The 62,964-nt window shown below is 42.1% G+C and overlaps 1 protein-coding gene across 2 annotated transcripts; it reads right to left on the bottom strand.

Annotated features, from left to right (window-relative positions):
• Positions 1 to 36,640: 36,640 nt before the first annotated feature.
• shtn2 (shootin 2) lies at positions 36,641 to 56,310 on the bottom strand. Of its 2 annotated transcripts, XM_080444928.1 has the most exons (17): positions 56,215 to 56,310; positions 53,220 to 53,272; positions 52,722 to 52,782; positions 51,715 to 51,809; positions 49,729 to 49,945; positions 48,523 to 48,599; positions 47,918 to 47,999; positions 47,145 to 47,239; positions 43,940 to 44,062; positions 42,834 to 42,978; positions 42,225 to 42,357; positions 40,169 to 40,227; positions 39,536 to 39,630; positions 39,141 to 39,173; positions 38,081 to 38,134; positions 37,735 to 37,882; positions 36,641 to 36,949 (listed from the first exon to the last, which is right to left on the bottom strand). In XM_080444928.1, exons 1-17 carry the CDS (start codon positions 56,246 to 56,248, stop codon positions 36,792 to 36,794), a joined length of 1,662 nt encoding a protein of 553 aa, XP_080301054.1. In that variant the 5' UTR covers positions 56,249 to 56,310; the 3' UTR covers positions 36,641 to 36,791. The 2 variants fall into 2 exon arrangements, with proteins under 2 accessions (XP_080301054.1, XP_080301055.1); XM_080444929.1 differs by lacking the exons at positions 52,722 to 52,782; positions 56,215 to 56,310 and having other exon boundaries at positions 53,220 to 53,262.
• Positions 56,311 to 62,964: the final 6,654 nt, after the last annotated feature.

Genomic DNA, 62,964 nt, shown 5'->3' with positions numbered 1-62,964 from the left:
CACCATGATGGATTCTGGATCACTGTCTCTGCTGACCAGTCTGGGGAGCAGACTGCCATAACGATCAGGAAAGATGCTGTCATGATGCATGTGAGTGGAGTGGACTGAAGCCTTCCCCAAAATGTGCAGAAACAGAGGGAGAGTTGAAGCACTGGTGTGTCTTGGTCATAAAATATTGGGGTGTAGGATTCCTCACACACAGAAAGATCATCTCTTCAATCCCATCCTTGGCTAATTTGCCCCCATGCTGTTGTGAATAGTAATGTCCTTTACCCACATGAGATGTCATCATGAAGAGTAAGAACATTAAGCAGAAGCCGTTGAGCATGTTGTACACCTTCAGTGCTGACGATAGATACTGCATTTAGTCATGATGAGGCAGACATCACCATGAGTTCCTATATCCCTGATGCAGCCATCTCTGGAAAGGGTGTGATACACATGCTCAGTGATTACACTGATGTTCTTGTCCTGTTGTATGCTGTGTATTGGGGTGTATCAGGTGGACCTACAGTGTAAAGTATAGATGGAGCATTGGGATGGGAGAGTCTTATATGTATGACAAAGGCAAGATCAGAGCACACTACACTTTGCTGGCAGGGAACATCCCAGGCTACCCTGATGTGCTGGGTGAGGTGGGTGCCACAAGTCAATGGCCCTTCCTCCAACACCGACCAACCTGTTGCACCACATGTGGGCTCATTTATTTACAAGTGATGTTGTGGAAAGTGGCAGACCACCAAGCCCCACCTGACAAGTCGTTTGATGTCACAAAATGTGGATAGGAGATCTAGGATATTCTTGTTCCTGTCATTGCTAAGGGTGACCCCACCGTCAGAGCTATGTGACATGGTGCAATATCAATTTAGGGCACAGAGAGTGAGAAGTACATCACTGATGTACTGTAACTGCTCTGGTGAAGATGGTTACTGATGATATGTTCAAGCTACAGATGAGGAGTGATGTTAATAAGGAGGATACTTGTAAGGATGAGGTAGAACAGGATGTGGGTTGGAGAATACAGATGTAGTTGCAAAAGATACATATTTGACATTAGATTATATCATTTTACATTCATGTTATTATGAATACCAGTTCTTGTGACATGTTAATGACACTTTTCACAAAACAAAATCATGAATAGTGAACCTTGAATGTTCATCAAGTTGTTTCCATTTGTTGTTCTCCCAGAGGTCAATTTTAACCTTGACCTGACCTTTGACATGATTGACCTGATATTAAAAAAATAACATCAGGAATGGATTCTACATATGAAAACCCTAAAAAAGAGGTATTAAACAGACGTATTCTAAGACAAGCGGATTAAAAGTAAAAAATTGCCAGGCGTGTGTTTAGTGGCCATTTTGGATATTTTCTTACCCATTGCACTATATTCTGTTTATTGAATTTCATAATACATTTCCTTAGAATCTAACATGGTTTTAAATCTATAGGTAATTTACAAAGGAACCCTTTGTGTTCCATCTTTCATTAAAACCAAAGTACATCTTATGTCACATATAGTCACTATGTTGTCACTGCCTGTAATATAAAAATATTCTAGATATGCACATTTTAACAACCTTTCTGGACAATATATAGTCTGAGCTTTATCCCAACCATCTTTCAGAGAGAGAGGGTCAATAATAAGAGAGAACCATCAGTTTGAAGTAGAATGCTTCATTCGGATTTTGAAAACTGTGTTTTGGCTTGTGGTTATAAAAGGAGTGATAACACACAGATAGCTACCACCGATGCAAGGCTATCACATTTTTCCTAGCTCTAGGGGTGTATACCTACCCAAAAATCACTATGAGAATTAATCCCCCCAGATGGTAATGATGACCCCATTTTTGGGGTCCTGGCTCACGGACTATATAACGGTCCAGGAAACCGCCGGTAAAAACATTGCTGCTGAGGTCGGATGGCTGGTGCAGGATCTGAAAGATAAAGGCACAGATGCAGAAAAGTCCATCATCTACTTCAGGTTGTGAAACAAAGTTTATCTCAGTGAATAGACAAATACTAATACAATACTAAACGAATAAACAGAAGTGTATTAGTTTAGGCTCAGGTTTCATATTGTGAATTGAGATTTAGTGTCTAGATTGGTAAAACCGCACCAAAGAAATGATTGGTTCTGCAGAAGCTTTATGACCACAAAGTATCTTTCTTTTTTGTCTTACGGATCCATTTCAAAATTGACAGCAGCCTTTGGCATGATCAAGGAGATCCTTGGCAGTGCCATGTGTCATGTTGACCAAGAAAAAACAACACATCTCCTTGTGGACATGTTTCACAGCCACACATCCCCTAGAAAAAAGGATGCAATCCTTGGCACATTTGCCAAACATAACAGCCCATTGAGATGTGTGCTGGCCACTGTGGCATTTGGGTTAGGGGTTGATATAGGGGATGTGAGGCATGTTGTCCACTGGGGACCATCAAATGACCTCCTGTCATACTGGCAGGAGGTAGGAAGGTGTGCACGGGATGGTTTGCCTGGAAAGGCACAAATGTACATATACCCAGGGTCAGAGATTACGCTCTACATAAAGCCTTGTATGCTGTCCCTGTTCAGGATCAGTTCAGCCAAAAACGCTGTCTCCGTAAGAGGGTCCTTGAGCATCTTTTTGTCGAGGGCACAAACAAGTCAGTTACACATGATGTGTGCATGATGCCAGGCTGCTGCAGTGTGTGTGACAATATGGAAACAGAGTGACAGAGAAAATGTTTAATTAAACCCCAATTCCAAAAGCTCTACAGGGTATGTTATGTTTTTTGTTTAAGAATATTAAGAATATTTTCCATTAAGAAATTCAAAGGTTGACATAGTCTATTTTGTGTTTTTTTTTTTGGTTTTTCACATTACTTATGGAGTGTAAGTAAGTATCATACTCACGTTACATGTAATTCTTCTGTTCCCACAGATCCATCTCAAATGCCAGACGTTTTATTGTTTTCCCTATCTTTCCTGGCTTTGAGATGGACTGTGGATAGATGAATTTTTCAAACTCCTTGTGGTGTCGTCCTGGTTTGTAGGAGAACAGGGCATCATTGTGATACTCTTCTACAAAGGCAGCAATGTCTGCTTTTTGATTGGACGTCTGGCTTGTGTGGGATGATGAGAACTGCCCTATGCCCGAGGACAGGAACAATTGGTCAAACCGTTTCCCAAATGGCCCAGATATTTCCGCACACCTAGCCACCTGCTCGGGTGTGTAGCGGCCCCGGGACCACTTGAGAGTTTCTGAGAGAAAAAATCGTAAAGTTGGCTGTGTACTTTATAATCCAAATTGTTAACTGGCAAAAAAAAAGTCAGTTCTCTGTTAATAGATTGAAGGCATACCTTTGAATTCATTGTTCATAAATTCATTCGCCAGATCTAAAGGAATATTTTTCCCACGCCCACCAGTCATGTTGGCCACTCGACCCCACACCATCTCCATGCAGAGCCGTTCGGGCAAATAACCCTCAGACACAAACCACTATAGATGTTATTGCATCATACTGTAATCGAATTGTTACCAATAGGATAATTATACCAGTTAGCATTCTGTGGCCAAGTATGAAGTATTTGTGGTGGTTCCTTTTCCAAAAGGACAGGAGGTCATGCTTCCAGAATTGCACTAATGCTGGTCCATCCCCCTCTCTGATGCAATCCTGCCTGGCCATATGGCAAAGGCCCCTCCACATCAGTGCCTTAGTGTAAGTCAGGACCTTGTCGTGACTTTGGTCCTGATGGCACTCTGGTGAGCAGTACCATTCACCTTTTAGGGGAAATGCAAAAGATTACTCTTAAGTAAGACACATAATAAGTTTTTGATAAGATCATAATGTCAGTAAATGGTTTCATTGATGATTAACTTCTATAGGGGTCAAGCAATAGACACAGTTAAATACACTATAATACCTCCAGTTTTTTTACGCTCCTCAGGCCTCAAACAACGTATGTGGTACCACTCATTGTGGAGGCAACGCTCCTCAAGCTGGCACTGCACCATTTTGCCTCCTTTTTTTTGGTGGCATGTGCAGTAAATGTAGCTGCCACTGTCCTCACAGACTGGACTGCATTACCAATCCTCTTTTGCTGCCGACTCAAGATTTGTACAGGTCAAGTGGGTCCAAATGTGTGGACAGCTGTAGCTACAGCACAGCAGCATCTCTCCACCTTTCTTTGTTGAGGAAACGTAACAGGCTTGGTGAATCACACACACCTTGTCCCCCATCTGAAGTTGCTGTCTTTAGTATAATATTCTGCACAATAAAGTGCAGCTACAACAACAACAACGTAAAAGAGCCTCCAAATGGGACACTCTCCAGTTTATCAAGCCATGATTTGACCAAAATTTCACTTTTGGTGTACCATTTTCTTTACCTTCCTGGCAATGACAGAAAGGATATATCTGTTGGCTACCATTATCCTTTTTGGCAATTGCGGCCACCAAGTCTATCTCCTCCTGTTTAGGTGCTAACCAACATAACTGCACAACCTTTGCCGCAAGGTCATGCAGCCACTGCAGTTTGTCAGCAGCCCAGTGGAATTCTGGGACATCCTCATCTGCCCTCACAATGCCCAGGAAGTTGGCTGCACATGCAGTGATGTATGCCGAGCAACTGAACTGAAAATTAAAGAGTGATGAATAATGAAAAACCTAACAGATGATAATACAGTACAAATATTATAAAGCTTATTCTTTTGATAGAATCTCCTACCACCATCATGTCTGCAGCACGTTGGTAGTTCTTCTTCACCTCCTTCTTCAGTGACCTGTGGTCAAATGCTATTTTCAGCTGACCAAGAGTGCCACGTGCTGCCATGCTCTTGTCACTGTAGAGCAAATCATAGTCATCCTGTAGAAGACAGAAGCATAGTATATATGTGATACAAGCCAGATGTGATAACATGGATTGTATACTTGTAAATTTCATTTGGTCTACCTGCAGAAGGATCATTTCTTTATGAAAGTCTTGAGGAGCTTCAACAAGCCCCTCAAGTCTCTCTTCTGGGTTGTCATGGGTGACCCTCGTGTGATGAGCTTCTGTCATCCGCTCAATGCTTAGACCATCCCCACAGCAGAGTACAGGGAATGGCTTGCCATCTACAATGGGGACATGCTTATGCAATGCCTCCATTATTTCTATGACACCCGAAAGTGAGCTGGAATTTGTCTCAATGACACCCAAGTTCACCTAGAGGTGGAATGAATGGAACAACATTTCATCATATATTATTAAAAGAATGGTCTTTTATCTTCCAAAATTATAGTGAACTAGAAAAAGTGCTCCTCGGAGCACAGGTCTCCGCCAGGTCAGGTACGTTATTCTGGCCTCCTGGTGGCGCTATAATAGGCCAATGTGAAAAGGGTACCATTTATTCTTAGGTCTTTCACGGCAATCAGACACTGCATTCATGATTTGAGGCATTTTGTTCCAAAATTTTGTTTTGCTAAATTAGACCTGCTGGTGGCGCTATAACAGGCAAATGTGAAAAGGGTGGCATTTCTTCCTCGGCCTACTGGGAATGTGTGTGTGAAAATTCACGGAAATCGCAAGCTGTGTGCATAGTTTGAGGCTTTTTGTTCAAAACGGACCAATCCTGCAAACTTTGGAAGCCAAACATAGGCAATGAGGATGGATAATGGGAAATCGGACAGATTTGTGTTGATCACATGACTATAGAGATACTTGTGTACCGATTTGCATGACGTTTGGATAAAATCTGTAGGAGTAATGTAAAAAAAAATGGTTTTGCACAAATCTGCCTCCTGGTGGCGCTATAACGGGCCCATGTGAAAAAATTGGGGCAGAGGTTCTGAATTGGCATCCAGGGAGTGTGTGTGCACAGTTTCGGAGCGACCGGGCCAACGGTGCTAACACACAGACAGGACACACACACACACGGACACACACACGGACGGAAGGACAGGGGGCATTTTTTGGGACATCTCCTATTGATACAGATGGTCAATGTGTCGTATGACTCTGTTTTTGACAGGCTGCAAGGCTTTCAGGTTGTCTGCCAAGATGGTCATTTGATTTTCGATGGCACTGTAATCCTACAAGCAACAGAATATCAGCAGACCCGAATATTAACAATGGAATGATTAAGATTTGTATTTAACATGTGTTAAAATATATTACTTATTCTGTCATTAACTGTAACAGGCTATCTACCTCTTTTGATGGTAATATGTGGTAAGGGGACACTTCCATTGCCTTTATTCCAGATCCACTTAAATGGTTGGCAAAAGAAAGTGCCCATAGAAGGACTTTATTGTCTGTTCCTTGAGTGGTGTTTTTCCTGTGCATATATCTGCAAAGAATTATCATATTATTAATTTCTTGGTGGATATTGATATTGTCTTATGATGCAGCACTTAGTTAAGCTACCTGTCTTGTGTCTAAGAAGAATATGAGAACAGGATTAGTAGACAGTAAACAGTTGGTAGTCATAATTGTGTAACTGAACTGCAATGAAGTATTGCACCAACCATCAAACTCATAATTATAATTGTATTTAATTTACAATCAAATTACGCTGACAAAGGAAATGTTAAAACTGAACAATGATTTGGAGGCATAACTGTATAATTCACCTGAACATTGTCCCAAGTCAGAGAAAATGTAATTTCCTTTTCAGGCGATGGTGATGGTCTCTGAAAGTGGAAATATAGTTCCAATCCTGAACATACAGTAGTACAATATTCTCTCTCTCGCACCAGTTCAGAAACTAATTTACATTGTGCTGCTATTGTGATCTTCATAATATAGAAGCACTATGTAATAACTTACTAAATAACCACTATTAATGCTACCCTATTATCAGTGGCTTTGCATGCCGACATGCCACATAGAACTTTAGAGTAGGCCTCTCACCTCTATTGTGTTCTTCCAGAGTTTTAATGTTGCGTCAAGACCTTTTCGCATCTAATCTATGAGGCGCCTGGATGAGACCTTGGACTGGCAGACACCCAGGGAGTTAAGGGTTTCACATATGTTTCGTGTTTCCACATAGATATGCCTATGCAGCCCTGAATAAACTTTACTTTGGACATGCATGCAGTGTTTTGCATGATCGCAATTGTCTTGCCTTTCCTCTTGTTGATAAAATCACAAGCTTCCTCCTCTGTTTGAATACTGAAAGAATAAAAATGTCTGGAATTCAAGGGATGCTTCAGATTTTAGTTCACCCTAGGCACATTTCCTACTCATCAACATCATCACTGGAAAAGTAGGAAGTAGGATTGCACAGGGGTTCCACATTTTGGAAACATTCATTTTATGGTAGTAATTATATTCTGAATTAAATGTTGTATCATACCGTCTACATCTCAGACGTCCAACAGATCTGTGGGACCTGATGCTTTCTGGGGTAGGAAACATAGATGTAAGCCAAGCATCGCTTACTGGAACCTTTGAGGCAAGCCATGACATGGTCTCTCCCCAGGAGAACGAGTTTTTTTTTGCAGGGGACTATTCTTGTCTTGGAAGATAGAAAATAAGATTACGGTATATCACTGATATAAATGCTTTAGATTTTTTTGCAGAGCTCTTTATGAATATGAATGAGATACAGTATATAATCATGTGACCCACAACAGATCAATTGGTCAAAGTAGTTAGTTACCTCTTGGATGAGTGTTTGGCAAACCACCTCCAACATGGACTCCCAAAGAATCTTGGCAGAGAGAGATAAGTACACACCTCCTGTCACTTTTTAATCGCCCATCAAACTATTTTGATTGATTTGACATATCAAACGATATCAAATTGATATTAGATCGTTATCAGTAATTTTAATCGAAGTTTGATATCAAATTGATATTAGATCGTTATCAGTATGAATAAATCTAAATTAAAACAATATAATAAACAGGTCAACGGTTTTTCCCGCTTTTTAAATTATTTTTATTTAAGCGGTAACTATGGGGCCAATTAAAATAAAGCTCCGCCTCTTTCAAGCCCCTCCCCTCACGGTGGCTTTCTTTAAATAGGGGAGTCAACCCTAAATATACTGACTGAAAAGGTGTGAAAGGTGTTGAAAGAGTTAAATAATAATAAATACCTATTGGTCTGAGCGTTGAGTTTTGTGTGTGTGGTGTGTCTATTTATAGCTGAAAACTATGTGTGGCTTTACTGTGGAGTTAATAATTAACTGCTTACAGTATGTTTGAACATGTTTGGTGTAATCAGCTGTGTGAATCCCATAGTTCATGAGAACGATGATACACTTTGCGATCACATGTACGTCACGTCACTATAAATTTAATCCTTAAAAATATTCAGTAAAAATTATGTCATACCGCTATTTATAGCTGAAAAGTAGTGTGGCTTTACTGCGGAGTTAATAATGAACTGTTTATGTTTTAACATATTTGGTATAATAACCTGTGTGATTCCCGTAGCTCATGAGAATGATGATACACTTTGTCACTTTGCGATCACATGACCGTTACTTTAAATCTAATCCTTAAAATTACGTCATACCGTAAGACCCGCCCTCCAATTATAAACGGTGAAATAAATCAGGTTATGAAAAAAGTTATGTGGTGAAATACAGTAAATCTCACTGCTTTAAAATGGCAGATCTATAAGGTCATAGTAGCAGTAGTTCTATTGTATCAAATAATGGATGAACAACATTATGACAATCGTGTGTTGGATCGTTATCAGTATGATACGTTATCAGTATAATGTATAATGAAATCAAGTACATGTTTTATCTACTATGTATGTAGGATAGAGTTCTAGTTTAACACTGGTTCACAGGATATTCAACATCACCATGGTACATGGGTACGAATGTATGGATGGATGTATGGTTGAGCCCCATTTAAGCCTTTTATTGTTCTGTTGCACACATGAGCATTTGAGTATTGGGCAAGGAGTTGATGAGGCTTCACGGTTATGATTTAATCTATAAGTAAACAGAAACACTTAATTATCATACAGAACAATAATGACATCACATTTAACAAATGACAATAAATAATTGGGTACCTAAGACTTATGATTACTCATATATGATCCACCCTTAGATTACACTCTAAGGGATGGATAACAACCACTGAATAGATTAAGAGTACTAAGCAAACATATAACAAACATCAACATTCAATGTTGTCCATAGGTTAAAGTGATTACTGCATTTCCTTGCCTACCACAATACATTATGTGCACAGCGCATTACACAAATCCATCTGCAGTTTCAAGGCAAGCAGGTGAGCTGAGCATTACATTAATCACAAATACCAGCAAAAAGCAACATATGAATACAATCATGAACAGTAAACTCACTTCATCCACGTACAACCGGCCAGGTCTGAGACTGGGGGACAGAGGACTCTCAGGTGTTGAGAAGGGTAGCATACTGTATGTAGCAGGCCAGTGAGGGAGGGAGGGTGTGATCAGGGATTGAGAGTGAGTGACAGCCGGTGAGAGGGGGGTGGATCCAATCCATGGGAATAGGGGGAGCGTTGCTGACTAGTAAAACAGTTTTTTTCGTAAATTGATTAGTCTGATTAAACATTTAACCCTGTGTTATACTTAATTTTACAATGGGGTGTACACAAATTACGGAAATAGCCAAACGCATTGTGAGGTTGTAGATCTGCTATTTTCACTTGTTTTTAAGTAATCGTTCAGTAATCATGATAGAGGCAAACATTTGAAACAAATGTGATATTGAATGTGTGTGTGTGTGTGTGTGTGTGTGTGTGTGTGTGTGTGTGTGTGTGTGTGTGTGTGTGTGTGTGTGTGTGTGTGTCCATTATGGCTGCTGGGCGTAGCCTATTGAGCATTGGTAGAAATGCGGTGTATCAAGCAGGTGTACCCTGTCAATCACAACGTAAGAATGGACGGTGTGTTGATAAATGTGACGGCTGCAACCGACTGTCATTTAAATAACATTTAAATAACACGCCCGTAGCGCAGCCTTCTTTCAGAAGTGTGTCCCCGCAAGTTCTTCTGGGAAGACAATAGAAAGAGCAAATTCTCTGGTGGGAAGTTACCTCTCCAATCATCAGTTGGGAAAAAGTACTCAATGCTTTACTTAAGTAAAAGTACCAATATTGCAATATAGAAATACTCTGTTAGGGCGCGCTCCCACCGCACTTTTATTTTACCTCAGGGGCAGAATCTGCCAATGCTTTGTCAATGTAAATGCGTGGATTCACGCAAGAGCGGATCTTTCCGCCTGTCGCGCAGACCGTGCGTTTATCTGCTCTACACAACTTCCATTTGAAGCATCTAACTGCTGGAGGCAGGAGCTGATTTTCCCCCTCTGTCCAATCGGGTGAGTCGAAGGCGGACCCTCCCAAGACTCAGGAAGCAACATGGTGCTCAAGGCAGAAGGCGGTGCGGGCTACGGGGAGGGTCCTGAAAGTGAGTGACAGGCGCGTCACTCCCGTTTTTTAGAATCGGCTGGCTGCAAAAAACTGTGGCTGCGCACAACCTGCGTTTAACGCTAGCCGACCATGTTTTGGTGGGAGCGTGCCCTTAGGGCGCGCTCCGGAATCTGCCAATGCTTTGTCAATGCAAATGCATGGATTATTGGAAAAATCTGCAAGACCATGAATCCACGCATTTGCATTGACAAAGCATTGGCAGATTCCGCCCCAGAGGTAAAATAAAAGTGCAGTGGGAGCACGTCATTACAGGTAAAAGTCCAGAATGAAACATTTACTTGAGTAAAAGTACAAAAGTATTGGCATCAAAATGTACTTAAAGTACCAAAAGTAAAAGTACTAAAATAATTGAAAATAGACGATCTACAAGCTCACAATGCGTTGTGAGCTTGTAGATCTGCTATTTTCAAATAGCCTAGGTATAAAATGGGGCTGAAGTGGTTAATGTATATTTCATAATTTATATCTGAAAAGTAACTAGTAACTAAAGTTTTCAAATAATTGTAGTGGAGTAAAAGTACAATATTTGCCTCTGAGATGTAGTGGAGTAAAAGTAAAAGTATTGGAAATTGGAAATACTCAAGTAAAGTAGGTACCTCAAAATTGTACTTAGGTACAGTACTTAAATAACTGGACTTAGTTACTTTCCACCACTGCCAATCATCATGTGGTTATACAGTAGTAATGTACTACTAGTAATCACAAACTTCTAGCTATCATTCACCCTTTAAACATATGTATCATGTAGATTATAGAATTAAAATGAAAATCTGACAGAAGCATTACCATAAACCATCCACGGTTCCCTCGAAACTTCCAATGGCTCCCATTATTAAAGCAATATTATGCACAACCCCACAGGCCAGATGTCTGACACTTTACTTGGCATGGTAGAATGCAGCCTACGGACAGTCGAGTCCCCCCTAGATCCAAGTGAAGCCCGACAACGCACTCCACCGTTGCCCGCCCGACGGCGCCTGTGCGTATTTTTGGCACACTGTGGAACATGCACTCCTACATTGTTTGCGAGTGGGATTATCATATAGCCCATCATATGGGAATAACTTTGTCAAACTACACAAATCAAACAAAAAATATAGGCTATGTTATGATTGGAATACATTTTGAATATCAATTTCACCCAGCACCGACTATATGACTGTCCCGTGCGCCCTGGAGATGTCCATACGTTGCTGTTTGCAAGATGAAAATCCTCTCGCAAGCGCTTATGCTGTAAGGTCTTAATAAAGCCAAATGTCCAGGTATCTGAATAACTGTTAAAGCTCCCGTTTAAATGGGTGACTGATTAAGCATCCAACCTAATAGATTGTTTTTAAAACCTCACTTTTAAATGCTTGTAATCATGTCACCTGTTAACCTCGTAATTGCAACTACCTATTTATGTTAGGGATACTTACTTAGCTGCCTAAGATGTTCGGTTACATCATTTGAAGTGAATACTGCTGCATAATGTCAGATTACCAGATTACCAGACATGTCTACGATGGAACAAACTGGTGTAGCCTAAGCCTACACGACCTGAGACCAGACGTGAGATTTGAGCGGGCCGGACGCTCATGCAAGTCAAACTGACGATAGATTGATACATCCCAAAAGTGACGGTGATCTCGGCGTACGCCCGTTTTTCAGTCTGAGCAAGTTTGAGAAATGAGGGCCAGTGTGTTTGTTTAGGTTTTCCTGATTTAGTTTACTTCATTATTGTTTTTTTCATCTTTTCAGGAGACTCTGTAGCGGTCAGAATGTGGGCCAGATGTCCAAGCGGGTGGGATGGCTTTTCTGGGAACTGTTACAAATATGAAAAAACCAACACTGCTTGGGCTGACGCAGAGGTAATCAATCAATCTGTCAATCAATCAGTCAGTCAATCAGCCAGCCAGCCAGCCAGTCAGTCAGTCATGAAGTCAATTATGAAGGAAAATGATTCCAAATAAGTCTTCTTCCTTTTCCTTGCACAGCAACTTTAAAGGGACTACACCATGACTACACCATAACTTTTGTTGTGTGTTTTTGGTCTCCCCTACCTCTCTTCTATCCCAAAAAATATCTGGGGTTTTATGTAAATTGGTCTCAAAACAGGCCAAACTGATTTGCCCCCGCACGTGACGTCACAAGCGATACAATCCCTCCCGTTTTTCAGTTCCAACATAGGCAGGCAGTCAGTCAGGCAGGCAGGCAGGCAGGCAGGCAGTCAGGCAGTCAGGCAGGCAGGCAGGCAGGCAGGCAGGCAGGCAGGCAGGCAGTCAGTCAGTCAGTCAGGCAGTCAGTCAGTCAGTCAGTCAGTCAGTCAGTCAGTCAGTCAGTCAGTCAGGCAGTCAGGCAGGCAGGCAGTCAGTCAGTCAGTCAGTCAGTCAGTCCGTCCATATGTGTGTAAATTGAGTGCCCTGTGCTTTGGAGAAGAAGAGATTAAGTACAATCTACCTTTTCGTGTTTGTGTCTTTATATAGAGAGTGCTAACCTAGCATCCATTATGTCTTAAAGGTAGGGTAAGTGATTTGCAATTATTCAAATAATTGCAAAATGGGTCTATGTTCTGACAGTGCTCGTTACTATAGAGTGTCCTGTCCATATAAGGAGTCTCCCATGTCTCTCCAGCTCTTTATTAAACAGAAAATTTTCAATGCTCTCTCCTGATTGGCTTAAAATGTGTCACCTACCTGAAAATTTACTATATTCTGTTTACTACAGAGCTGGAGAGACCCCTGTGACCAAACAAACGCTCTGTAGCAATGATTACTATCAGAATATAGTACTTTAACCTTTAAAAAAAAAAATCACTTACCCTACCTCTAACCTCACATTCGTTATTTTTCTCTAGAGAGTATGCCTGGCTCAGGTTGCTAACCTAGCATCCATTATGTCTTAACCTACTGTTATGTTTTGTCGTATATGATGAGGCATTAGACCGCGTGTTAGCAGGCTTGTTGGTGGTAATAAAGAAGTGGAGGAGAAGAGAGACGTCAGGTTACCAGGTTCCATTCAGTGGTTTATTCAGCAACAAACAAACAGCATCGCAAGTACAGCATCGCAGCAGCAGCATATCATCCAGGAGCAGAGCTCCTGTCCAGCCTCACGGCCTGGCAGTACTAATCTAATCATGTTGCAGTCACTTCTTTATAGGCCTACACTGTATAGCTGACATTAGCATGTGGGGTGGGGGTCAATGATAGCCCCCAACAGCGAAGATCAAGGAGCGGCTGTTGATGTCATTTGCAAGTGCCTGGAGGAAGGGAGTGAAGTCTCTCAGTTTAACAATAGAAGATGTAAATCGCCCTTCACGCCTAGCCAGGCTGTCTCCTAAACAACAGGTCACTGAATGGCCCAAAGGTGCAGACAGTCTGTCTACAACACATTCATGATTCTCTTACTTTAGTAAACTAACTTAATATCATTTCTTTATATGTTTTAAATTGCACACTGTTCAGATACCACACAACTATTCCCCCCACGGAAGAATTTAACTTCTTCCGCAACCAGGTATATTAAATAGAACAGTTTGCAAGAGAAAACATCAAAAAACAACATCCTGCTACACCCCCCAAGACCAATCAATGGCTGAAACTTAAACAAAGGACATTTAGGAAGAATTAACATCAAACATCACATCAGACAAAACAACTTAGATACAAGCATCAAAATTACATAATGGTCATACAGTGATTTACCTTAAATTTCAAAATAAAAATAAACAAACTGTTTCACAAAATAAGAAAGAATATCAATATTTAGTAACGGATCGGCTAACATTGGACGCGTGCGTCATGGATCACATGACTTTCGACTGACACCGAAGGCAAAGGCTGAAACTATTTAAAAGTAAAACAAGCTTAAAATATAAAACAACTCAGAAAACCTTATTCTCAGAAAATACATCAATACGGTGCTGAACTTTCTCTTTATACCACTTCTTCAATTCATCATAACCATGTCTCGAAAATAAAAACACCAGTCAAAATGCATTCTCATTCCCTAATCAGTGCGCAGGTCTCTCTGTTTTCTTTAAACCCTAGGATAAAATATTACACAGCAAACAAACTTTGACTGCTGACAGAATACAATTGAAATATAAATCACACTAAAGATGCACTTCTCCCTACCTTTTGTCCCCCCACGCCGAGCACCAAACTTGTAACCAAAGATAGAACCTTTCGAGTACTCCTATTAACTACACATGATAACTTCAACGGAGATGCCTACATTGATAACAAAAGAAAGTGTTTCTTCAATGAAATAATAAAACAAAAGTAAACTCACATTAAATACAAGCGACCAGAGAGTGTAACAACAAAAATCCTCACATCACACTTTTACGCACGGCAACAAAAATAACGCTCCGTAGTTTAAACCACTTTATCACTAAAATATAACCTCTCGTCCCGAATGTTCAGTGTTCCATCCGAAAATGCTGCTGTTGTCGCCTCTAGCTCAATGTCCACGCACGTCAACAGAATAGCTGAGCGCAGGTCCAGGTGATATCAATGTTCCAGCCAAAAAATAGCCTCTCTCCATGCTCACCTCTCCTCCCCCCACGGACAACTTTGACACAGAAAGTTTTCCGCACCGCCGTCTCCATGAGAAGAGTAGAGTAGTCAGTTGTGTAGCCATCTGAGATCTGGTCACGAGCGGCCGCGCAGTCATCACAACGTCGCCGTCGCGAGGCATTCATCGTAGGTCGCCCTGAAGTCTCCATGGTCTGCTCCGCGGTGGTCCTCCTCGCCGTAGGAAGACATCCACGGACCCGATCCTCCGCACAGGCCCGCTAGTAGAGCGGATAGTAGGAACAATCGTTCACTTTGTGATACAAGCGTGAAAATTGGCATGAACATTCCTTTAGGTCAACTCTTTGACTTTTTTAATCGAGCCACTCAAAAATCCAAGATGGCGGCCATTTTTCAAGATGGCCGATACCTTAGTGGGCAGTTAAGTGATATGATGGTTTATTTGGTGATACAAGCATGAAAATTGGCATGAGCAGTCTCTGTGGGTCACTTGACAATAGGCCACCCACAGCTACTTGAAATTTCAAGATGGCGGCCATTTTTCAAGATGGCCAACACTTTAGTGGAGCATTTAAGTTATATAATGGTTCATTTGGTGATACAAGCATGAAAATTGGCATGAGCAGTCTCTGTGGGTCACTTGACAATAAGCCACCCACAGCTACTTGAAATGTCAAGATGGCGGCCATTTTTCAAGATGGCCACCACCTTAGTGGACTAGTTAAGCTTAAGAAATCATTTAGTTGGTGATACAAGCATGAAAATTGCCATGAGCCGTCTCAAAAGGTCATTTGACAAGAAACCGCCCACAGCCACTTGAAATTTCAAGATGTCAATCTTTAAATGATACCTTTTCTCATAGAAATGTATTGGGTTCCTCAAAAAGCTCTGTCAAGAGAGGTTGTTTGACTGTGTTTTGTCTGACTCCTCGCCCACGACCTGTCCAGTTTGGTAAGACCTGTCAGGAGTTGCCTCCCACCGGCATAGCTCTCAGGGTTCACTGAGGTAGGCCTAAACAAGCTCCCTTACCACGACAAGGTAACAGTCACAAGGGAGGATATATATATATATATATATATATATGTATATATATATATATTGTTTTTTTTAAACTAACAGCCATTACATGTGTCAAATAAATACTAAGGGGTGGGGAAACAAAAAATAAGATGAATAAATTAGCACAGTTGTGGTGCTGAACGGACAGTGCTCCAAAATTATGAGTAATGGCTAATACTGAATGGCAATAGCCACGGAACCATGACAAACGATACTAAGGAACTAAACTGAAAATGTGCTTCACTGTTAGATATGGCAGTGGAAGGCAGTGGAAGCAATGTTACAAAGTAACAACTGAAAATTACACAGTAATAGACTAGATAAAAAGTAAAACATGATGCGTCGATGTGACGAGGGGAAGCCGAGCCATAGGCCTCCACTTGAAAACACAGAGGACAACAGGGAATAACTCTGGCAAAATAAACATGCAAATAGGTTCTAGCAGGGGCAACTACATAGGCATGTGAAACTGAGTCCATATCTGAAGCAGTTACACCTTCCAGTACATGCCTTGGAGCACCCACATTTGGTCAACTCCCAACAACTCTCCGCAATAGGTGGAAGTGGAGTCCAGAAGACTTTCCACTTCTCGTCCTGTTCCACCCATCCCCAGTCAGATGGGTTCGGCATTTGTGGATGTCGCTTCAATGCCTGTCCCCACACGTATCCAGCCTCATAAGAAGCATGTTTGGCATGCTCTTTGAGTGCTGCTTGAGTTGGTGGGATCAAGTCATATTGTCTTTGCTTTCTGGCAAAGAGATCAAGCCTGGCCTCGTTCACAGTTGTGACATCGCTGGACCGGTCATACATTAGATCTTCTTGGCCTCTTGACATGGATATCTTTGGTATCTTCAGTGTCTTCAGCAGATGTAGATGCTCTCTTTTGGGTCCTTTCCAGCTCTGTGTTGTTGAACCTAAGTTTACAGCTTGAATTATATTTTGCTCTGTTTCTTGTCGATGTGCTTTCTATGCCATCACCTTCATCTAGTCGGGTTGGACTAAGTAAGATAGGCAGAGCATTGATCTTATGAAATAATGGAACATTTCTTGCAATGGTATCATAACCAGTACGATCGTGCTCTCTGTTGAATAAACTCGGCTGAATGAGTTTTTCCTTGGTGACCTGCTGACAAATTAAACATCTGTCCCAGTTAGTTTTCACAACTGTTATGATGGCTTCTGCCATGTCTGCAGCATAGGCAGAGGCCGAGGGTTTATCCTTTTACCACCTTTTACCAAGCACTTTGATGTATGGGATACAACTAAGTTCGTGCCTTAACCCTACACTTAGTTCGATCGTTCATCCAATGCCATTTAAATCCTGAGCGATCTGTACACCATCCGGTTAACTAAAACCCCATTAACCTTGGCTCGGCTCTCCCGTGCTGGCACAACCTGTCAATTCAGGTGCGGCTATCTAACTGTTTTGGGGTAAATTAGACAGCATTTGGGATACCAACTTTCAATTAGCTGACATTGAACCCCAGTGATATATCACCAGTGTGCCCTGGTAGTGCAGATATTCACTCTTATCTAATCTATCTATGATCAACAAATCAACACAACTATATTGTGATGTGTTAAAAGTTGTTCTTTAGCATAATAATAATAATCGTCCTTTATGAAAAAAAAACATACATTTCTATGAGAAAATGTATCTTTTGAGGATCCAGGGGGTGGCCATCTTGAAAATAGAAATGTAAAGTGGCTGGGAGTGTTTTCTTGTCAAGCAACCCTTAGAGACTGCTCATGCCAAATTTAATGCTTGTATCACCAAATAAACCATTATATAACTTAATTGCTCCACTAAAGTGTTGGCCATCTTGAAAAATGGCCGCCATCTTGAAATTTCAAGTAGCTGTGGGTGGCCTATTGTCAAGTGACCCACAGAGACTGATCATGCCAATGTTCATGCTTGTATCACCAAATAAACCATTATATAACTTAATTGCTCCACTAAAGTGTTGGCCATCTTGAAAAATGGCCGCCATCTTGAAATTTCAAGTAGCTGTGGGTGGCCTATTGTCAAGTGACCCACAGAGACTGCTCATGCCAATTTTCATGCTTGTATCACCAAATAAACCATCATATCACTTAACTGCCCACTAAGATGTCGGCCATCTTGAAAAATGGCCGCCATCTTTGATTTTCAAGTGGCTCGATTAAAAAAATCGATAAATGACCTCTAAAGATGACCTGTACCAAGTTTCACGCTTGTATCACCAAGTGAACGATTCTCCCAAAATATTGCTTTTAGCCGCTGCACTACGCTGCTGCGGCCACCTCAAAATACACAGGTTCTTCTCTAAAGCGCCTTCGGAAAGGAAAGCAACATGGTTCGCCAAATGTCGTATATGATGAGGCATTAGACCGCGTGTTAGCAGGCTTGTTGGTGGTAATAAAGAAGTGGAGGAGAAGAGAGACGTCAGGTTACCAGGTTCCATTCAGTGGTTTATTCAGCAACAAACAAACAGCATCGCAAGTACAGCATCGCAGCAGCAGCATATCATCCAGGAGCAGAGCTCCTGTCCAGCCTCACGGCCTGGCAGTACTAATCTAATCATGTTGCAGTCACTTCTTTATAGGCCTACACTGTATAGCTGACATTAGCATGTGGGGTGGGGGTCAATGATAGCCCCCAACAGCGAAGATCAAGGAGCGGCTGTTGATGTCATTTGCAAGTGCCTGGAGGAAGGGAGTGAAGTCTCTCAGTTTAACAATAGAAGATGTAAATCGCCCTTCACACCTAGCCAGGCTAGGCTGTCTCCTAAACAACAGGTCACTGAATGGCCCAAAGGTGCAGACAGTCTGTCTACAACACATTCATGATTCTCTTACTTTAGTAAACTAACTTAATATCATTTCTTTATATGTTTTAAATTGCACACTGTTCAGATACCACAGTTTCTATAGAGAGTATGCCTGGCTCAGGGTCCTAACCTAGCATCCATTAACCTAGCATTCATTATGTTTCTATAAAGAGTGTGCCTGGCTCAGGGTGCTAACCTAGCATTCGTTATGTTTCTATAGAGAGTGTGCCTGGCTCGCGAACAGCCTTTTTGCGTGTAGTTGGGAAGCCTCGAGGCTTCCCCTATTGGGCAGGCGTGCAGGCGGGGACTTCTTTCCTCTACATTAGAAGAGTTAGGACGTCACATTCTAATATAGCCCAAATACCAAACTTCAGCACTGACCCCAGTGGCGCACCTTGCTAATCATTAGACTTTAAATCCACTTCGATTGGGAGTCTGGGTTCGACTCCCGCTTGGGATATTACTTTTTCAAACAACCGCAGACTACTTTTTTTCGTCGATAAAGAATAGTTTTGGACCATGACGGAGGCGCGCCGACTCAGCAGACCTTGAGGCCGAGGAGTCGCGCCCGAGAGCCTCCAGGCGCGAGTGCCCGCGACGACCGGCCGATGGTCTGCTAGTCGACTAAGCGTCGTCCGAGTTATGTACCGATAGGCACAGAATCGTAAATGATGTTGTGGGGACTGCGTTTGCCCCAACTGCCACTCAGTGCACTAACATAGCTCGCATCGCCAGGCTCTCTCCCCACCCGCCCCCGCCCCCTTGCGCTTCAACTACATGCAAAAAGGCTGTTCGCGCCTGGCTCAGGGTGCTAACCTAGCATTCATTAACCTAGCATTCATTATGTTTCTATAGAGAGTGTGCCTGGCTCAGGATGCTAACCTAGCATCCATCCTCAGTGCAGGAGAACATAAGTTCATCCAGGATCTCATCCTTTCCAACACCGGCGGCCAGTGGAAGAAAGCCTGGGTTGGAGGCAGTACCTTGATTGGAAAGGTACGCTATATTAACCACTATGTTGACCGGAGTCCCTCAGGGCTCTTCACTAGTTGTGTCGCAACGCAGCTATTTTCTGCTAAAGCTTTCCCCACAGTAGGCCTACAGATGCTGGGGTTTAAGTGGTTAACTATCAATTATCTTCATAGACATAACTTTTTTGTCAATTAATCAAATGTTTAAAATTCCTCATCTCCTCTCCTTGTTATGAATATAGACAAATTGATTAATCATTTAAGCATTTTTCTTTTAAAACATTTTTTTTTTAACTTTTCGCCTATAACTAGATGCACAAATTAGCAATCGATTATTGATCGATTATTTTCTTTCTATCATTGGTTAAATCGATAAGTTTGATATTAACCCTCTATGTATATGATGAAATGATGGCTTATTTTACACTGACCCTGGACCTGCATGTCAACACATGTCCATCTGCTACACAAGACATATATCATCCTATATTAAAATTGCCTAGAGGGTGGGTAGGCGGGCAAGCGGGCACAAACGTAACATGTGCACCGTTGATCCAATCTGTACCAAACTTGGCACAAACACTGTTCAGGGGTCTGCCATGACGATAGTCACACCAGGGGCCCCGTCAGGGTAATGATGTTACGTTATGTTGTATTGTGGTGACACAGATGCGTTCCCGGTCTTAAAGGGTTAATACACCATTCTGTAGGACACCACAATACAACATAATGTCACAGCATTTCCTTAATAGCAGATCTACAAGCTCATAACGCGGCACCGAGTGCCGTGTTATGAGCTTGTAGATCTGCTATTTTTGAAAAATCTTGAACATTTGTGCAAATATTTGAATATGGATATTTTTTTAAGTCAACATTTGTTACTCAAATCTTTGCTTCTGGGGGTCCCTGGAACAAAATATTTTGAGATGGGGTCCGCGGCCAAATACTTGTCATTTTGGGGGTCCTTGATATGAAAAAAGAACCACTGATATATTGGCGACATGAGTTTTTTCAAAAAAAAAATTGGATTAAGAAGACATTTGTAGAATCCCCCAGAAGCAAAGATTTGAGATTTTTTTAGTTAAAGACGGGGTGCCGTGATTTTCAGTGATTCACCTCCCCCCTAAAACATGATCATCAGGTATTATGTTTATACTAGGAGGAAGATTTTTTTCAAAAAAGTGTACAGAAATTGTTAAAATTATGTTTTTATGTGGACACGCCTCCAGTTCATTAAAGGAGAATACCGGACAAATTAAGTGTTGTCTTTGATGTCTCGTTACTCACCGACCGACGTGAAAAGTGGCGTTCTTTTTTTCCATAGATTCCCGTGTCGTAATTTTTTAAACCCCCTCCGTTGTCAGAATGGGAGCGCGTGGGTCAGGGAGATTCGTCTATTATAACCGAGGCAAAGTTGTTTTTCTCTCTACTCCTAGTCATTGTGGAGTCTCATGATAGTCAAACGTGCGTTGAAATTTCCTGCGAGGCCACCGTCAATGGCGAACGAGTTAACACTGGATGCTTGTTTCCAGAATCTGGCAACACGAGTTGCCAGGTTCTGGAAAGAAACAAGCATCCAGCAAAAAGAACGCCACTTTTCACGTCGGTCGGTGAGTAACGAGACATCAAAGACAACACTTAATTTGTCCGGTATTCTCCTTTAAGTATACGTTGTTCTCACCTTAGCACCTCCTCCACCACCTTAGCACCACCCACCTGTCCTAGTCCCTCCTCCTCATGCCCACACCTGTTGCGTTATGATAATGAGGGGGAGGGCATGGCTTTACTATGTCACTAAAGCGCTGTTTCTCTATTGGCACGTTTGACCCTCAAGGTTTCAGCCTCCAGGAAGAAACTCCAAATAGTCAGAGCAGACATAAAACACCATAAAAAAACACACCGGGGGGCTTAATGAAGTTCTATCAACCTCATAGACATATGAAAAACAGAAAAAGTGCAAAAACAACTCTTTAAACATATTCAAGCTCATAGTGCGGTACTCAGTGCTGCGCTATGAGCTTGTATATCTGCTATTTTTGAATAGCCAAAGAAATACTAAAATGACACAGATGCGTTTCCGGTCTTAATGGGTTAAGTCACATGATGTATTGTGTTGTCCTACAGAAGGGTGTTTGGTTGTAGAGTGATGGACGTCCAGTGACCTTCACAGCCTGGGATAAGGGTCAGCCTGACTACAAGGGAAAAACTGCGCAATGTATGGCCGTCAACTTCTCCAGTAAGTCACAAGTTACCTTCCGTTCAAACCACAAGTTTCCTTCAGTTCAAAAAACAAGTTTCCTATAGGGAGCTTACTGGGGAAACCAGTATAGGCATCACTTCCAGTGATGGAAAATGTACTCAAATGTTTTACTTAAGTAGAAGTATCAATACTGCAATGTAGAAGTTACAAGTAAAAGTCCCAAATTCTAAATTGACTTGAGTAAAAGTACAACATTAATGGTATGAAAATGTACTTAAAGTACCAAAAGTAAAAGTACTAAAATGTTTGAAAATAGCAGATCAACAAGCTCACAACGCGTCGCGATGCCAGGCGTTGTGAGCTTGTGGATCTGCTATTTTCAAATAGCCTAGGTATAAAATAGGGCTAAAGTGGTTAATGTGTGTTTTATAATGTAATAACATAATCTGCAAAGTAACTATAACTAAAGTTTTCAAATAATTGTAGTGGAGTAAAAGTACAATATTTGCCTCTGAGATGTAGTGGAGTAGAAGTAAAAATATAGACAATTGGAAATACTCCAGTAAAGTTAAATTACCTCAACATTGTACTTAAGTACAGTACTTGAGTACATGTACTTAGTTACTTTACACAATCTACAAGCTCACAACGTTGTGAGTACATTTTGATACCAATACTTTTGTACTTTTACTCAAGTAAATTTAGAATTCCGGACTTTTACTTGTAACAGAGTACTTTTACATTGCAGTATTGATACTTTTACTTAAACAACATTTGAGTACTTTTTCCACCACTGCTGTCAGGTTGTGTTCCCATATTATTATTGACTGACACGGATCACTCAAATGAATTGAATGACTGACAACAAGAAGACAACAGGAATTATATACCCATAATTCACACAAGTGCTGATGGGACACTCGTGGACCGACTCTGTGTATATATGTAGTTCCCTTAAAATTTCCAAAAAAACATTTACTATTCCGGGTCAGTCAAATGTATAAGCTGTGAGGACACAGCTTATACATTTGATTGGCTCAGCAGCAGATTTGAACTGGAAACACATGACACTTCATAATGGGTTTCCAATCGTAGTTTCCATTATTTAGTGAGTTTTTGTTAACAAGAACAACCCTGGTGTTTGTGTTTATGTAACAGAATAGAAAGACACCGTTGGGACGACGCATCCTGTGCTACAGGACTTCCTTCTGTCTGCAAGAAGCCAGCTGATGCCCTTACAACAATAACATAGAGATTACACATGTACACACACACACACACACACACGCACCCACACGCACACGCACACGTACACGTACACGTACACGTACACGTACACGTACACATACTCGCCGCTCAGTGGTCCTTCTGGCCGATCTACACGGTCACAGCTTTTTTCTGTTCTGGCCCCACAGTGGTGGAATGAACTCCCCACTGATGTCAGGACAGCAGAGTCACTGCCCATCTTTCGCAGGCTGAAAACCCACCTCTTCAGGAAACACTATCCTTCCTCTTCACCTTGCCTACTTGTTGTCTCCGCCAGGCCGAAAGGCATGGCGAGAGAGTATGTTTTGCACCCTGTCTGTCCGTCCGTCCGTCCGTGTGTGTGTCCGTGTGTGTGTGCGTCCGTCTGTGAACAGCTAATCTCCGACACCATTGGCTTGATCACAGCGAAACTGTGCACACACACTCCTTGGATGCCAATTCAGAACCTTTGCCCCAAATCTTTCACATGGGCCTGTTATAGCGCCACCAGGAGGCCGCTTTTTCCAAAACACATTTTTTGACAGTACTCCTACAGGTTTTGTCCAAACATCACGCAAATCGGTACAGAGTATCTCTATAGTCATTAAACAAAACCGGTATTTCAGATTTTTCATATTCCATCCTGATTGGCTAAAAATGGCTTCCAAAGTTTGCAGAAGTGCTCCATGTTGAACAAAATGCCTCAAATCATGAACACAGCATGCAATTTCCGTGAAATTTTGCACGTACATTCCCACTAGGCTAAGAAATGCCACTTCAAAATTTTCAAATCAGCCTTATGGTGGCGCTATAACAGGCCTATTTGTGTTTTTACCCGTAATTGCACCGATCTGTTTACAAATTTTTATGCGCACTCCCAACAGGTCAAAGAAAAACCTTTGCCCCGCATTTTTCACATCTGCCTTTTATAGCGCCACCAGGAGGCCGACTTATGTAAAACATAACATTTGGATATTACTCCTTCAAGTTGTATCCAAATTTAACATAAATCGTTACACATGATCTCTATAGTCATGAGATCAAGACGGATCTGTTTGATTTTTCATATTCCATCCTGCCACCCTTTCAACATTGCCCTATTATAGCACCACCAGGAGGCAGATTTTTACAAAACTTTATTCATCACGCAAACCGGTACACATTATCTCTATAGTCAAGTGATCAAGACGGATCCGTCCGATTTTTCACATTCCATCCTGATTGGCGAATTCAGAACATTGCTGGTCCACACTCACCTACCTGACCTGGTGGAGACCTGTGAGGAATTTGTACTTCCATGTACTGTTGTTCTCATGTCTTACTAAATAAAGTACATCAATCAATCAACCAGTTGTACAAACTTTTGTTTTAGTGCTTTATTGGATCTTGTTTATTCGATACACTTATTTGTTTTAGCTCTTGCTTATTTGATTTTCCTATTTTGTCTCATCTGTTTATGAAAGTAGGTAGCTGATATATTGCACTTTTACTTTAGCGCTAGGTATACTTTTAGTTGCTCGTTTTAGAAGAGAATGCACTTAATACTTTTGGTGATTAGTAGTTTCGTTCCCTACCTATGTTGAATGCACTTATTGTAAGTCGCTTTGGATAAAAGCGTCTGTTAAATGACCGTAATGTAATGTAATGTAATGTACACGTACACACACACACACACACACACACACACACACACACACACACACACACACACACACAGATTTACATTTTCGGCATTTAGCAGAAGCTCTTACCTTATCCAGAGCCACTTACAACTAGAAAAAGTGCTCCTCGGAGCACAGGTCTCCGCCAGGTCAGATAGGTTATTGTGGGCCAACAATGTTTGGAATTTGCCAATCAGGATGGAATATGAAAAATCGGTCAGAACCATCTTGATCACTTGACTATAGAGATAATGGGTACCGATTTGCATGATGAATGGACAACATTTGTAGTAATAGTAGTAAATCTTTATTTCGGTCCATTTAAAAAAGCAAAAATACATACATACATTAGAGTCCACTTATATAAGTGGCACCGAAAAAGTGTAGGCTGAAGCCGAAGCTTATTTTGCCTACCCTTTTTGAAAAAAACTTTGGTTTCGAAGATAAAATAAAAAGTAGTAACACATTGGTTTGACTAAGCTAAATTCATCAGATAAATTGAAAAAAAAAAAGAAAAGAAATCTAGGCAAACATTGGTTTTAACAAAACTGAGACAAATCTAAACAAAAGACAACTTTTACATAGTCTAGTTTGAAGAGTTAACAAAAGTTTCAAAACAAAAAAAATATATAATTTTCAAACATTATTATAGTAAAAAAAAAGAAGGCATAATTCAGAAGGACTTTACAGGCACAAGACAGGAAAAAAAGTACAGTTTGATTCTGGTTCACCATTGACCAACACCAAGCGGCAGAGACCATACTGTGTGGCTTTTTAACCACAGAATATGGGTCCATTTCTACACACCAATGCTTCACCATACCATACTCTGTGACTAGTAGGTCACAGAATAAGGTTCTGGCTCCACACACAGATTTACATTCACATACATACTCACCTCAGCACTTATACACATACATGCAGTACCTACACTCACACAGGCATGTAACTATGTCCAAAGAGAAGCACATTAAACAAGTCAACTTTTTCTTCTGTACACTGGTATTTTTAATTATTATTAACTGTTTGTTTAAATGCTATATCATAGTAAAGTTTTATATTTGTTTAGTAACTTATTTTTTAACATCTTTTTAAATGTAGTGACAGTTTTGCAAATGTTTAGTTCTCTATCTAAGTTATTCCATAAGTTCACCCCCTTGAGTAATACAAAAAAGAAAAGTGTTGAAAAAATCGGCCTCCTGGTCACGCTATAATAGGGCAATGTTGTGGCATTTGTTCTTCAACATAGTGCGAATGTGCGTGCAAAGTCAATCGGATGCTGCGTTCATGATTTGTGGCATTTTGTTCAAAACGGGACACTTCTGCAAACTTTAGATGTCAATGTTAGCCAATCAGGATGAAATATGAAAAATCAAACAGTTCCATCTTGATCACATGACTATAGAGATCATGTGTACCGATTTGTGTGAAATTTGGATAAAATCTGATGGCTTAATATCCAAAAATGTGTTTTACATAAGTCGGCCTCCTGGTGGCGCTATAAAAGGCAAATGTGAAAAATGCAGGGCAGATGTTTTTCCTTGGCCTCTAGGGAGTGTGCGTGCAAAGTTTCACGCAGATCGGTGCAGTTATAGTTAAAAACACAAATCAGCCTTTTTTAGCGCCACCATGAGGCTGATTTGAAAAATGTCAAGTGGCATTTCTTCCTCGTCCTAGTGGGAATGTGTTTGTGAAATTTCACGGAAATCGCAAGCTGCGTTCATGACTTGAGGCATTTTGTTCAAAACGGACCAATCCTGCAAATGTTGGAAGCCAACCTTAGCCAATGAGGATGGAATATGGGAAATCGGACAGATCCGTTTTGATCACATGACTATAGAGATACTGTGTACCGATTTGCATGACGTTTGGATAAAATCTGTAGGAGTAATATACAAAAATAGGTTTTGCACAAATCGGCCTCCAGGTGGCGCTATAACAGGCCCATATGAAAAAGGGGCCTGTTGGCATCCAGGGAGTGTGTGTGCACAGTTTCGCAGCGACCGGGCCAACGGTGCCGTAGATTAGCTGCTAACACACGGACAGGACACACGGACACATGGACACACACACGGACGGACGGAGGGTAAAACATACTCTCTCGCCATGCCTTTCGGCCTGGCGGAGACAATAATCAAGGTAAACACACACATAGAATGCAGAGTGAAAGTGTAGTGCCATATAACTATATGATAGCAGTTAAACTATGAACCTAGCATCTGTCTAAACAGCATGCTATCTAAATTACATTATGTACATTTGAAACTATAGGATATCAGGTCAACAATGAACCTATAGCATCTGTCTGATACCTACCAGTGTCTGATAGATACGTTCACATCAGCCACGGTCCTAATAGATCAATCTTTGTAGTAGTAGGGGAGCGCCATGGAGAACGGCTGCTTTCGTAATCGCTCCGTAGCGTCGCAACGTTTTTCCATCTTTTTAGTATTTTTTAGCCTTCTCTTTTTTTCCTACACCGTCGGGTGTCTGAGGAGTTATGACATACAAGCACTTATGGACATCAGCACAGCGATTACACACAGAATTCCGGACTTTTTTGCGGAAAATCCTCCACTCGGTTGGGTGGGGGGTGGGCTCCCCTTTGTCCCGGCCGGGACACTGGCACGGAAACGGCGAAGAAGACGGCCAGGTCGACGAGGGAAAACAGCGGGTCTCCTCGTAAGAACAACAAAACGTGGATATAAACCTGCACTGCCTTCAATCCTGCTAGCGAACGTTAGATCTCTGTGTGAATCAAGAACAGTGACCACTATGGACGACGAAGTATAATAGTGAGACGAGGAACACGTCTATTGTTGTGCTAACAGAGACGTGGCTAACGGAGTTAGCATCTGATTCTTCCATCACTCCTCCTGGCTTCACCGCGTATAGGAAAGACAGAGACCCTGTACTAAGCGGTAAGCAACGTGGGGGGGGGAGTTTGTGCCTTGATCAACAACAACTGGTGCAAAGATGTTAAAATCCTAGATAGTCACTGCTCACCAGACCTTGAACTTTTAATCATAGCCTGCCGTCCTTTCTACCTACCACGCGACTTCAGCATTGTGATTGTAGCCGTTGTTTACATTCATCCTGGAGCTAATAAGGACACAGCTATGAGGGAATTACACCAGGCTATCAGTGCACAAGAAAATCGTCACCCGGACTGCGCAGCCATCTGCCTAGGCGACTTCAACCGGACAGACTTAAAAAAGGTCTTTCCCAAATTCCACCAGCATGTCACCTGCAGTACCCGTGGTGACAATATTCTTGACCACTGCTACACGCCGTTCAAGGATGGATACAAAGCTCTCCGCCGCCCACCGCTAGGAAGCTCTGACCACTACGCCATCCAGCTGCTACCTGCCTACAAACAGAGGCTAAAAAGGGAGCCGGTCGTTGAGAAGGAAATCCGAATCTGGTCTGAGGACACAGACGCTATGCTACAATCCTGCTTCTACCAGACTGACTGGGGGATGTTTAAGAACGCCGCTGGGAATAACATCAACGAACTCTCAGACTCAGTCACTGGCTTTATCAGTAAGTGCATAGATGACATAGTCCCAAAAAAGACAGTTCGGATCTATCCCAATCAGAAACCATGGATGGACAGCGGAGTACGTGCACATCTGCATGAACGGGATGCTGGTTTCAAATCTGGCGACGTGGAAACGCGCAACACGACGCGCGCGGCCCTAAACAGCGCCATCAGGAAGGCGAAAAAGGCCTACACAAAAAAGATGCAAGACCAACTCAGCAATGGCGACATCAGGAGCACATGGCAGGCGGTACACACCTTGACAGACTGCAAAACAAGAACCAGAAGCGAGGTGAACCCGCCTGCCTCCCTCCCCAACGAACTGAACACTTTCTACGGCCGATTTGAGATCAGCCCCAACCGCGGCAGCCAAGCGGGGCCATCAGCAGCACCAGCAGAGGAGAACCCTCTAACCATCTCGGAGAGAGAAGCGCGTACAGCCTTCGCACGGGTCAACATCCACAAGGCAGCCGGACCTGATGGGATTCCAGGCCGGGTCCTTAAGGCATGTGCAGACCAGCTGGCGGGTGTCTTCGCTGACATCTTTAACCTCTCCCTCTCCCAGGCTGTGGTCCCTGCAGGGTTCAAAATGTCAACCATTGTGCCCATTCCCAAAAAGGCCAAAGTGACATGCCTGAACGACTGGAGACCTGTCGCTCTCACCCCGATCGTCAGCAAGTGCTTCGAGAAACTGGTGAGGGAATACATCAGCTCCACGCTACCTGCCTCGCTGGATCCGTGGCAGTATGCATACCGCAAAAACAGATCCACCGACGACGCTATTGCCATGGCTCTCCACACCGTCCTCTCGCACATGGACAACAAGCTGCTGAAGGACAAATATGTACGTATGCTGTTCGTGGACTACAGCTCAGCATTCAACACCATTGTCCCAGCAATACTTGACAAAAAGCTCAGAGACCTAGGGCTACACCCAAGCATGTGCGACTGGATACAGGACTTCTTGTCCAACCGACATCAGGTGGTGAGAATGGGCAGCATCACATCCGACCCCCTGACCCTCAACACCGGAGCACCCCAGGGATGCGTGCTGAGCCCTCTCCTCTACTCCCTGTACACGTATGACTGCATAGCCACACAAGTCTCCAACACCATCATAAAGTACGCGGACGACACGACAGTGATAGGCCGAATCGTCAACAACGACGAGTCTGACTATAGAGAGGAGATCAACTCACTGGCACTCTGGTGCCGGGAGAACAACCTCTCTCTTAACGTCGACAAGACCAAAAAACTGATCGTGGACCTCAGGAGGCCGCGGAGAGACCATGCGGCGACCATGCTGGCTCTGCCGCCTGAAGAAGCTCGGAGTAGGACATCGCATCCTCAGGCTGTATTACAACAGTTCTGTTGAAGGCATCCTAACAGGCTGTGTCACGGCCTGGTACGGGAACTGCACTGCCCGAGAAAAGATCAGCCTACAGCGAGTAGTGCGATCGTCAGAGCGAATAATGGGAGACGAGCTCCCAGCGCTCCAGGAACTGTACAAAAAGCGGTGCGTGGTCAAAGCCAAGCTCATCATCAAGGACAAGCACCACCCAAGTCACAGACTGTTCAAACCCCTACAACGACCGCGACCGGGCAAGGGGCTCTACCGCAGTATCAAGAGTTCCACCACCAGGTACTGGTGCAGTTTTAATCCGGCTGCTGTCAGGATGCTGAATGAGGCATAAGCCTTGTTCAGCAGCCTGACAGCAGGCGGTGCAAAACTTTTCTGGCTCTTCCTGAACACACCTGTGGATTATACCAGGGACAATGACTTGGACTTAGCTCCCCCTCGGACACACCTGTGGACTACACCAGGTACAAATGACTTTTTGTTGCACTCCCTCATGGAGCTACTTGCGGATTATACTAGGGTCAGTCCACCCTAGGTGGACACGCACTGACCTTTTGCACCTTAATCCCATGTATAACGCACTGACTTTTTTTGTCTTTTTTATTGTGCTCTTTTTTCTCTAAGCACCTTAACGTCCATATGTATATCATGCACAGTATAAGTATAACATGCACAGTATACATACATTGCTGCTATGCTCAGGCACCTTAGTTTTTTTTATTATCTCAGGTACTTTGTAAATATGTAGATAACTTGTCTGGCCTTCTGTTGCTCTCTTGTTTTGATCTCCTTCCCACTTGCCCCCCACCCCTCTTCTTCTCCCCCCCCCCTCTTCTTTCTATGGAAATTAACGTTGCGATGGGAACGATGTACAAAAACGAATTTCACCCACTTTTTTACCTTGTAAACCTGTGATGTGACAATAAAACTGATTCTGATTCTGATTCTTTGAAACAAAATCTATTATTTTACTGAACACAAACAAATCAAGCCTCTCCACTTGCTTCTACCATATAACGTAGCTTTCTGCACACACACACACACACACACACACACACACACACACACACACACACACACACACACACACACACACACACACACACACACACACACTGACATTCGCACCCACACATTCAACTGCACACAAGGTATTTGTTGTTTGTCGTGTTTTATGTTTGATTATTATGTTTAACTTGATTATTATGTTTACTTGTTTATTATTTTTAGGTGAGAACCCTTTATAAGCCCTTTATGGGTTTCTTTTCTCACCTGTACTTATTTCTGCATTGTTTTAATAATGTTTTCTTTGTATTATTTTTTATTGTGCAAATAAATAAATCAAATAAAAAAATACATAAAATAATTGTCAGTGTGTGAGAGACGTTAAACCTGCACACTTTAACTTTTCCGTTCTACCCCGGATTCGAACCCACGTCTCCTGCGCAAGTGCTGACATTTTTAACCACTTAACTAATAGAGCCCGCCTGCTTGCTCAGGGGAGACCTTTTTACCTGTAAACCAGTCGTGTCCAATCCAGACCACAGGATCTTGTCTCAATAGAAGAGCAGGGAGACCAAATACAACCACCCCAGTTGTAATCACTGGTTCTCAAACTTTGTATTTGGCCGCAGACAGGATCCCCATCTGAAAATATTTCGGGCCAGGGACCCCCATACAAGACATGTGCTGTTAAAATGTTTCCAAAATATTCAAAATTTTTCCAAGACTTTTTGAAAATATCAAATCTACAAGCTCACAACGCGTCGTATCACGGCGCGTTGTGAGCTGGTAGATTTGCTATTTTCAAATACTCCATGTATATAGGGGTTAAAGGGGTTAAAGTGGTTTTGATGCTATTATTAACTCATTTTGCTGGCGACCCCCCTGATACCCCCTTAAAGACCCCTGTATTAACATACTCTACCATACAGATGTACTAGATATTGTATTAACATACTCTACTATACAGATGCACTAGTTATATTGTATTAACATACTCTACTATACAGATGCACTAGTTATAGTGTATTAACATACAGATTGGGCAACATAACATTGTATTCACTACATAATAAAGGTACAGCTTTACCAGCAGACAGTGACTCTACAGGAATGGAATGGATGGTTTTCCTGTTCTATTGCTTTGCTATGCTTGCGGCTTCACACTATGGTCCCGGGTGCGCACCCCGGACCACATGGCAGATGTTGTGGTAGTGTGAACGTAGCGAACCGTTCCCCGTAACGCATCACCGTACCGTACCCGAAACCACCTTGGGAGGTAGTCTCGGGTCCGATTGCTGCGGAGTCGGGAACGGAACGCGGCAGTGTGAATCCATCCGTACCAAGAGAAGGAAGTGGACTGCTAATCATATATCATTTATATATGTTTTATAATGACGCATTATTTTAGCTGGGTTATACCTTCTCATAGTTCTACTTGAATGTTGACAAGAAATAATAATCCCGCTAGTGTTTGAGTAGCGCGAGCCGTGAAAAATAATAAACAAAAAACACATGTGTGGCGAACGTATTTATAAGGATAAATACACCAAGGATTAGTCCGTGACGTCACTGCTAAAATAGCCTCGAATACTGCTAAAATACCAAGGATGCGTCCGTGACGCCAATATCATATTAACAGACGACGTTACATTTCGAGGTTTCAAAGACCAGTGCACACACTGCTTTGGTTGTGTATTGTTGATCTGTTGTTATTATAACTCAAGACAACGTCAGGAACACAGTCAAACTTTATTATTCACTCTAGAGTGACTTTTCTTCTGTGAATGACATTGCATCTCCCAAAGCCCCATAGTCCACAGCGCCCCCATGAGGCACATATTTACCATTACTGTTAAATTAAATGGTCTCGAGTCTTAGCCAGTGTGAATGCTGGCCAGCCAAGCGTACTCGGGAACGGTTTGATTCAATCGGACCCAGTGTGAAGCCGAATGATTCAGTCTGGGTGATTCAGAGTGGACAGAATGGATTATGGTTATGGTTATGCTTATTTTTATGACATGAATTCTTCTATTAGATCGAGAGAGTATTTTTCTGCGCTATTTATTTTAATTATTTTATGAATTCCTTTAACTAGGAGAAACTTAATTTTAGTTTTTTTTCCCAAAGCTGCTCGCAGCTCGCAGCTTTGGTTTACAGGCTAAAAGAGAGATTTTAAGAGGTGTTTCACCATACAATGTAAATCAATGAGGAGCATATTTTGAATTATCAATTTCTAATGACTGATTGTTTTCTGGTCTCCTAAATGTTTAAATTTTTAATTTTGAGCCCTGTGTGAATCGTTACATGCCTAGTTGTCATCGCTACATCTGGGACCCAGGAGACAGCATCAAAGGAGGAAGATTTGCCACGCTGGCAATGGACCCTTCGCTAAACCCCACCCCAAAAGCGATTGTCCAATGCCAGCTTAACAACCGTTGTTAGCCTGGCACAGGTCTGGCAAACTTTCGTCACCATGCCATAGCTGTCAATGTTATTTCGCCCACACACACACACACACACACACACACACACACACACACACACACACACACACACACACACACAATAATTTGCAAAAAGAACAGGAATAATACCACGATAACGCAATGGTGACTATAAACCAGCAACAGATTCCACGTACCCAAAACCGCTGGAGGATTATTTTCCCAAACTGAAATCTGCATTTAAACTGCAAGGCTGCATGGCTGCAAGGCTGCATGGCTGTGTTGTTGAACACATACGCAGCTTAACATCTGGAAAGTTACTCGACTCACTCGCCCAGGTGGTGTCACTAATCACCGTAATCTTAACAAAATTCAGAATCACAGCGCTGCCTGTTTCCGCACGTTAAAGTATATTCATTCATTTGTTCGTTGATTTATTAACTAATACTGTAGTCTTACCCTGCGGTACATGAAAACTCCTGTTACAATCATGGATCAACTTCAGCCTGGTGTTTGCACTTTCTCCATTTATTTTACGGTCCGTACATCTATATAAACGTTCGGATTTCAAATATAAATTGCTTACCCTATGGCCACGGATGTTAAAATGATGCACGGGACCCTCAAAAGTACCCGTATATTCTGTATTGTTCAATAAAAAGCATTTTAATCCGATCGGTGGCCATTTTCTCATAGAGTTATAATGTATCAGAGTGCAATACACCTACCAACCGATAGGGTCGCTTAATTGAAAGCATATGAAAAAAATGGCCACCGATCAGATTAAAATGCTTTTTATTTAACAATATGAATGATACGGGTACTTTTGAGAGCCCGTACATAAATGTAACATCCGTGGCCATGGGATAAGCACTTTATATTTGAAATATGAACGTTTCTGTAGATGTACAGCTATAAATGGAGAAAGTGCAAACACCAGGTTGAAGTTCATCCATGACGGTCGAGACAGACGACCGTCGTGTATCCATGGCTATTACTCCCTCTAACATTTCCCGTGTTTTTAGTTTATTGAAATAATGTCATGCACATTTGTCCAGTGCATAGCCTACTGCAGGCCTTGTTGACTAAATTTAGAAGAGCTTTTGAAGCTATTGCTGCTGAAATGATCGTTTATTTTTAAGGGGAAAAGCCGTCATTTAACATGCAAGTCAATGGGTGAGAAGCAGAGATTGCCAGGCGCTGCCAGGCTTGGGTGTGACTAACTTCGCACCACCAGTCACAGAGTGGAGTGGGTGGGGCTTAGCGAAGGGTCAATAGAGCATCGCAGTTCCCGCTAGGGCATTAACGAATAGTGATTTATGGTATTCGAATTATTCGACCCAAAAGTATTCGAATAGTCGATTATTCGGTTTGATTATAAAAAAATAAATTTTTTTTTTTTTTTTTTCAATGGCATTGATGACTTGACTCAAGGAATGCAAGTTGACGTCACACCAGAGCTCACAGCTGCGTGTCTGCTCTAGAAAAGCCACAAAAAAAAAAATATCTTAAAAAAAAAAAAAAAAAAAAAGTTTTTTTTTTCTTTTTTCTTTTTTTCGAATAGTCGAATAGTGGTGTGATAGTCGAATAGTCGGTTTGATATTCGAATATTCGAATATTCGACTATTCTGTGAATGCCCTAGTTCCCGCCCACTTCCTGGTGCCGGAAGGAAAAACTCAATGCATTTTTCCCATTGACATTTCCAAACATATTTATATCAATTAATTTAAGCCTAGAATCAAGCCATCCAGGGTCCTGGTGAATCATGACCATAAAACGTTTTTTTCTGTGATTTATTTTATTTTATATTTAATTATATGATATACTATATTTAATAAATATCCTTTGTTTTGCCGTTTTCAAAAAAAAAATCACAGAATCAAACGTTTTATGGTCATGATTCACCAGGACCCTGGATGGCTTGATTCTAGGCTTAAATTAATTGATATAAATATTTTTGGAAATGTCAATGGGAAAAATGCATTGAGTATTTTGCGGTGGAACCCGGAAGGGGCGGGAACTGCGATGCTCTATTGACCTTGCTGAACCGATTTTGTACTGGGGTTGGACACTTCGAAACATCCATGGAGAAGTGGGGCCTGGCAGACAGCACAGTATGCTTGAGCAGACTGCCGATCACATATTCACCACCTGTCCCCTGTATAGACCACCATCAGAGGCCGGCCTCTTTGATGTTGGACATGAGACACACGTCGGGCGCACGTGTGTGTGTGTGTGTGTGTGTGTGTGTGTGTGTGTGTGTGTATGTGTGTGTGTGTGTGCGCGTGTGTGTGTGTGCGCGTGTGTGTGTGTGCGCGTGTGTGTGCATGTGTGAGAGAGCATACCGCAAGTTTCTCTGCGGTAGGACGTGTGCCACACATTCGTCTGGACTGGCCTTTAGGGTTTAATTTTAGCCTAGGAGCCCCAAGAAAATGTGTAAAACATCAAATTGCAAGACCATCACTATCAGTGAAACATGTGGAAAAGGACTACTATTTTCAAGTCCATAAGCATCATAAAATGACCAGATTACTAGTGTTTTTTTTTAATATGCATGTATCTGAAAGTTACTTTGATATTATAACATTTGCATTGCAATTATAAAGTTTTAGCAATACATTTCGTATTGCAATAAATGTCAAATGAATATGTATCAAACTGTGTAAAGAAACTCAGCCAATGGTAATATCACTGGGCCACTTATCATAAGAGATTATTTTCATACCAGGAGGATCTAATTAAATTAATAATAAATTAATTAAATTAAATGAAAACTGTTTCTGTGGTATTGTGCTGTAGTCTACACCAGTGTTTCTCAAACTTTGTTGGCCTTTTTCTGATTTCTGGGCACAAGTACCTGGCTTTTCCGAATGAATTCACATTGTTTTACTTTGAAAACGGCAAGAGAAAACCATAGCTATACCTGATGCTATGAATGACCTTTTGAAGAATATAATAGCTTTAATAGCTTTCATAGTATTAACACCAACGAAGGTGCAGCGAGTTGCATCTATTCACAAACTGTTTAAACCTAAACAGTCTAAATTCATTCATTCATTCGTTCATTTGTTCATTCATTCATTTGTTCATTTTCATTCATTCATTCATTTGTTCTTTCATTCATTCATTCAATTCACCCACATAGTAATCTTAATTAAAAGGTTTTAAGCTCACATTATAGTTATTTAGTGAGTTATCAACCCAGTAATATTGTGTTAAAACATTGCCATGTGTTTGTTTATGCATAGCATCCATAGCCAAACGTTGCCTCTGTTTTTATTCCACTATCTGTGTCGCCCTCGAGTGGACAAGGTGAATATTGCAGGCAGTACTAATCGCTCCATATTAAATCCCATTGAGATTGAAACATATATTTGCAAAGGGAGACCAAATGGACGTGCTTTTTAGAACATCATGGAAATCAAACCTGGGCCGAAGGTTAAGAATTTGAATTTATTTAATCTTCTTGGTGAAATGTTGAGTGGGACAACCCCCACACACCTCGTAAGATGGATGATCAAATAAACACCAAGAGTTAGACATATTAATTTGATTTGGGTGGAGGCTGTCAGTTGTTGTGGTTGACGATCAAGGTGGATGCTCTGATGCGAGAGTCTCTCTTCTCTCTGTTGTGCTTCAGCCTGCGGAGCACAGGGACACTGCTGCTCTCTGCTGCCCAGAGAAGGGGCTCCGCTGCTGGGGAGCATGGCTGGCTGGACTGGGAGTCTGGATGGACAAGATATCATATCATAAATTAAATGCATATGACAAACATATCGACGCACACATTAGAAGTAAGTAGGCAATACGCAATATGGCCAATATATTGACAGACTATACACCATACACATTGCATTTATATTGCAATTATTTTATCATTTAGAAAACAAATTGTATTATCCAAATAGGCTATAGCCTAAAGGTGAATAAAAGCCACAGCTGAAGATGTGATTGTGTCATATTTTTAGGGTCCTTGTCTGGAGTTACCTCAGTCTCAGAGAGATGGATGGATGAGTGACAGACAGCCAGGACACTACATTTTAAATCCTGGTATCCTGGTAATCCTGATATTGCATAATTCAACTCCCATTGGTGGCCTACCATGTGTTTTTAATGCTTCTTTCACCATTTTGTTACTTGTAAAGTAAACCGCACTGTTATATTGTTTTTATTAATTAAAACATTTATTACAAGGTGCTCCTTACATTTTGGTATAGAAATTGTTTTCTGGTGCTCCTTAATTTTGAGCCCTGTGTATGGTAGATTATGTTGATACAATATAACATATACAATTGGGGTGGTTGTATTTTGTCTCCCTGCTCTTCTATTGAGATATTTAGATCGTGTCAAAGGTCATGTCTCACCTAGACACAGGATCTGACAGGAAATTTGACCTGATGGTCAAGATTCAATTTAGAGCAAGCAGGCAGGCTCTATTAGCTCAATGGTAAACATTTACATAGTGCAGCTTTGATACAATATTATAATAATAATCATTATTATTATTATACCAGTAGAGGAACCGGTCTGATCCAGTCCGTCCCCCATTGCCTTCCTCCTCCTCTGCAGAACCATCAGTAGCTCAGCCTCCCCCACGTTACGGCTGATCCTCTTCCTGGACACTGCTGCCCTCTGGTGGCCCTGGCGTTTCATGACGTTCTGCAACAGTGAGACAGACATTATTTTACCAAGAAGCAGTGTCCCTTGGTGTTTAAAGTCATACCGTGTAACATTCTTGTTAGAAGTGGTTCACTAACATCCACATGTCACTAAATGTCATGTCAAATCGAAGTGCAGCAGATCATCATAAGACAAATAAGTGCAGTGAACTAATCATAAGACAAAGTGCAGTATTACCAGCATTCCTTTCAACTCCACGACTGCTGACTTTCTCTTCTCACTCTGCTGCTCCTGTTGAAGCAATAGTATTAATCTTTTACTTAAAGAGGTGGTGCCATGGTTTTGCACTTTTTCTGTTTTTCATGTGTCAATGAGGTTGATAGAACTTCATTAAGCTGTCTGGTGGTGTTTTTATGGTGTTTTATGTCTGCTCTGACTATTTTTAGTTTCTACCTGGAGGCTGAAACCTTGAGGTTCAAACGTGCCAATAGAAAAACAGCCCTTTAGTGACATAGTGAAATTGTACCCTCCCCCTCATTATCATAACACAACAGGTGTGGGCATGAGGAGGAGGAAGGACTAGGACAGGTGGGTGGTGCTAAGGTGGTGGAGGAGATGCTAAGGTGAGACCCAGGTATACTTAATGAACTGGAGGCGTGTCCACATAAAAACATAATTTTAACAATTTCTGTACACTTTTTTGAAAGAAATCTTCCTCCTAGTATAACCATAATACCTAATGATTATGGTGGGGGGGGGGGGGGGGGGGGTATCACTGAAAATCACGGCAATAAATAATAGAAATATCACAGTGCAGAAATACACCTGCTGTGTTCAACATTGTTCACAACAGCCTGCAGCATATTAAAAATTACACTGAAGTGTTTTTAGCTTGGGCATGTCTTTGCGAACAAAAGGAAGTTCGGCGAGGGCGCTTCACTTGCAGCACCCAGGTCCACAGTCATACCTCTGCAACCTTGTGTTCGGGAGGTACGGGTCTACGACCACTTCCTGTCCCCGGCGGGGCTTAAGCCATTACAGCCTGTCCCTTTGGTCCAATGGTGCGCCTGTGGTCCTTTGTGTGGCTATTGTGATGGCAGACCCTGACCAGTGTTAGTGCCAAGTTAGGTGCGGATTGGAGCAACGGTGCGCCTCACAGGTCAACATGTTACGTTTGTGACGTCCACCCGCCCGCCCTCTAGGCAAATATAATATAGGATGATGATGCAGATGAGTGATTCTATATTTACCTTCCAGGAACTGTCCTCATCCTGCAAATGAGTGATTCTATATTTACCTTCCAGGAACTGTCCTCATCCTGCAGTCCAGCCTGAGAGAGAGAAGTACACCAAACATGTTTTTGGTAATTTTAATGTCTATATGTTAATATAGATATTTGATATCGATTTGATCAGACACGCCCCCTTCCTATACAAACCCATTGTAACTTCAAACTCCATTTTAACCACGGAAAAGACACAGAGGCCAACCGGGTGCTCACAGGAGATAAAAACTTGTATGGTGCTTTTAGGATCATAAAAAAGGAGAGATCCGAGCTCTCAAATAATGTGGAGGAGAAGAAGTAAAGTTAAAACAAATGTTATCATCAGGGCAAGAACGGAACCACCAAACATACAAACCCATTAAATAGTGTATTGATTATAGTATTGATAACCATGGTTGTGTGTGTACCTGGGTCCTAGTGGGTCTCAGGACGATCCCCTTACGGATCCTCTCCATCATCTCTCCTACAGCTCTGGTCTTCACATCCACCTGGACCTCGGGCTCTGTGTGATGATGTCATTACATAGAACAGTGTCAAGGACCCCCACATAGGTTCTATTTGATGATGTCATCATCATTAGAACAGTGTCAAGGACCCCCTCGTAGGTTCTATGCACAGCAGCCATACCAAAGATGGTTAATTTATGAAGATATCAGGCAAACAATGGAACAGGAGCGCACACCAGTAGTGGGGAGGTAGTGACCACGGGAGATAAACTGTTTCATAGAATGGAGGTCGCACAGCTCGTAGCCACGATGCAATAACTTTTTTAATTTAATTTACCAACGTTTCGACACAGTAAAAGGTTTTCTTCAAAGTATGAAGTTATTGCCTTCATTAGTATCATTGGTAACACCTGTGAAGAAAGTAAAGAAGAGGCCCAATTTCTTTCCAATATTCCTGCCATGGTCCTAACCGACTCTTTGGGAAACACTACAAACTGTTTTGTTGTGTTTCGTGTGTTGTGTTGTGTTGTGTTGTGTTGTGTTGTGTTGTGTTGTGTTGTGTTGTGTTGTGTTGTGTTGTGTTGTGTAACTCACTGTTCAGACCAGTTCTGCTGACTGCATCTTTCCTCCTCTTCCTCAGCTCATCTAGTGGACTGAACACATTTAACCATTTATTTATGTCCACATAAAGGAGAATACATACAGGGACACAAATATTAAAGGTGCAGTTAAGGTAACATTCACAAAATCATGGCATATGTCTTCATGATAATAGGCATGTCACTCAGTACTCTATGGGTATAAGTAGCAGTATATCACTCAGTACTCTATGGGTGTAAGTAACAGTATCTCACTCAGTACTCTATGGGTCTAAGTAGCGTCTCCGCCATATGTGGCGGCTGCCAATTATAGCAGAGACAGCACAATACTTTGCCAGCCTTTTTGCCTCCTTTTTGGGCATCCCAAGTTGTTGAAACCCTCTAACAACCAGCCTGTGGGTATAATGTCCTAGGCTGCCAAATATATAAACAACTAGACGCGTCGCAATTTTGGGAAATTTCAAAGTGTGGTTGCGCAGACGCCGGTCGCGGCCGCCGGGACTCGAGGAATACACCTGGAGGAATACCGTCGGAGGCCGCGCGACGTGCAATTCGAATTCGGTGCCGATCGGATCCCGTGTTTGTGACACTTGCCGTTTTAATAGGCCCTTCCCACTAAAGAAATAGGTCCCTCCCACAAATGTAACGGGCCAATCGTATTGTCACGTCACTCCTGAGATCACTTGCTTTTCATTTTGAGAGGACTGATCCCCCCCCAAATCATGTTTTTGCATCAAACGGTTACATTTTGTGCATTTGTGCCGCCCCCTATGGATCAAAGTGGAAATGCTTTTGGGGATTTGTTGAGTAAACCACCCTTGACATGTGATTTAAATTTGGGATTGACTGGATTTTTCCTTCGGGACTTTTGGCCTTTTTTGTAAAACGGGCCCCTCCCGCTAACTTTGGAAGCCATTTACTGACGAACGGTATGGACTACCAAAATTCCGCTTGGAGATGTTTATTACATGAGTCCAGAGATCATGTGTACCGATTTTTGTGAAATTTTGACAAAATATGTGGGAGGAGGAGCTAAAAGTGTGTTTTGAAGAAAATTCAAAATGGCGGAAAATCTATCCGGACGCAAATAAAGTTTATCTATTACTATAGTCTGGTTTTCGGGCAACCACACTAACTAGAAAAAGTGCTCCTCGGAGCACAGGTGTCCGCCAGGTCAGGTATTGTGGCCTCCTGGTGGCGCTATAATAGGCCAATGTGAAAAGGGTGTCATTTCTTCTTAGGCCTTTCACAGCAATCGGACACTGCATTCATGATTTGAGGCATTTTGTTCCAAAAATGTGTTTTGCTAAATTAGACCTGCTGGTGGCGCTATAACAGGCCAATGTGAAAAGGGTGCCATTTCTTCCTCGGCCTAGTGGGAATGTGCGTGTGAAATTTCACGGGCGCTGCATTCATGATTTGAGGCATGTTGTTCAAAACGGACCAATCCTGCAAACTTTGGGAGCCAACCTTAGCCAATGAGGATGGAATATGGAAAACGGCAAAACGCCATGCCTTTCGGCCTGGCGTAGACAAATAGTCTACACCTATAGCCCAGCACTGAGATGGTATGTAGGACTGGTTGGTATTTAATGACCTTGGTCATTAAGGCTTCCTCTAGGCTAAGGTCAAAGGTGCACGCTATCTCTAATAAAGACACTCTGGACTCTTCATCAACCACAACAACATCTGATGTATTAGCTGTCAAATATGTAAAGATGTCTGGGTTAACACAGAGATGAAACATGGATGGAAAGATATGAATGTGATATTTTGTCCTTTGCTATGAGTTCTATATTCTATCGTGACGTGCTATGTACATCCCTTCGTTTGCATAGAAGCCATTCATGATGTGTGACAGTGTTTCAGTGATCTGCTCTGTGGTTTGGTGCAAGCAATGAGGAACCTGAGTGCTGGTGAGTCTGGTGGGAAGGATCATCTGCTATTTTAACTGGTTTTCAAAGTGAATGAATGAATGAATACATTAAAAATATGCATATTATTATTATTATTATTATTATTATTATAAATATGACAGTATAATGACATACTTTATGACAGCAGTGGATACAAGAGGAGGTGGAGGAGGGGGTGGTGGAGGAGGAGGGGGAGGAGCTACAGTCTTTTCCTCCAATGGCTGTTCAGCTTTCTGGTCTCTGTTCACTGCATCCTGTAACTGTTTCACTGCAAAGAGAGGAAGTTTAACCCCCTGAAACATGTTCATGTCAAGGACCCCCACAATGATGTATATTTGGCTGCGGACCCCCATCTCAAAAGGTTTTGCGCCAGGGACCCCCAGAAAAGAAGATGTGTGTTAAGAAATTCAAAAATAATTCAAAATCGTTTTCGAGATTTTTCAAAAATGTTCAAATTAGCATATTATGTACAAGCTCACAGTGAGGGGAATACAATAAATGGTGTGTGTTTCTGCCGCCATGCCATACTGTGTGTATTATGTTTGTGACGCTGTCCATGGTGCTGAACCAATCCAGGTCTTTTTCTTTTTTTTTGTCACGGGGGTCTTGCACTCCACACCCCCAATCAAAACATCTTCTTACGGCTATGCTCAACACATGTAGTGTTCGGCAATTATTAAATATAACAATACTTGATCTTATGACAGTAAATGCTTTATACTATAACTATAACATATTCATTACCTTCTTTCTGGAGGTGTGTGATGGTGTTCTGTGCCTCCATCAGCTGTTTTTCCAGGTTCCTCCGTCCTTCCTCACTGTCCTCCACCCGACCTCTGAGTGTCTGCAGCTCTGACCCCCACACAGCCCCACCCCCACCCTGCTCCACCTGCATGAATGGATGAATGGATGAACAAATATGAAGGAGCCATGATGAATGGAGAAGACAGGGAGAGAGAGACAGACACAGAGACATAGACATACAGACAGACATTTTTTTCCCATGACCTCCCTCCCTCCCTTCATCATTTTAAACATACCCTATCTGTATGTCTCACACACACACTGTGACGGCCCAAAATGGTCCCAGAGCCGCCTGTCACTCCGTTGTCTTTTAAATTCCCCGGTAGGTAATTACACATGGTGTGTGGGAGAGGCAGGTAATTGCACCTGGTGTGTGGGAGAGGTAGGTAATTACACCTGGTGTGTGGGAGAGGTAGGTTATTACACCTGGTGTGTGGGAGAGGTAGGTAATTGCACCTGGTGTGTGTGGGAGAGGTAGGTAATTACACCTGGTGTGTGGGAGAGGTAGGTTATTACACCTGGTGTGTGGGAGAGGTAGGTCATTACACCTGGTGTGTGGGAGAGGTAGGTAATTGCACCTGGTGTGTGGGAGAGGTTGGTAATTGCACCTGATGTGTGGAAGAGGTAGGTAATTACACCTGGTGTGTGGGAGAGGTAGGTTATTACGCCTGGTGTGTGTGGGAGAGGTAGGTAATTGCACCTGGTGTGTGTGGGAGAAGTAGGTAATTGCACCTGGTGTGTGTGGGAGAGGTAGGTAATTGCACCTGGTGTGTGGGAGAGTGAGCGTGGGAACTGTGGGAACAAGGAAGTCAGACCCTCCTTATTCCCTGTGTTTGTGCCGATCATTTTAGTCCGTAAAAGTGTGATCGTAGCCCCTGAAGTGGACGTTAATCTCACATCAGAGGGAGCCGCTTGCACTTAAATATCGAATAAAAAAAAAACTGTTCCATTGTCCGTATTCTTGTCATTCCTGCTGGACCAATATTGTGATTGTTGGGTCTGCCACGCATGGACCCGTTCCAGACATTGCACGCACACACACACACCTTGTTGTTGTAGTGTTGCTGAATGCCTTGTAGTGCAGTACCGATGTTCTCCACTTGTTCCAGAGCGCGTTTCAGCTGAACACTGGTCTGTGTGTCTGCATGGAGCATGCTCTGTTCTAACATCTACACACACACACACACACACACGCACGCGGGCACACGCACGCACGCACGCACGCACGCACGCACACACACACACACACACACACACACACGACGGTTGATGACAGAAAGAGAAGTGAGACATGATGGTTTCACTTCCATACTGGAAGGTCAAACCCAAACCTTTCACTTCCAAACTGTCTGAATAACAACATGAAACACAGTCCTGTACAACACATACACTGTTTTAAGTACTACTACCAGCAGACCCGTGCTATTTTAAAGGGATATTTCACTTTCAAAAAAACTTTTGCTCATTTTATCGTCTACTCAGGCTTTAGTGAGCCCCCCAGACAGTTTATAAGTTGCTTGATTCATTATTTAGATATTTGATATTCATTTTATCAGACACGCCCCCTTCCTATACATACCCATTATAACTTCAAACTTCCTTTTAACCCGTTAGATTCATCAAAAACACCCGTCCTTGGCTCTGGTGACTCACCCTGCCCTCCTAATACGCGAGGGGGCCGTGTTTTTTCGATAACTTTTTTCATTTATTTTTAATATATTTTTTTTGGAAAATGAAAAAAATTAAATACATTAAAAAAATAAAATAAAATAAATGAAAAAAGTAATCGAAAAAACACGGCCCCCTCACGTATTAGGAGGGCAGGGTGAGTCAGCAGAACCAAGGACGGGTGTTTTTGATGAATCTAACGGGTTAAAATGGAGTTTGAAGTTATAATGGGTTTGTATAGGAAGGGGGCGTGTCTGATAAAATGAATATCAAATATCTAAATACTAAATCTAGCAACTTATAAACTGTCTGGGGGGCTCACAAAAGCCTGAATAGACGATAAAATGACCAAAAGTTTTTTTGAAAGTGAAATATCCCTTTAATAGCACGGGTCGTCTTGGTAGAACGGGTCGTCTTGGTAGAATGCGCATGGTTTTTGGTGTTCTGCAGGGGCGACTGAATATGTAGTGTCTGCATCTAAAAAATGTTCTTCTTGAAGCAATGTGTCATATGGGAGTCGTCGTAATTGACTGGTTTGTTCAAATGCTTGTCTGTCTTCTTCATCTTCATTGTCTTGAACAGTTTCAGCAGTTGATTGGTGTGTTTGATCTATGTCAGTTTTCTCTAGTGCTACATAATGTATTTGATCAAGGTGGCCAATTGTTACAGTATTAAGACTTCGGCCTTGTTGTGGGATCAATTCAACTCTATAGTCCTCTTCTGTGTTACTGTTGTAGATGAGTATGCTTTCTTAGCTTTGGCCTTCTGCGCCTTTGCTTGACCAATGTTAGGTGTTCTCAGAGGGACACACACACGCACGGACGGACGGACGGACGGGTGATTTGTACTGGAAGGTGCTGTTCCAATCAAGACTGATTGATCCTGTCTTACCTCACTTCAAAAACATAAATGGCTTTTTGAAGTGACACACCTATTTATAGGATTTTATTTCGTCATGCGTCCCTCTAGCCAATCAAAGGCATTGGTGTCAACATATTGACACATGTCACGTGGAGCTTGACCAATGTTAGCTTGGCTAGGAGGGAGGTGAACACACGGCGGGACGAAGCGAAAACATACTCTCCGCCTCCGGCGGAGACAATAAATCAATAATCTGTACATTGAAACTATACACACTAGGATGCCAGGTCTACAAATGACTGCCATCTAAATTACATTTTAACCTTCACATAAGCCTGCAAGGTCATCAAGGCTAGGTCAAGTGCATACGGGCTGAGGTGGGGTCTGAAGAGGTGAGTCTGCAGATTACGGAAGAAATAAAATACTACAATCTAATCATTCTTTAACCACTTGGACCGAAGCGACGCTACTCTGTGGCAAACACTTTGTGAAAATAGCAGGATGATTAGATTATTATTAGATTATGGATCGATGTTATTCGGTGTAGAGGCAAAAAAGGGGGTCTAGTATAGAGCACTGTGGGATTAACTAAGTATATAGATCATGGGTCTTCAACAGCGGGCTCGGGACCCCTAAGAGGGTCCTCAGAGCTACTAAAGGCGGACCGCCAAATTCTTTGTGTGATTGGATTGATTTTTTTTACATAACCACTTGCATATTGAATCCCTATTGAGGGAAACGTTAGCAGAACATAGCAGATCTACAAGCTCATAACGCCTCAGCCGATGGTCAAGTTTACTAAGTATTGAGGGTTTAAGGTCTTAAATGTCTGAAAATACAAGTCTATGAAGCTATCTATGAAATATATGAAAAAGTTTAATCTGCAACACATTGGGTCCTTGGCCTGAAACACCTTGAAGACCCCTGGTGTAGTAAGCAAAACGGGGATCTAGTATAGAGCCCTGAGGGACTCCAGTTAAGGTAATAATACTCAATGATCGTAACACAGTATATAGGTAATAATACATGATAGTAGCACAGTTAACTAAGTATGTAGGTAATAATAAATTATAGTAACACAGTATAATAATAAATGATTGCGAACGCAGCGGAAGGAGGCGCGCCTCCGCGCAAGTGGAGCTTACTATGACACCATGCTCGGCTTGTGTGTCTCTCTGTCTGTGTGCAGTATTGTGTGCACTCACTGCACTGCCTGTGTGCAGCCAAGTAAATGTCCAATATAGACGTACCATACATCAAATGAAAGGTCTTTGAAAACTGAACACACCTGTCAAGGTTGCGTTTAAGCCCGCCCCTTCCCCCGGAAGCCACGCCCCGGAGAAGGCTCCTAAAAACTCCCCATTGAAACCCCATGTTAAATGAAAAGTGCCCGAATCGCTCCGAAACTTTTTCTACCCCCCCTAAGTGGGGGTCTACAAACAAATACTTCGGGCTCGGATTTTGGCTCCGCCCCCCGGAAGTGGGTGAAACAGGCACTTCAAACACTTTGTTGAATTGTTCAAAAACATTAAAAGTTTATTTTTTGTGAATTTGTATTTTTCTAAGATGCTCCTTTTAACGCAGATTTTTTTTTTTTATTGGTTACTTTTTTTTAAATCTTTTTTTTTCATTATTATTTTTTTTTTTGGCGTTCGCTTCCCTTGTTCGCGCGTCTTACTTGTAGTAACACAGTAGATATAATAATAAATGATAATAACACACCTGGTGGGCGAAGCTTTCAGCATGTTGTCTGAGATCTTGTTCCACATCCAGCTTCTGAGACAGTTCTGTGAACTCCTCTGTGACCAGCTGGGACACTGGTTACAACACACACACGCACATGCACAGGCACGTGCACACACACACTCGCACACACACGCGCGCGCACGCACGCACGCACGCACACACACACACACACACACACACACACACACACACACACACACACACACACACACACAAAACCAGCTAACTCCATTGGATCCTCAAACTTTCTGCTAAACCAGCTACCTCCAGCAAAGGGGGGTGGAGTTAGCTGGTTTTGCTGACTCCAGGCTCCACCCCCTTTTGACCTCCAACCTCATTGTGAGCTTGGAGGTCTATTCAGCTGTTCTTATCAATGATGAACAAAACCTCCTAACTCCATTTTTGTTTATTTTTTTTCATTTCCTGAAAAATTGACATTTTGGAGTTAACTGGTTCCTGCCGGACAGCAGAGAAATTCTCTATCAGGGATGTTAAACTGGTGGCTTGTGCCCCGCAGGTCACCAGGTCCAGGTCTCCCATATTTGACCTCCCATGGAGCAGATTGGACCTGAATCATCTGACACATTAATTAATGTATATTTTGTGTGTGTGTGTGTGTGTGTGTGTGTGTGTGTGTGTGTGTGTGTGTGTGTGTGTGTGTGTGTGTGTGTGTGTGTGTGTGTGTGTGTGTGTGTGTGTGTGTGCGCGCGCGCGCGTGTGTGAGACCGTGTGTGAGAGAGAGTCTTTACCTCGTTTCAGTTTGTTCATGTTCTTGTTCTGCTTGTTCAGTGTCTTCAGGACGGATTCTTTCTGCTCCACTTCTTGAGACAGCTGATAGAGACAAACACTGGTTATAACACACACTGTTATAACACACAGTAACACACACACTGCGTATAACACACACTGGTTATAACACACACTGTTATAACACACACTAACACACACACTGGTTATAACACACACTCACAAGGGGGAATGTTTGTATCACTATACTTTTTGTGTATTTGTCTGAGTTATACTTAGTTGCATGCTGGTGTCGCAAATAAAAATAAAGCTCATCTACAAGCTCACAAGGCTCACTGCGACACGCGTGAGCTTGAAGATCAGCTATTTTCAGGCATGCAATATACATCAGGCATAACTAACTCTAATCTGAATCTTTTCCTAATTGTAGACCTGATTGTAAAAATTAAATAAATAAACCTAAAAACAACAACAATGCAAACACACACACACACACACACACACACACACACACACACACACACACACACACACACACACACACACACACACACACACACACACACACACACACACACACACACACAGTACCACAGTACCACAGTACCTGGTTGTTCAGGAGGTCCACCTGCTGTTGTAATTGCAGCTTGTCAGCCAGCAGCTGATCCATTGATGTCTGCATCTCTGACAGAGACCAGAGACATGAGACACTTAGACCATGTACATTATGCAGTATACTATTGTGTGTTTGTTTGATATAAAATACAATCAAATGTATGCTGGTAACTATAAAGGTAGCTCTCCACCAAACAGACGACTACATATTACTACAGACTGGCAGTCGAATTAAGTACGTTTAGAAACCCCTGGAAGTCAACGTACGCCCACGTGTGATTTATAAAGCAATGGTATACAGCCAATCCCAGCATACAAATCGTCCGAGGCTTTCATAAATCTGACGGCTGAAACCAACCATCATTTAAATAACACTCTCAGAGTTATGGAAACTTGAAATATATATATATATATATATATCCATTGTGTTAGGGTCATCTTTGACCCGTTTTCAAGTTTAAATAGGTAAACAGTACCCTTTACATTTCTTTATTGGAACAAGGCTACATGATATCCTCAGAGACAGCTATTTTAACACAACAAAATTAATTACCACCATTTTAGTTAATTCTGATGGTCTAAAAAAAAAGGGTCAAATTTGACCCGGCAGAGAAGTGTGGCTCAATTCCCCCCAAATTGTCAATATTCAATGTTTACATGTTTGAGAGTGAGAGAAACTTGTACTCAATTAGCATTTGCTATCAGGAGTAAAATGACCAAATTACTTTTTACCTTCTATGGTATACAGGTCAATTTTGACCCTTAACAAGTGTCACTATTTTTAATAATATATAACATTTTTTTAGAGTAAAATAACTAAAACAAACTTTTTTTTATTTTTTGAAGTTTGTTCTAATGCTAGTCTATTATAGCTAGATAACATAATTATGCATTGTCTTCATTATAGGAAATGTAATGAGTGAATGTTAACATTTTTATAATTGAAAACAAGATATATTTAAAGATGAAACCCTAACCCTAACCCAACATAATATTTTAAAAAGTGTTTACATGGATATGAATGCATAACAAGTCAGCTATGAGGTGGGAGAAAAAAGAAAAAGAATATATATATATATATATTTTTGTATTTTGGGCTGAGTTAAATCACAGGTGAAATTTGACCCGCTAACACCAAAAATTGATGCAGGTTTCTAACACAATGCAAGGGCTAGATCAATAGTGTAACTCTCCTCACCTGTGATCCTGTGCTGGCATCTCAGCAGACACTCTGCATCACTGTCTGCATCAGCACCATCCACCTCATCACTGATTGGCTGGGTCTCTGGGTCAGAGGTCACGGCAGCCATGTTTTCAGGGTCAGAGGTCAAGGCAGCCACATTTTCAGGCAGCTCAGAGATGAAGGGCAGCAGCATCTGACTCTGTCTCTTCAGCACCTTGTTTTCCTTGGTTACCTAGGCAACCAAGAGGATGACAACAAGGCATGGGCATCACCAGTGAATGATAAATGACTGCATTACACTGCAGTAACTAAGTACATTTACTCAAGTACTGTACTTAAGTACAATTTTTAGGTACTTTTACTTTACAGGAGTATTTCCAATTTTCAGTACTTTTACTTCTACTCCATTACATCTCAGAGGCAAAAATTGTACTTTTACTCCACTACAATTATTTGAAAACTTTAGTTACTAGTTACTATGTAGATTTTGATTATTATTACAAAAGATACATTAACCACTTCAGCCCTATAAACATTTTTATACAAAATAGCCGATCTACAAGCTCACAATGCGTTGCGATGCAACGCATTGTGAGCTTGTAGATCTGTTGTTTTCAAAAGATTTTTATACAATTCAATTCAATTCAATTCAAACTTTATTCCAGACACTCAGGGGGTCCATATTACATACAGATAAGAAGACATACAAATATAAAAAAGTAAAAAAAAAATACATTTGAAAACTTGTGAAATGCGAAGTGGTCGGGCAGGGGTGTAAGCCTCGACCATAGCCCGGAGGTAAGAAGGAGCTGTTCCTTTCACTGTCCTATAGGCTCGCACCAGGGTTTTAAACTGGATGCGAGCCGCTACAGGGAGCCAGTGTAGAGAACGGAGAAGGATAGTTGTGTGGAAGAACTTGGGGCGGTTGAACACCAGACGAGCCGCTCGTAGAGGAGGAATCTGCAGGACCGTGTCACCGATGCGATGTTTGCCGAGAACAACAGTTGGTCGTCGCCCAGATTCCTTATAGTCCGAGTTGACGTCACCACAGCATTATCAATGGTGATGGCCATGTCTCGGTGCGGGCAGCCCTTCCCCGGGAGGAACATCAGCTCGGTCTTGTCCAGGTTGAGCTTCAGGTGGTGCGTCGACATCCACTCCGAGATGTCAGCCAGACAAGCAGCAATGCGTGCCTCCACTTGTGTGTCAGAGGGGGGGAATGACAGGATCAGCTGGGTGTCATTGGCATAGCAGTGGTAGGAAAAGTCATGGGAGCGGATAACAGCACCAAGATATGTAGTGTAGAGAGAGAAAAGAAGAGGACCCAGAACCGAGCCTTGGGAACCCCAGTAGTGAGCCTGCGTGGTTCTGACACAGACCCTCTCAGCATCACCTGGTAGGAGCGACCCGTCAGGGTCTGATGGTTCACCATGTCGAACGCTGCAGACAGGTCCAGGAGTATCAGGACGGAGGAGAGAGAGTTCGCTCTGGCGGCATGGAGCGACACCGTCACTGCCAGGAGGGCAGTCTCGGTCGAGTGACCCACTTTGAACCCAGACTGGTGGGAGTCCAATATAATATAATATAATATAATATAATATAATATAATATAATATAATATAATATAATATAATATAATATAATATAATATAATATAATATAATATAATAGTAGGACAGATATAATATAATATTATAATATAATATTAGGACAGATATAATATAAATATATAATATTAGGACAAATATAATATAATATAATAACATTATAAATTCTTTTTTTTTCTTTTAACAGGACGTTCATGAAAGTCCTTGTGGGCTTGTTTCCAATGAGGGCCTGTGAGCAATTAGGGGTTTAGAGTCTTGCTCAGGGACACATTACATTTCATCGACACATATGCTGGCGTGGCCTGGAATCATACCTGGGGCAACCAGGGCCTCTGGCTCCCTAGGCGGGCTCACTAACCACTCAGCTATGGCCGCCCATACATATAATAGTTACCTTGACAGCGAGGGCTTCAGCAGTCTCCCTGCAGGAGCGTTCTATCTGGAACTGGAACTCCAACACATCCATCTCCTTCAACAACTGACCGGAAACTAGACATAATACATAACATAACATTCAAATAATAACACTTATTAATGTAACGTAACGTATAATTATGTTTCATTAACACATCCATCTCCTTCAGCAGCTGACTGGAAACTAGACATGACAGTTCAGTGGTAAAGTAGTTAAGTGGTTAATCTGTGTCAATTAACGCATCTGTGTCATTCTTAGATTTGAGCTAAAAAGCATTATTTTACACTTTGGCTATTCAAAAATAGCAGCTATACAAGCTCAGCTTGTAGATCTGCTATTTTTGAAAAATTTAAGAAAAAAAAAAGTGTGCAAATCTTGAATATATTCTTTTGAATATATTATTTTAAAGTAGACATTATTTAACTCAAATCTTTGCTGTCCCTGGAAGAACATATTTTGAGATGGGAGTCCGTGGCCAAATACATATAATGTTGGGGGTCCTTGACATGAAAATGTTTGAGAACCACCGATATATAGCAACATAAGTTTAAAAAAACAAAACTGTTAGAAGACATTTTGTAGAATCCCCCAGAAGCAAAGATTTGAGTCACAAATGTTCACTTTAAAAATATATGTATTCAAAGATTTGCACAAAGTTTCATGATTTTTAAAAAAATAGCAGATCTACGAGCTCCGAGCACCGAGTGCCGCACTATGAGCTTGTATATCTGCTATTTTTGAATAGCCCAAAGTATAAGCTAATGGTTAAAGTGGTTCAAATCTAAAATGACAGACGCTTTCCCGGTCTTAATGGGTTAATTATTAGAGATTCACTGTATCTCACCCAGCGTGATATAACTATGAGAGTGACGACACTAGCGTTGACTCCCATTGTAATACAGGAGGCAGTATCCCACTTTCGCATCCTCGCTTGCGGCGAGATCAAAGCATGAGGCAACTCTCTCTCTCTATATCGCTGGTCTCACCTTGTTCCAACTCCGACAGCCTCTGATTGGCCAGATCCCTCTGGATCTCCAGAATCTCACACTGGCAGACAGAAGGCAATCAGAGACGTTATAAAAAAAAAAATATATATATATATATATATATATATATATATATATATATATATATATATATATATATATATATATATATATATATATATATATATGAAATGTATATATATATATATATATATATATATATATATATATATGAAATGTATATATATATATATATATATATATATATATATATATATATATATATATATATATATATATATATATATATATATATATATAAATATATATATATGAAAATTATATTTAAAAATAATATATATATATATATATATATATATATATATATATATATATATATATATATATATATATATATATATATATGAATTTGAGGTTAAATGTTAACACTAATGCCCAAATGATCCAGGTTTAAATGTCAGTGAATCAGAGTCTTACCTGGATGTCAGCTTCATCCTCCAAGGAGCTGCTCTCCTCTTCCTCACTGGACACTGATGGAGGACAGAGGAGAGGATGAGTTGTCAGACTTCTGTCTCTCTTCAGACAGAGGAGCAGGTTTTTAATAAATCATTCAGTATGTGGCAAAAGTTCATAAACAGCATATCAAGGCTGTCGGGAAGAAACATCTTATCTCCACATTTGAACTTTTTTGCATTTTAACGACCTACTTGATCAAGTAACAGTTTTTTACCTGGTGTCCCTATTTTGGGCATGTCATTATAGCCATTTTTTTATTTGTATGAATAAATAGTGCAAATGGAAGCTATTTTTGCTACTTTTGCGTGACAATCTTGTACAAAAAAGTAGGGATTGATTTACGAAAAAAACTAGTTGAAATATGGAGACGGTTTTGGTTTTGAATTATGAGGAGAGACAAGACAACAGTTATTCATTAGGAGGAGAGACAAGATAACAGTTATTCATCGTGAGGAGAGACGAGAAAACAGTTATTCATTCTGGGGGTGAGGGGGGGGGGGTGTGTGACAGACAATTTCAAATCCTGTTCATGATAAAGTTTCACATCCTAATAAGATAAAAACAAGAAGTGAAATCAGGGCACTTTGAAGGACAGTGGTTCTTAAACCTTTTCATGTCAACCGCAAACCCCCTCATCTGAAAACTTTTTGTGCCAGGGACCCCCCAGAAGAGATTTTTCCAAATGTGTTAAAAAATAGCAGATCTGCAAGCTTGCAGCACACGCTGCAAGCTTGTAGATCTGCTATTTTAGAATAGCCAACGTATAAATGGATAAAGTGGTTAAAATGATGCTGTATCACATTTAGCTGCAGAGGACCCCCTAGAACCCCTCCAAGAAAGCCTGGGGGTCCCCGGACCCCACTTTGAGAACCACTGGTCTACCTACCACATTGGTTCTGAACGTGGGGTCCGGGGACCCCCAGGGGTCCTTGAGGGGGAACCGGGGGTCCCCTGCAAAGATGAGTTGATACAGCATCAAAATCAGTTTAACCACTACATCGGGTATTTGAAAATAGCTGATCTACATTTTGCGATGTGATGCATTGTGAGCTTGTAAATTCTGCTATTTTCAAAAACATATTAGAAAGAAATCATTTTTATTTATTTTTATTTTAACAACACAAATCTTGTATTGGGGTCCCTGGCACCAAACATTTCCAGATGGGGGTCTGTGGCCAAATACACATTAATTTCAGGGTCCTTGACATGAAGAACCTTCAGAACCACTGCTCTACTGTCTCCGTGCAACAAAGAAAGCGTTGCTGTCATATTTATTGATTTTAGTTCATGTATTTGACTTAGGATCAGGTTAAAGCAGCACTATGTAACTTTCCTCTTCTACCCGGATTTGAACCCGGTTTCCTGCTCAAGTGCTGGAATGTTTGCCATTGAGCTAATAGAGCTGGCCTGCTTGCTCAGGGGATAAATTGAATCGAATTGAAACTTTGTGTCAGATCAGACCTTTGACACGATCTAAATGTCTCAGAGCAGGGAGACAATGTACAACCACCCCAATTTTATAAGTTATATTGTATTAACATACTCTACCATACAGATTCTATAAGTTATATTGTATTAACATACTCTACCATACATATTGGACACAATTACATTTTATTCGTTAAAATTTACATAGTGAGGCTTTAATGTAACACTCTCCATGTGACCCAAGGACACTTTGGGATTATTAACAAAATATAAACTTAAAAACTGAAGGAAATGAAACACAATAATGAAAATGAACAGTGTGGATGCAACATGACATTTGAATCATTTGAAATAAATGAATAAATACAAACAATTGGGTTTTAAAATAAATGTGTGAGCTTGTTCATTTACTAATGGGTGCATAATGCTTGTCTTGATCCAAAAGGAAGCTGGTTATAATAAAGTTGTCTCAACTTTCATAGTTAACTAGACTAACAGTGCCATAACCCTGCTGAATATCGCAGAATATTAGCTCTTATTATATGACTGAAACATGAACGTTGACATTATAACATCAGTATAATCTTTTGACATCATAACATCAGTATAATCTTTTGACATCATAACATCAGTATAATCTGTTGACATTATAACATCAGTATAATCTGTTGACATTATAACATCAGTATAATATGTTGACATAATAACATCAGTATAATCTGTTGACAGTATAACATCAGCATAATCTGCTGACATTATAACATCAGTATATAAGATGTTGATATTATAACATCAGTATAATCTGCAGTGGTGTAAAGTAACTAAGTACATTTACTCAAGTACTGTACTTAAGTACACTTTTGAGGAATTTTTACTTTATTGGAGTATTTCCCATTTTCAATACATTTACTTCTACTCCACTATATCTCAGAGGCAAATATTGTACTTTTACTCCACTACAATTATTTGTCAGCTTTAGTAACTAGTTACTTTACAGATTTAGATTATAATCACAAAACATACATTAACCACTTCAGCTCTCTATGTATTTCGGCCATTTGAAAATAGCCGATCTACAAGCTTACAATGTGTCGCGATGCGACGCATCGTGAGCTTGTAGATCTGCTATTTTCAAAAGATTTGTATACATTTGAAAACTTGTGAAGTAGGATATTCTGTATGATGAGTACGTTCTACTTTTGTTATTTAAGTACATTTTGATTCCAATACTTTTGTACTTTTACCCAAGTAAATTTTGAATTACTGACTTTTACTTGTAACAGAGTATTTCTACATGGCAGTATTAGTACTTTTACTTAAGTAAAGAATTTGAGTACTTTTTCCACCACTGATAATCTGTTGACATTATAACATCAGTATAATCTGTTGACATTATAACATCAGTATAATCTGTTGACATTATAACATCAGTATAATCTGTTGACATTATAACATCAGTATAATCTGTTGACATTATAACATCAGTATAATCTGTTGACATTATAACAACAGTATAATCCCATCTCACCTGAGCCAGTGCTGTCCTTCCCGTCCAGCGACATTGGGGTGTCTCTGTACTTTACGGTGTTTCCTCCACTGATTTGAAACTGTCTTGCAGACGTCAGAAAGCGTTACTGGTCTGACATCACATGGTTGATTGTAAAGAGGAACCGGGAATCTGTCTGTGTTAAAGCCCTCCCCTCTACTTTATGATAGAATCTGTGTCAACGCCCTCCCCTCCACTTTATGATAGAACGAGGAACTGATCACCCAATGTGCAGCATATAATAGGAAAGTGAAGAGGGTTGTTCCCCCATAAAGGTATTTAGTTTTATTTTGAGAAACTAGTAACTTGGTATTTGAGGACAGGGGAATTAAAGGCCTCTTTCCCTGTCCTACACTATAGCAGGGCCACCATGCCAGCTTGTGGTGGACATTTTCTCAAAATTCGATTTTTGCCACGGACATACAAAATAAGTGGTCAAGGTTTTGTAGCAATGTATAGCAATTGTAGAAAAATGTGATTTTAATTGTCGAATGTTTAAGCATGTTCTAATCATGTATATTTTAATTTACTTAAAACCTTTTCCAAACATTTACTTTTTTTCTCCTTACATTTTGGAAAAAATAGCCAATTTAACACCGAGGTGCCCACTCTTCCTTGGTGCCCACCTACCCTGTTACCGTCTATTTGACCAACTACTATAGGCTATTTGTTTTAAGGACCACATGGTCAACGTTATGATGTAGCCTAAATAACAGCAATTAAATGCACTGACTGTAAACAATAATGCACAGCTAATGATGCAAACACAGTAAACACTGACCACTAAAGTTACCTGTCTGCCCTCTCCACCCCCCCCCCTCTTCTCTCTCTGTCCATTTTCTGTCTATTTCTCTCTCTGTGTTCTCTCTCTCTCTCTCTCTCTCTCTCTCTCTCTCTCTCTCTCTCTCTCTCTCTCTCTCTCTCTCTCTCTCGACCACAAAGAGCAAGCAAAGCAGTCATGTTGACTACATTAAAAGTTATAACGCTTGCTTGTACTCACCCGATAATGAACTTGGCGTCAGCTAATTGTCCTAGTTTCATATCCATTTGATATTTAACTTTCCCAAGAGATTAAGACGGACTTCAGTCTCTCCAATTCCTCCAGTGACTACAAAAACGCTCGCCCCAAAACACAGTCGCCCCGGGGCAAACCTGGCGGTATTCACCTGGTATTCCTAAACGTTCCTATTCATAGACCTAGCCTTGTTCCTAAACATAACCTCAGTAAAACTATGCCTTACCCTAAACTTATTTCTAACCTTGTCCTCAGTAAAACAAATACAATAATATAGCTGCAAGCAGCGATAACACAGGGCCAGGTTTTGCAGAGAGAAAAAATAAAGAAGAAACTATAAGTAATTTGCAGAATAAGCCATAGAAGCATAGAACACTCAACTTGAGAGAAAAAAAGGCAGGCAGGCAGGCAGGCAGGCAGGCAGGCAGGCAGGCAGGCAGGCAGGCAGGCAGGCAGGCAGGCAGGCAGGCAGGCAGGCAGGCAGGCAGGCAGGCAGGCAGGCAGACAGACAGACAGACAGACAGACAGACAGACAGACAGAGACACAGACAGACAGAGACACAGACAGAGACACAGACACAGACAGAGACACAGACAGAGAGACAGACAGACAGACAGACAGACAGACAGACAGGCAGAGAGACAGCAGACAGACAGAGACACAGAGTGAGAGACAGACAGACAGACAGACAGACAGAGACACAGAGTGAGAGACAGACAGACAGAGACACAGAGTGAGAGACAGACAGACAGACAGAGACACAGAGTGAGAGACAGACAGACAGACAGACAGACAGACAGACAGACAGACAGACAGACAGACAGACAGACAGACAGACAGACAGACATACAGACAGAGACACAGAGTGAGACAGAGAGACAGACAGAGACACAGAGTGAGAGACAGACAGACAGACAGACAGACAGAGACACAGAGTGAGAGACAGACAGACAGACAGACAGAGACACAGAGTGAGAGACAGAGACAGAGACACAGAGTGAGAGACAGACAGAGACACAGAGACACACAGAGTGAGAGACAGACAGAGACACAGAGTGAGAGACAGACAGAGACACAGAGTGAGAGACAGACAGAGACACAGAGTGAGAGACAGACAGAGACACAGAGTGAGAGACAGACAGAGACACAGAGACACAGAGTGAGAGACAGACAGAGACACAGAGACACAGAGTGAGAGACAGACATAGACACAGAGTGAGAGACAGACAGAGAGTGAGAGACAGACAGAGACACAGAGACACAGAGTGAGAGACAGACAGAGACACAGAGTGAGAGACAGACAGAGACGCAGAGACACAGAGTGAGAGACAGACAGAGACACAGAGACACAGAGTGAGAGACAGAGTGAGACACAGAGTGAGAGACAGACAGACAGAGACACAGAGTGAGAGACAGACAGAGACACAGAGTGAGACAGAGAGACAGACAGAGACACAGGTGAGAGACAGACAGACAGACAGAGACACAGAGTGAGAGACAGACAGACAGACAGACAGACAGAGACACAGAGTGAGAGACAGAGACAGAGACACAGAGTGAGAGACAGACAGAGACACAGAGACACACAGAGTGAGAGACAGACAGAGACACAGAGTGAGAGACAGACAGAGACACAGAGTGAGAGACAGACAGAGACACAGAGTGAGAGACAGACAGAGACACAGAGACACAGAGTGAGAGACAGACAGAGACACAGAGACACAGAGTGAGAGACAGACATAGACACAGAGTGAGAGACAGACAGAGACACAGAGTGAGAGACAGACAGAGACACAGAGACACAGAGTGAGAGACAGACAGAGACACAGAGTGAGAGACAGACAGAGACGCAGAGACACAGAGTGAGAGACAGACAGAGACACAGAGACACAGAGTGAGAGACAGAGTGAGACACAGAGTGAGAGACAGACAGACAGAGACACAGAGTGAGAGACAGACAGAGACACAGAGACACAGAGACAGAGAGACAGAGAGACAGAGAGACAGAGAGACAGAGAGACAGAGAGACACAGAGACAGAGAGACACAGAGACAGAGAGACAGAGACACAGAGACACAGAGACAGAGAGACACAGAGACAGAGAGACACAGAGACACAGAGACAGAGAGACACAGAGACAGAGAGACACAGAGACACAGAGACACAGAGACACAGAGACAGAGAGACACAGAGACAGAGTGAGAGACAGACAGACAGACAGACAGACAGACAGACAGACAGACAGACAGACAGACAGACAGACAGACAGACAGACAGACAGACAGACAGACAGAGACACAGAGTGAGAGACAGACAGACAGACAGACAGAGACACAGAGTGAGAGACAGACAGAGACACAGAGACAGAGACAGAGAGACAGACAGACAGAGACACAGAGTGAGAGACAGACAGACAGACAGACAGACAGAGTGAGAGACAGACAGACAGACAAACAGACAGAGTGAGAGACAGACAGACAGACAGACAGACAGACAGACAGACAGACAGACAGACAGACAGACAGACAGACAGACAGACAGACAGACAGACAGACAGACAGACAGACATACAGACAGAGACACAGAGTGAGACAGAGAGACAGACAGAGACACAGAGTGAGAGACAGACAGACAGACAGACAGAGACACAGAGTGAGAGAAAGACAGACAGACAGACAGAGACACAGAGTGAGAGACAGAGACAGAGACACAGAGTGAGAGACAGACAGAGACACAGAGACACACAGAGTGAGAGACAGACAGAGACACAGAGTGAGAGACAGACAGAGACACAGAGTGAGAGACAGACAGAGACACAGAGTGAGAGACAGACAGAGACACAGAGTGAGAGACAGACAGAGACACAGAGACACAGAGTGAGAGACAGACAGAGACACAGAGACACAGAGTGAGAGACAGACATAGACACAGAGTGAGAGACAGACAGAGAGTGAGAGACAGACAGAGACACAGAGACACAGAGTGAGAGACAGACAGAGACACAGAGTGAGAGACAGACAGAGACGCAGAGACACAGAGTGAGAGACAGACAGAGACACAGAGACACAGAGTGAGAGACAGAGTGAGACACAGAGTGAGAGACAGACAGACAGAGACACAGAGTGAGAGACAGACAGAGACACAGAGTGAGACAGAGAGACAGACAGAGACACAGGTGAGAGACAGACAGACAGACAGAGACACAGAGTGAGAGACAGACAGACAGACAGACAGACAGAGACACAGAGTGAGAGACAGAGACAGAGACACAGAGTGAGAGACAGACAGAGACACAGAGACACACAGAGTGAGAGACAGACAGAGACACAGAGTGAGAGACAGACAGAGACACAGAGTGAGAGACAGACAGAGACACAGAGTGAGAGACAGACAGAGACACAGAGACACAGAGTGAGAGACAGACAGAGACACAGAGACACAGAGTGAGAGACAGACATAGACACAGAGTGAGAGACAGACAGAGACACAGAGTGAGAGACAGACAGAGACACAGAGACACAGAGTGAGAGACAGACAGAGACGCAGAGACACAGAGTGAGAGACAGACAGAGACACAGAGACACAGAGTGAGAGACAGAGTGAGACACAGAGTGAGAGACAGACAGACAGAGACACAGAGTGAGAGACAGACAGAGACACAGAGACACAGAGACAGAGAGACAGAGAGACAGAGAGACAGAGAGACAGAGAGACAGAGAGACAGAGAGACAGAGAGACACAGAGACAGAGAGACAGAGACACAGAGACACAGAGACAGAGAGACACAGAGACAGAGAGACACAGAGACACAGAGACAGAGAGACACAGAGACACAGAGACACAGAGACACAGAGACAGAGAGACACAGAGACAGAGTGAGAGACAGACAGACAGACAGACAGACAGACAGACAGACAGACAGACAGACAGACAGACAGACAGACAGACAGACAGACAGACAGACAGACAGACAGAGACACAGAGTGAGAGACAGACAGACAGACAGACAGACAGAGACACAGAGTGAGAGACAGACAGAGACACAGAGACAGAGACAGAGACAGAGAGACAGACAGACAGAGACACAGAGTGAGAGACAGACAGACAGACAGACAGACAGAGTGAGAGACAGACAGACAGACAAACAGACAGAGAGACAGACAGACAGACAGACAGACAGACAGACAGACAGACAGACAGACAGACAGACAGACAGACAGACAGACAGACAGACAGACAGACAGACAGACAGACAGACAGACAGAGTGAGAGACAGACAGAGTGAGAGACAGACAGACAGACAGACAGACAGAGTGAGAGACAGAGTGAGAGACAGACAGACAGACAGACAGACAGACAGACAGACAGACAGACAGACAGACAGACAGACAGACAGACAGACAGACAGACAGACAGACAGACAGACAGACAGACAGACAGACAGACAGACAGACAGACAGACAGAGTGAGACACAGAGTGAGAGACAGACAGACAGACAGAGACACAGAGTGAGAGACAGACAGAGACACGGAGACACAGAGACAGAGAGACAGAGAGGCAGAGAGACACAGAGACAGAGAGACAGAGAGACAGAGAGACAGAGAGACAGAGAGACACAGAGACACAGAGACACAGAGACAGAGAGACACAGAGACACAGAGACACAGAGACACAGAGACACAGAGACACAGAGACACAGAGACAGAGAGACACTGAGACAGAGAGACACGGAGACAGAGTGAGAGACAGACAGACAGACAGACAGAGACACAGAGTGAGAGACAGACAGACAGACAGAGACACAGAGTGAGAGACAGACAGAGACAGAGAGACAGACAGACAGAGACACAGAGTGAGAGACGGACAGACAGACAGAGACACAGAGTGAGAGACAGACAGAGACACGGAGACACAGAGACAGAGAGACAGAGAGGCAGAGAGACACAGAGACAGAGAGACAGAGAGACAGAGAGACAGAGAGACACAGAGACACAGAGACAGAGAGACACAGAGACACAGAGACACAGAGACAGAGAGACAGAGAGACAGAGAGACACTGAGACAGAGAGACACGGAGACAGAGTGAGAGACAGACAGACAGACAGACAGACAGACAGACAGACAGACAGACAGACAGACAGACAGACAGACAGACAGACAGACAGACAGACAGACAGACAGACAGACAGACAGACAGACAGACAGACAGAGTGAGAGACAGACAGACAGACAGAGACACAGAGTGAGAGACAGACAGAGACAGAGAGACAGACAGACAGAGACACAGAGTGAGAGACGGACAGACAGACAGACAGACAGACAGACAGACAGACAGACAGACAGACAGACAGACAGACAGACAGACAGACAGACAGACAGACAGACAGAGTGAGAGACAGACAGACAGACAGACAGACAGACAGACAGACAGACAGACAGACAGACAGACAGACAGACAGAGTGAGACACAGAGTGAGAGACAGACAGACAGACAGAGACACAGAGTGAGAGACAGACAGACATACAGACAGAGACACATAGACAGAGAGACAGAGAGACAGAGAGACACAGAGACAGAGAGACACAGAGACACAGAGACAGAGAGACACAGAGACACAGAGACACAGAGACAGAGAGACAGAGAGACAGATAGACAGAGAGACACAGAGACAGAGTGAGAGACAGACAGACAGACAGACAGACAGACAGACAGAC

This window comes from Gymnoscopelus braueri (genome assembly GCF_963280865.1).
Source record: "Gymnoscopelus braueri genome assembly, chromosome: 12".
In the NCBI taxonomy this organism is placed as follows: domain Eukaryota; kingdom Metazoa; phylum Chordata; class Actinopteri; order Myctophiformes; family Myctophidae; genus Gymnoscopelus; species Gymnoscopelus braueri.
This window is presented reverse-complemented; position numbering and strand designations above follow the sequence as displayed.

Coding starts and splice junctions, on each gene's coding strand:
- shtn2 (XM_080444928.1), bottom strand. CDS start 56,248: ATGTCGCTGGACGGGAAGGACAGCACTGGCTCAG. Junction 48,600..49,728: donor ATGCCAGCACAGGATCACAG/GTGAGGAGAGTT, acceptor GGTCTCTGTCAG/AGATGCAGACATCAATGGAT. Junction 37,883..38,080: donor TGGAGTTGAAAGGAATGCTG/GTAATACTGCAC, acceptor TCACTGTTGCAG/AACGTCATGAAACGCCAGGG.